Raw genomic sequence first — 72,089 nt, 5'->3', positions numbered from 1 at the left:
ATACCGACCAACGTTGGTAGGTAAATTGGTCAACAAGTTGACCCAGCTGGTCACTTTCTTAGTCAAAGAAAATTTTGGATTACCGACAAACGTTGGTCGGTAATCTGGACCCAATTTTTTAAATTTTAATAATTATTTTATTATTTAATATATTTTATAAAATTTAAGAATTTATATTTAAAATTACCGACCAACATTGGTCGGTTAATGCAGGGGAAGCATTTACCGACCAACTTTGGTCGGTAAGTTTTATTTTCTGTAAAATAACCGACCAAAGTTGGTCGGTTATTACGTCAACATTGGTCAAACTTTTGAATTACTTTTATATTTACTATCTAAATAATATAAATGTAATCCGTTAACACTTTTGTAATACAAATAATTAATACACGAACATATACTATATATAACATGCTATATATGTAGTTAAAGTAGTACAACGAAGCGTGTGTTTTATATATATACACACACACACACACTAACATATACTATAACAAGCTATATATATAGTTAAAGTATTACAATGAAGTGCGTGCGTGTGTGTGTGTGTGTGTCTATATATATCCGTATATATATAAGAACACGAAGCGCTAGGACCACAGGGTCGGGTTCTTTTAGGGATAGACTTGTGAAGATCCTAATTAGTATATATAATTTATCATCAAATATATCTATTTGTAAATTGATTCATCGACTTATAACTTACTTAGATGCATCGATGAATATTAAAAATAAAACGTTTGACCTATATCGACTAATAGTAAAAACAAAACGTCTCGACCTATATCGATTAATCTATGTCATGCATTATTAGTGATGAATGAATAAAAAACAGAAGAATTAATACTAAACATATTTGACATATATATATATATATATATATATATATATATATATGAATCACAAATTAAAGAAACGAAAGGAGTTATTAGTATTAAGTAAACGAGTTAAATTAATAGGTCAAACATGGTCAAACTTTAACAAGTTATATATATATACACACACACTAACATATACTATAACAAGCTATATATATAGTTAAAGTATTACAGTGAAGTGTGTTTGTGTGTGTATGTGTGTGTATATATATATATATATATATATATGTGTGTGTGTGTGTGTGTGGGTATAGCCATATATATATAAGAACACGAAGAGCTAGGACCACATGGTCGAGTTCTTTTAGGGATAGACTTGTGAAGATCCTAATTAGTATATATACTTTATCATCAAATATATCTATTTGTAAATTGATTCATCAACTTATAACTTACTTAGATGCATCGATGAATATTAATCGATGATTCATCAAAACGTCTCGACCTATATATCGATTAATCTATGTCATGCATTATTAGTGATGAACGAATGAAAAAGAAGTTATTAGCATCAATTACAATATAGTGTATGTGTGTGTGAGAGAGAGAAATTACTCATATACTTAATTATAACTTAGAAAATTTACTTAGATAGATGCTATTATAATTTATTAAAAGTAAATAGTTAATATAATTATTTATAAAGATTATGCTTATAGTTTATAATTATTTATAATAATTTTATAATTAAATAAAATAAATGCTTATAATTTATAATATTTTTTTATAATTTATAATATTTTAAGAAAAAAAACACACAAAAAAAAAGAATTTAGTTTTTTTAAAATAAAAAAAAACCAATCAAAGTTGGTCGGTTTTTGGTCAAATGGTCAACACTTAATGTACCGACCAAAATTACCGACCAACTTTGGTCGGTAATTCTGAAATCAAAATTGAAATAACGGGTTCCCCCAATTTCTCTTACCTTTCTTCCCCAAATTTCCCCTAACTCCTCACTCAATACCTTCCCCTCTCCTTCTCTATTTCTCTCGCACAAATCCCATTCCCCACCCCGCGTCACCACCGCCCAGCTGTCGCCGTCGCCACTGCCGCCCCTCTCCTTCTCCACCTCCTAAAAATTCTAGGTTTTAATTACAACCCATTTATTTATTATTTCTAGGTTTTGTTAATTAGTTATGAATTAGTTTTAATTGATTAGTGTTTCAATTATTTGAACATTGTATTTTATTGAGTACTAGGGTTTAGGTCTTGTTTTAATTAGTTTTATTAACTAATTAATTTTGTTAATTAGTCAATTAGTTATGAATTAGTTTTAATTGATGAGTGTTTCAATTTTTAGTTTATATTGTCTTGAATAGTTTAGTTAGAATTGAATTATTAACTTTGTATTGTCTTGAATAGTTTAGTTAGAATCTAGGGTTTAGGATTTGTTCTTGTGAATCGAACTTTTAGGGTATGGGTTGAATTTCTTTAATTTATTTAGTTTATATTTAAACTCATAGGATATGAATTGAAATTTTAGTTTTTAGGATTTGTTCTTGTGAATTGAACTTTTAGGATATGAATTGGATCTTTTGGATATGAATTGAACTTTTAGGATATAAATTAAACTTTTAGTTTATGTTTAAACTCGTAGGATATAAATTGAACTTTTAGTTTTTAGGATTTGTTCTTGTGAATTGAACTTTTAGGATATGAATTGAACTTTTAGGATATGAATTGAACCTTTTGGATATGAATTGAACTTTTAGGATATAAATTGAACTTTTAGTTTATGTTTAAACTCGTAGGATATAAATTGAACTTTTAGATTTTAGGATTTGTTCTTGTGAATTGAACTTTTAGGATATGAATTGAACTTTTAGGATATGAATTGAACCTTTTGGACATGAATTGAACTTTTAGGATATAAATTGAACTTTTAGTTTATGTTTAAACTCGTAGGATATAAATTAAACTTTTAGTTTTTAGGATTTGTTCTTGTGAATTGAATTTTTAGGATATGAATTGGACCTTTTGGATATAAATTAAACTTTTAAGATATAAATTAAACTTTTAGTTTATGTTTAAACTCGTAAGATATAAATTAAACTTTTTGGATATGAATTGAACTTGTAGGATATAAATTGGTGTAATTAGAAAAAAATAATTTGTCACGACCCGAAATTCCCACCTTCGGACCGTGACGATGCCTAACATTTCACTTGCTAGGCAAGTCAACGTTAGAATAATATTAACCAATTTTTAAACAATCTTTACATTATTAATAATCAAGGAACCAAAAGCGGAAGCAAAGTTTGAAATATAGTGAAATAATCCATAAAAATAACAGTGTCTAAATAGCATCCCAGAATTTATGTCACAAGTGTACGAGCTTCTAGAATAATACAAATAAAGGTCTGAATAAAATAAAGCTGTCTGAAAATAAATATACAACTAAAGTAAAATAGACAGGGACTTCAGAACTGCGGACGCCATGCAGTTATACCTCAAGTCTCCTCTGAATAGCTGAAATCCGAGCAAGTCTATGGTACGCCGCTGGGACCAACTCCAAAATCTGCACAAGAAGTGCAGAGTGTAGTATCAGTACAACCGACCCCATGTACTGGTAAGTGCTGAGCCTAACCTCGACGAAGTAGTGACGAGGCTAAGGCGGGTCACTTACATTACCTGTACGCAATATTAGTAACAACAACAATAATAAAAATAAATCAGGTAACTCATTTATAATAATTGAAGCCAACTCAGCAGTCATAACCAATTATCATTTCCATCAATTCTGTTGCAGCGTGCAACCCGCTCTCACAATATATTCACATTCAATTCTGTTACAGCGTGCAACCCGCTCTCACAATATATTCCTTTAATCAAATCTGTTGCGGCGTGCAACCCGATCCCCCAATATATATATATATGTATGTCGACTTTTAAATAAGCCTGTTGCGGCGTGCAATCCGATCCTCCAATATGGATTTTTAATAAGTCTGTTGCGGCGTGCAACCCGATCCTCCAATATGGACTTTTCATAAGTCTGTTGCGGCGTGCAACCCGATCCTCCAATATATTCATTATAATTAATTCTGTTGCGGCATGCAACCCGCTCCTCCAACATATTCATTTACCAATTCTTATAGAAGAAATTTTTCCAGTAAATGTAACAATTAATATAAAATTATAAGACAACAAGCATACAATAATTATAATTTAATTATGAAACAAACAATGACAAATAACAGATTATTATGAAAATCGGGGAGAAAATAGGCAGTTTAATATTTAATATGCTAAATGTCAAATAACAATTAAAACACATAATTCAAATAGCATGTAATAATTAATGCAGGAATTCAAGAATTAATATTTGACAAAGAATAGGAGAGAAATAATTATTATAATAATTAATTTATGATTTAAAATAATTTATGATTTTTTAAGTAAGCAGACAAACAACTAATTTGACGACGTATAAACACTCGTCACCTCGCCTATACATCGTTCACATGCAATTCACATAACAATTAAATTAAGGGTTCTATTCCCTCAAGTCAAGGTTAACCACGACACTTACCTCGCTTTGCAAATTCCAACCAATTACTCAACCACAACTTTTCCTTTAAAATTTGACTCTGAAAACTTCAAATCTATTCACAAACAATTCGATATATCCAATACTAATCATAGGAATTAATTTCATATGAATTTATAAATTTTCGGGATAAAAATCCGAAATTCATTTAAATATTCGACAGTAGGACCCACGTCTCAAATCCCGAAAAAAAAACTTACGAAATTCGAACACCCATTCCGAGACGAGTCCAACCATATAAAAATTATTCAATTCCGATGTCAAATGGACCTTCAAATCTTAAATTTTTGTTTTTGGAAGATTTTATAAAAATCTGATTTTTCTTCCATAAATTCACGGATTCATGATATAAATAAGTATTAAATTATGAAATATAATCAATATAGGATAAGGAACACTTACCCCAATGTTTTCCCGTGAAAATCGCCCAAATATCACCTTACCCGAGCTCAAAAATGGAAAAGGGTTGAAAATGGGACGAATCCCATTTTCTAGAACTTAAGTTCTATTTCTGGGTCTTTTACCCTTCGCGAACGTGGTCAGTGTCTCGCGTTCGCGAAGCACAAATTTGTGCTGTCCCATTTTACACAGTGAACGCGAGGGCTACTTCGCGAATGCGAAGCTTTCCTAGCTTGGCCTTCGCGAATGCGAGATGCCCTTCGCGAACGCGAAGGAAATAATCCTGGCTAGCCTTTTTCCCTTCGCGAACGTGAGGCTTCGGGCTCGAACGCGAGGCTTCGATTGCAAACGCGAAGCTTTGAACCTCAGGCCTTCGCGAACGCGGTCACTCTGTCGCGAACGCGAAGCACAAAACGTGCCAGCCTCAATTTGCTCTTCGCGTTCGCGAGAGTACCTTCGCGAACGCGAAGAAGAACACACCAAAAGCCTGAAGTCTGCAAAAAACCAGATTTTCTAAGTTCGAAAATGATCCGTTAACCACCCGAAACCAACCCAAGCCCTCGGGGCTCCAAACCAAACATGCACCCAAGTCCTAAAACATCATATGAACTTACTCGCGCGATCAAATCGCCAAAATAACACCAAGAACTACGAATCAAACACCAAATCAAAGGAAATTTCCAAGAAAACTTTAAAACTTATATTTTTACAACCGGACGTCCGAATCACGTCAAATCAACTCCGATTCTCACCAAATTCGGCATACAAGTCATAAATATTATAGTGGACCTACACCGGGCTCCGGAACCAAAATACGGACCCGAGGTCAATAAATTCAATATAAGTAATTTCTTAAAAATTATTAAGCTTTCAAGCTTTTAATTTTTCTTCAAAATTTCATATCTCGAGTTAGGGACCTCAGAATTCGATTTCGGGCATATGCCCAAGTCCCAAATCACGATACGAACCTAACAGAATTGTCAAAACACTGATCCGGGTCTGTTTGCTCAAAATATTGACTAAAGTCAACTCAGTTGAGTTTTTAAAGCTCTATTTCACATTTTAATCTATTTTCACATAAAAACTTTCCGAAAAATTTTACGGACTATGCACACAAGTCGAGGAATGATAAATGGTGCTTTTCGAGGTCTTAAAATACAAAATTACTTATTAAATTTAAAGATAACATTTTGGATCATCACATTCTCCACCTCTAAAACAAACGTTCGTCCTCGAACGGAGTTAGAAAAAGTACATGAGCTGGAGAAAAGGTGTGAATATTTATTCCGCATGTTCGACTAGGACTCCCAGGTAGATGTCTCTACCGGCTGACCTCTCCATTGCACCCGAACTGAAGGATAACTCTTAGACCTCAACTGTAGGACCTGCCGGGCTAGAAAAGCCACTGGCTCCTCCTCGGAAGTCAAATCTTTGTCCAATTGGACTGAGCTGAAATCTAACACATGGGACGGATCACCATGATATTTTTGGAGCATAGACACATGAAACACCGGATGAACCACTGATAAATTAGGTGGTAATGCAAGCTTGTAGGCTACTTCACCCACCCTTTCAAGAATTTCAAAGGGTCCGATATATCTAGGGCTCAACTTGCCCTTCTTTCCGAACCTCATTACACCTTTCATAGGTGAAACCCAGAGCAATATTATTTCTCCAACCATGAATGCAATATCACGAACTTTACGGTCGACATAACTCTTTTGCCTAGACTGAGCTGTGCGAAGTCGATCCTGAATAATCTTGACCTTATCCAAGGCATCCTGTACCAAATCGGTACCCAACAACCGAGCCTCTCCCAATTTAAACCAACCAACTGGCGATCGGCATCGCCTTCCGTATAATGCCTCATATAGAGCCATCTGTATGCTCGACTGGTAGCTATTATTATAAGCAAACTCCGCAAGTGGCAAGAAATGATCCCAAGAACCTTCAAAGTCTATAACACAAGCGCAGAGCATATCTTACAATATCTGAATAGTGCGCTCTGACTGTCCGCCTGTTTGTGGATGAAATGTTGTACTCAACTCCACCCGCGTGCCTAACTCATGCTGTACAGCTCTCCAGAAATGTGCGGTAAACTACGTACCTCGATCTGAAATAATAGACAAGGGCACACCGTGAAGGTGAACAATCTCACGAATGTAAATTTCAGCTAACCTCTCTAAAGAATAGGTAACTGCCACTGGAATGAAATGCGCTGACTTGGTCAACCTGTCCACAATGACCCAAACTGCGTCAAACTTTCTCTGAGTCCGTGGGAGCCCAACAACAAAATCCATAGTGATACGCTCCCACTTCCACTCAGGAATTTCTAACTTCTGAAACAAACCACCAAGTCTCTGATGCTCGTACTTAACTTGCTGACAATTCAGACACTGAGCTGCATATGCAACTATGTCCTTTTTTATTCTCATCCACCAATAATGTTGCCAAAAATCTTGATACATTTTGGCGGTACCTGGATGAATAGAATACCTGGAACTGTGTGCTTCTTCAATAATTAATTCACGAAGCCCATCCACATTAGGCACACAAATACGATCCTGCATTCGCAGAACCCCATCTTCCCCCACAGCAACCTGTTTGGCATCACCGTGCCGCACTGTGACCTTAAGGACAAGTGAGTGAGGATAATCATACTGCCTCTCTCTAATGCGCTCATATAAAGAAGACCGAGCGACTGTGCAAGCTAGAACCCGATTGGGTTCTAAAATATCTAACCTCACGAACTGATTAGACAAAGTCTGAACATCTGCAGCTAATGGCCTCTCACCAACAGGAATATACGCAAGACTTCCCATACTCACATCCTTTCTACTCAAAGCATCGACCACCACATTGGCCTTTTCGGGGTGATACACAATGGTGATATCATAGTCTTTCAACAACTCCAACCATCTTCTCTGCCTCAAATTATGATCTTTTTGTTTGAACAGATACTGAAGATTGCGATGATCAGTAAATACCTCACACGAGATACCGTAGAGGTAATGCCTCCAAATATTCAGCGCATGAACAATGGCTGCCAATTCTAAGTCATGAACAGGATAATTCTTCTCGTAAACTTTCAACTGCCGCGATGCATATGCAATTACCTTGCCATCTTGCATTAATATAGCACCAAGCCCAATGTGAGATGCGTCATAATATACCGTATACGATCCTGAACCTGTGGGTAATACCAACACTGGCGCCGTAGTCAAAGCGGTCTTGAGCTTTTGAAAGCTCATCTCACACTCGTCTGACCATCTAAATGGGACACCCTTCTGGGTTAGTCTGGTCAATGTGCTTGCTATAGATAAAAACCCTTCCACAAACTGACGATAATAACCTGCCAAACACAGGAAACTCCGGATCTCTGTAACTGAAGTAGGTCTAGGCCAATTATGAACAACCTCTATCTTCTTAGGATCCACCTTTATGCCTTCTGCCGAAACCACATGCCCCCAAAAGGCAACTGAGTCTAACCAAAACTCATATTTTGAAAACTTGGCATATAACTAATCATTCTTCAAAGTGTGAAGCACACTTCGAAGATGCTGCTCATGCTCCTCTCGACTGCTGGAGTAAATTAAGATATCATCAATGAATACAACCACAAAAGAGTCCAAATAAGGCTTGAACACCCGATTCATAAAATCCATAAATGTTGCTGGGGCATTTGTCAACCTAAATGACATCACTAGGAATTCGTAATGCCCATACCGAGTTCGAAAAGCTGTTTTAGGGACATCAGAGGCCCTAATCTTCAACTGATGGTAACCTAACCTCAAATCGATCTTCGAAAATACCTTGGCACCCTGAAGCTGATCAAATAAGTCATCAATTCTTGGCAGCGGATATTTGTTTTTGATAGTGGCCTTGTTCAACTGCCGATAGTCTATACACATCCGCATAGAGCCATCTTTCTTCTTTACAAATAATACTGGTGCACCCCAGGGCGAGACACTAGGTCTAATGAATCCCTGATCAAGCAAGTCTTGTAACTGCTCTTTCAATTATTTCAACTCTGGCGGGGCCATACAGTATGGTGGAATAGAAATGGGCTGAGTGCCCGGAGCCAAATCAATACATAAGTCAATATCTCTGTCGGGTGGCATTCCCGACAAATCTGCAGGAAATACTTCTGGAAATTCACAAACAATTGGTACTGAGTCCATTGAAGGGACATTCGCACTGGGATCGTGAATATAAGCCAAATAGGCTAGACACCCTTTCTCTACCATACGCCGAGCTTTCATATAAGAAATAACCCTGCTGGCAAAATGGCCAGGAGTTCCTTTCTACTCTAACCGAGGTAACCCCGGCATAGCTAGGGTCACTGTCTTGACATGACAATCCAATATAGCATGATAAGGGGACAACCAATCCATACCCAAGATGACATCAAAATCTACCATATCAAGAAGTAGAAGATCCACACTAGTCTCAAGATTACCAATAGTAACCACACACGAATGATAGACATGATCTACTACAATAGAGTCTCCCACCGGTGTAGATACACACACATAAGCACTTAGAGAATCACAAGGCACAACCAAATATGAAGCAAAATAGGAGGACACATAGGAAAAAGAAGATCCTGGATCAAATAGAACTGAAGCATCTATATGGCAAACTGGAATAATACCTATGATCACAGCATCAGATGACTCGGCCTCAGGCCTAGCTGGAAAAGCATAAAATCGGAGCTGGGCCCCACTACTCTGAACTGTGTCTCTAGGACGGTCTCTATCTGGCTGGCCTCTACCTCTAATGGCCTGACCTCTACCTCTAATGGCCTGACCTCCACCTCTAATGGCCTGACCTCCACCTCTAGATGCCTGACCCCTACCTCTAGCTGGCTGAGCAGGTGGTGAAGCAACCGGTGCCGGTATGATGGCACGAGAATATTTCCGAGATATGTTACTCGCCAATCTAGGGCAATACCTCCTAATGTGACCAATGTTCCCACACTCATAACACGCATCTTGATGTCGTGGCTGCTGAAGCTGAAGCTGATCCAAATGGGCCGGATAACCGCTGTAGTAACTCTGGAGTAGTGGTGCAATGATAGGAGCTGAATGTGCACTGAATACTGGCTGCCCAGAGTAAGGCACAATAGGACCGTGACTCCCTGAAGCACCCGGAGATGCATGAAGTGCTGAATGAAACAGTTTGGGAGGATGACCCCTACCAAAATTACCTCTGCCTCCAGACGAGGCATCACTATAACCACCGAACTGACGAGGCCTCTTATCAGACCTCTGTCCTCTCTCCTGTTCAAGAACCATCTCGATCCTCCTTGCGACATTAGCAGCCGCCTGAAAAGAAATCTCACTTCCGGTCTCCTTGGCCATCTGAAGTCTGATAGGGTAAGTGAGTCCCTCAATAAACCTCCTCACTCTATCTCCCTCCGTAGGTAGTAAAAGGAGAGCATGATGGGCCAAATCCACAAAACGGGACTCATACTGAGTAACAGTCATACCGCCCTGCTGTAGATGCTGAAATTGCTTGCGGAATTCCTCTCTCAGTGTGATAGGGAGGAACTTCTCCAGAAATAGCTGAGAGAACTGCTCCCAGGTAAGTGCAGGAAATCCGAATGGTCAGGTCAATGTATAATCTCTCCACCACCTCTTGGCGGAACCCGTCATCTGAAATACAGTAGAATCAACCCCATTGGTCTCAACTATACCCATGTTCCGCAGCACCTCATGGTAGCGTTAAAGATAATCCTGTGGGTCCTCAGAAGGTGTACCACTGAAGTGAACTAGAAAGAGCTTGGTAAACTTGTCCAGTCTCAATAAGGCCTTAAAAGATGTGGCTGGCCTATCACTGGTCTGTGCCGTGACAACTAGCTGAACTACCCCAACTGGCGGGGCTGCTAGAGCCTGATTCTGGGGAGCCATCTACTCCGGAGCAGGAGTAGTGGGAGTTTGTGCTCCTCCCCCAGCCTGTGAGACGGCTGGTGCCACCGAAAATGTACCATTCTGGGCTACGCCATCCATAAGACTTACCAAACGGACTAGAGCGTCCTGAAGTACTGGAGTGGCTATGAATCCTTCCGGGATCTGAACTGGTCCAACTGGTACATTCTGAACTGGAACCTCCTCCTAAAGGTCCACCTGAGGTTCTACAACAGGTGCAGCTGCTCGAGCTATGGACTGAGCTCTACCTCGGCCTCTAACACGACCTCGACCTCCACCCCTGGCCGTAGTTTCCACCGGGGATTCTGGTCCCTGTCCATCGGTAGAGGTATTACATGTTCTCACCATCTGCGAGAGAATAAGGGTAGAATGGTTCAATCATCGATGATAGAATAAAATCGCACGACAGAATAAGAAAGAAGTGATATTGTTCCTAAACTTCATAGCCTCTGAGAGATAAGTACAGACGTCTTTGTACCGACCCTTCAGATTCTACTAAGCTTTCTCGTGACTCGTGAGACCTATGTAACCTAGGGCTCTGATACCAACTATCACGACCCGAAATTCCCACCTTTGGACCGTGATGGTGCCTAACATTTCACTTGCTAGGCAAGCCAACGTTAGAATAATATTAACCAGTTTTTAAACAATCTTTACATTATTAATAATCAAGGAACCAAAAGCGGAAGAAAAGTTTGAAATATAGTGAAATAATCCATAAAAACAACGGTGTCTAAATACCATTCCAGAATTGGTGTCACAAGTGCACGAGCTTCTAGAATAATACAAATAAAGGTCTGAATAAAATAAACCTGTCTGGAAATAAATACACAGCTAAAGTAAAATAGACGGGGACTTCAGAACTGCAGACGCCATGCAGTTATACCTCAAGTCTCCTTTGAATAGCTGAAATCCGAGCAAGTCTTTGGCACGCCGCTGGGACCAACTCCGAAATTTGCACAAGAAGTGCAGAGTGTAGTATCAGTACAACCGACCCCATGTACAGGTAAGTTCTGAGCCTAACCTCGACGAAGTAGTGACGAGGCTAAGGCGGGTCACTTACATTACCTGTACGCAATATTAGTAACAACAACAATAATAGAAATAAATCAGGTAGCTCATTTATAATAATTGAAGCCAACTCAGCAGTCATAACCAATTATCATTTCCATCAATTCTGTTGCAGCGTGCAACCCACTCTCACAATATATTCACATTAAATTCTGTTGCAGTGTGTAACCCGCTCTCACAATATATTCCTTTAATCAAATCTGTTGCGGCGTGCAACCCGATCACCCAATATATATATATATATATATATATATATATATATATATGGCGACTTTTAAATAAGCCTGTTGTAGCGTGCAACTTGATCATCCAATATGGACTTTTAATAAGTCTGTTGCGGCGTGCAACCCGATCCTCCAATATGGACTTTTCATAAGTTTGTTGCGGCGTGCAACCCGATCCTCCAATATGGAATTTTTATAAGTCTGTTGCGGCGTGCAACCTGATCCTCCAATATGGACTTTTCATAAGTCTGTTGCGGCATGCAACCCGATCCTCCAATATATTCATTATAATTAATTCTGTTGCGGCGTGCAACTCGCTCCTCCAACGTATTCATTTACCAATTCTTATAGAAGAAATTTTTCCAATAAATGCAATAATTAATATAAAATTATAAGACAACAAGCATACAATAATTATAATTTAATTATGAAACAAACAATAACAAATAATAGATTATTATGGAAATCAGGGAGAAAATAGGTAGTTTAATATTAAATATGCTAAATGTCAAATAACAATTAAAACACATAATTCAAATAGCATGTAACAATTAATGAATGAATTCAAGAATTAATATTTGACAAACAATAGGAGAGAAACAGTTATTATAATAATTAATTTATGATTTAAAATAATTTATGATTTTTCAAGTAAGCAGACAAACAATTAATTTGACGATGTATAGACACTCGTCACCTCGCCTATATGTCGTTCACATGCAATTCACATAACAATTAAATTAAGGGTTCTATTCCCTCAAGTCAAGGTTAACCACGACACTTACCTCGCTTTGCAAATTCCAACCAATTACTCAACCACAACTTTTCCTTTTAAATTTGACTCTGAAAGCTTTAAATCTATTCACAAATAATTCGATATATTCAATACTAATCATAGGAATTAATTCCATATGAATTTATAAATTTTCCGAATAAAAATCCGAAATTCATTTAAATATTCGACAGTGGGACCCACGTCTCAAATCCCAGAAAAACTTACGAAATCCGAACACTCATTCCGAGACGAGATCAACCATACAAAAATTATCCAATTCCGATGTCAAATGGACCTTCAAATCTTAAATTTTTATTTTTGGAAGATTTTATAAAAAACTGATTTTTCTTCCATAAATTCACGGATTCATGATATAAATGAGTATGAAATCATGAAATATAATCAATATAGGATAAGTAACACTTACTCCAATATTTTCCGTAAAAATCATCCAAATATCGCCTTACCCGAGCTCAAAAATGGAAAAGGGTTAAAAATGGGACGAATCCCATTTTCGAGAACTTAAGTTCTGTTTCTGGGACTTTTACCCTTCGCGAACGTGGTCAGTGTCTCGGGTTCGCGAAGTACAAATTTGTACTGTCCCATTTTACACTTCGCGAACGTGAAGCTTGCCTAGCTTGGCCTTCGCGAACGCAAGATGCCCTTCGCGAACGCGAGATGCCCTTCGCGAACGCGAAGGCAATAATCCTGGCCAGCCTCTTTCCCTTCGCGAACGCGAGGCTTCGGTCGCAAACGCGATGCTTTGAACCTCAGGCCATCGCGTACGCGGTCACTCCGTTGCAAACGCGAAGCACAAAATGTGCCAACCCCAATTTGCTCTTCGCGCTCGCGAGAGTACCTTCGCGAACGCGAAGAAGAACACACCAGAAGCCTGCAGAAAACCAGATTTCCTAAGTCTGAAAATGATCCGTTAACCACCCGAAACCAACCCGAGCCCTCGGGGCTCCAAACCAAACATGCACCCAAGTCCTAAAATATGATATGAACTTGCTCGTGTGATCAAATCGCCAAAATAACATCAAGAACTATGAATCGAACACCAAATCAAAGGAAATTTTCAAGAAAACTTTAAAACTTATATTTTTACAACCGGACGTCTGAATCACGTCAAATCAACTCCGATTCTCACCAAATTTGACAGACAAGTCATAAATATTATAGTAGACCTACACCGGGCTCCGGAACCAAAATACGGACCCGAGGTCAATAAATCCAATATCAGTAATTTCTTAAAAATCATTAAGCTTTCAATCTTTTAATTTTCTTCAAAATTCCATATCTCGAGGTAGGGACCTCAGAATTCGATTCTGGGCATACGCCCAAGTCCCAAATCACGATACGGACCTACTGGAATTGTCAAAATACTGATCCGGGTCTGTTTGCTCAATATGTTGACTAAAGTCAACTCAGTTGAGTTTTTAAAGCTCTATTTCACATTTTAATCTATTTTTCACATAAAAACTTTTCAGAAAATTTTACGGACTATGCACACAAGTCGAGGAATGATAAATGGTGCTTTTCGAGGTCTTAAAATACATAATTACTTATTAAATTTAAAGATGACATTTTGGGTCATCACATAATTATCTTGAATTAACTAAAAACGATTTAATTAATTTATAATTGTAGAATAAATTAATTTCTTCTTGTTTTATTTGTATAAATGGAGCATCGTACTTGGATGTACAATAGAAATTATCCTAATCGACGGGGATTGCGGGAGGATTTTGTAGAAAGGGTTGATGACTTTATTAGACATGCAATTTCATTTCCACCATACCAAAGTGAAGGAGTAATTAGGTGCCCTTGTATTAGGTGCGATTGTATGATGTTTTAAAAACTGGAGGAAGTTAAGCTTCATCTTTATGGGAAGGGTTTTTTAGAGAATTACTTTGTGTGGACTAATCATGGAGAGATCGATGGTAGCCGTGGGATATTTCATAACATGGTTGTTGGTGAAAGTAGTAGGTCGGTGGAGAATACAAATCTTGATTCTAGAATTCAGGATATGGTAGCGGATGCACTTCGGGGGTGAGCCCAATGAAAATGTTGAACAAACTCCTAATGATGACGCAAAATATTTTTATGAATAGTTAGAGGAAGCTAGTCATCCACTACGTGAAGGAAGTCCGCACTCTGAGCTGTCTGTTGTAGTTAGATTACTAAGTATCAAATTTGATTGGAATATTTCTCAAGCAACCATGGACTCTTCCATTGATCTTATGAGTGAACTAGTTGACCCTAATATCAACTTACCTGTCGATTTCTATAAGGCAAAGAGATTGGTTTCTAAGTTAGGACTTTCGTCAATGAGAATTGATTGTTGTGAAGATGGTTGCATGTTATATTATAAAGATGATGCAACTTTAGACAATTGTAAATTTTGCGAAAAGCCTCGTTTCAAGAGGCTTTCCAGCGGGAATATGGTCGCTGTCAAGGCGATGCATTATTTACCTCTTATACCTAGGTTAAAGAGGTTATATGCGTCGATGAGTTCTGCTCCTCATATGAGACGACACTTTGAAAATAGAAGACCACCTGGTGTTATGTGTCATCCTTCAGATGGAGAAGCTTAAAAGCACTTTGATAGGACATATCCAGATTTTGCTAGTGAACCAAGAAACATTCGGTTAGGTATGTGTGCGGATGGCCTCACGCCTTTTTCTATATCTGCGACACCATATTCATGTTGGCCTGTCTTTCTTACACCTTATAATCTACCACCTGAGTTGTGTATGACTATTCCATATATATTCTTAAATTGTATTATCCACGTAATCTGAAAAGTTTGATTGATGTATATTTGCAACCTTTGATTGATGAGCTAAAACAATAGTGGTATGATGGTGTTGAAACATATGACATATCAACCAAGCAGAATTTCAATTTGCATGCTAATTTAATGTGGACTATTAATGATTTTCCTGCGTATGGAATGTTGTCTGGGTGGATGACTGCTAGGAAGCTAGCTTGTCCTTACCGCATGAAAAATAGTAAAGCGTTCACTTTGAAACATGGCCGAAAGCAATCATGGTTTGATTGTCACCGTCAATTCTTGCCTGATGATCATGAGTTTAGAAGGATGAAAAATGCATTCAAAAAGAATAAAGTGGAATATGATTCTCCACCTCCGATACTTTCAGGTGAGGAAATTTGGGAGAGGGTCCAGAACTTCAGTAAAGTTACTGAGGCTCCACCTTATAGATTCCCCGGATATGGTGTTAATCATAATTGGACGAAACAGAGTATATTTTGGGAGTTGCCTTATTGGAAGGATAATCTTCTCCGACACAACCTTGATGTCATGCATATTGAGAAGAATTATTTTGACAATTTGTTCAATACAGTGATGGATGTTAAAGGTAAGACAAAAGATAACCCGAAGGCTAGAATGGACTTACAAGAATATTGCAGGCGGCCTGAATTATACTTGCAGACAACAAACAATGGTAAGGTGTTCAAGCCCAAAGCAAGTTACACATTCACTTTGGAGGAAAGACGACAAATTTGTGATTGGGTTACAAAATTGAAGATGCCTGAGGGTTATGCGTCGAATCTTGGAAAAAAAGTAGATATGGAGGTAGGGAAGTTGAGCCATTTGAAAAGTCATGACTGCCATGTTTTCATGAAGACCTTAGTGCCTATTGCATTTTGTGGTTTGCCTGAAAGAATTTGGAAACCCATCACAAAGATTAGTTTGTTTTTCAAAGACTTGTGTTCTACCATATTAAGGGAAGAAAACCTACTTCGGATGGATCAGAACATTCGTGTAACTTCTAGTAAGATGGAAAAAATATTTTCATGTGGTTTCTTTGATGTGATGGAACACCTTCCAATACACCTTGTACACGAGGCATGACTTGGAGGGCCTGTTCAATGCCAATGGATGTATCCCTTTGAGAGGTAATATTATAAGTTTGATGTAATATTCTATTTTATTTGAATATTCTTGGCTAACATGACACTATGTAGGACAATTGGCAAATGCAAACAATTTGTTAAGCAGAGGAATAGGATTGAAGGATCTATATGTGAAGCCTATCTTGCAAAGGAAACTGCACATTTTTGTTCTTATTATTTTGAGAGTAACGTGTCATGTTATAGGAATACGCCCAACAGGCACACAGTCTAATGTGTGAATGATCCATTATATCCACTAATGTCTATATTCAATCAACCAGGCCGATGTTCTAAGGATGTTAGAAAGAGAAGTTTGAGTGATATGGAGGTCAAGTCAGCTACACTTCATGTGTTGCTAAATTATCCCGAAGTTGTTCTATTTCTCAAGTAAGTATTGATTTATTAGTTATCAAAATGTAAAATTTACTGTGATTACATATTGATGCAACTACTAAAAATATTTGATGTGTCACAGTCACTTCGTAAGTCAATTTGGCCATGATGCTGTATATACGAGATTTGATACGTCGTTCAAACAGTTTGTAAGTATATATATATATATATATATATATATATATATATATATATATATATAGTGAAAGTATAAAAATTGATTCATAAGTTGTGCTAACTTATTAAATTTTTAACACTATGTAGGTAAATAATCCAAATAATGGTGTAAATCAATTTTTGAAAGATATATCTTGGGGACCTAGGCTTCAGGTCACAACAATGTCTAAGTACGTAGTGAATGGTTATAAGTTTCATACAGAGAATTGCTCTAAAAATAAAAATAGCAACAACATCGGGGTGTGGGTTCAAGGTGGTGATGGCAACCAAGTTGGAGATATTGATTATTATGGTGTAGTCAAAGAAATATTACAACTAGAATATACAAGTTGGCAATATAAGAAATTGATACTCTTTAGATGCAAGTGGTTTGACCCAAATTTAACAAGAGGTACAAGAGTACACCACCAATACAACACAATTGAGGTTAATCATACGAGGGAGTATGATCGCTATGATCCTTTCATAATTGCACATAATGTTAGGCAAGTGTATTATGCTCCTTATCCATTGCGGTGGAATAAGTCCGATTGGTGGGTTGTAATAAAAACTAAGCCTATAGGTAGGGTGGAAGTCGAGAATGTGTTAGATGTTGCATCTCAAAACGATATCTCCAGTGTTCACCAAATAGTGGACGATCAGTTAGAAAATGATTTGGAACATCCTGAATGCATATTGGAAGAAGTTGATATAAATGAAGTAACAATTATAGAAAATGAGGACAAAGAATCAACTGATGAAGCTCAAACAAGTGAGGACGAAGAATTCTCGGACGAGGAACAATACGTCGATGAGGATTAAAAAGTTGGTTTTTAAAGCACTCTCATTTTATAGCTAGTTTCTTATATGTTTCAATCTAAATGTGTATTATATTATGCAGATGGCAGGCAAAGGTCAAAGTAACAATGACCCTACTAGTTCTCGGGGTCGAGAAAAGGGTAGGAAGGGAAAGAGGAGGGTAGAAAATAATAGTCCCTCTTGTCCACCCTTTTCAGAGATGCCTATGTCTTATCCTCCACCATACGACTATACTGAGGTGCCACAGCATCATGAGCCGTACACTGTCACGACCCGAAATTTCTCACCGTCGGGACCGTGATGGTGCCTAACATTTCACTTGCTAGGTAAGCCCCGTTAGAGAATCATTAAACCAATTCCTTGTTCCCATTCAGTAATTAATAATAATTAACTAAGATGAAATATAATAAGTGCGGAATATCATAAAACCGTATTAATTACTACCACCCGGATCTGGAGTCACAATTCACGAGCATTCTAGAATTTACTACAAGTAATAGTCTGAAAGAAATACAACTGTTTGAATGAAAGAAAATAGTAGGACATAAAAGATAGACAGGGACTTCAAGGTCTGTGAACGCCGATATATCTACCTTGAGTCTCCGGACAGCGGACCAATAGCAAAAATCTTGATCAACCTGAGCAGGTACCAAAATCTGCACAGAAAGTGTAGAGTGCAACATCAGTACAACCAACCCCATGTACTGGTAAGTGTCGAGCCTAACCTCAGCGAAGTAGTGATGAGGCTAGGACAAGACACCCACATATAACCTGAACAGTATAATCATGCTAGTGGCAACAACAGTAAATAAATAAATAACGCAGAAATAATGGGAAGGGGACATACAGTGGGGGGAATACAATATAAAGAGTGAGAATAATGAAAAGGCAGAATTAAACCGAAAATCCTTAAACACATTGAGCAAATAAAACAGCAAAGGAAAACTACACGGCATCACCCTTCGTGCTTTTACTCTCAACCTCACCAAATAAATAAATAGAACGGCACAGCATCACCCTTCATGCTTTTACTCTCAACCTCACCAATTAAATAAATAGAACGGCACGACATCACCCTTCGTGCATTAAACCTCTCATAATATACACGGCATCACCCTTCGTGCTTTACACTCTTCCTCACAATATAAATAATGCATGCACGGCATCACCCTTCGTGCTTTACACTCTTCCTCACAATATAAATTATGCATGCACGGCATCACCCTTCGTGCTTTACACTCCTCCTCTCAAGTCACAAAATCAATAACAACGGATAGATAGAAGTACCACAAAGAAACCAGTATTTTACTCATAATCAATAGCACAATGTAACCTCAACCTTGAATCAATATTCGAAAGTTACCAAATCTCAGTGAAACCAGATATAAGTCACCCAACATTTCAAATAACCCGCTAAGCATGGATAGTAGAATTTAAGGCTACAAAATAGACAGGAATAGAATTTCACTCGCATGCTATGACTCGACAACGACGCATAGATGCTCGTCACCTCACCTATACATTGTATTTAGCAACCAAACACGAAGCAAATAAACATATAATACCTATTCCCTCAAGCCAAAGTTAGACACGATACTTACCTCGCTCCAAAGGCCACTTAATTCTCAATCAAAGCTTTTCCTCTAGAATTCACCTCCAAACCACACGTATCTAATAAAAAATAACTCAATAATATTAAATATTGCTAAAGGAATTAATTATATTGCATAAATTAAATTTCCCAAATTTTCCTCCAAAAAGTCGAAAAATCGACCCCGGACACGCTTGGTCAAAACCCGAGGTTCGGACCAAAATTCATTTACCCATTCACCCCCGAGCCTGGATATATAATTTGTTTTGGAATCCGACCTCAAATTGAGGTCTAAATTCCCAAATTTTCAAAACCCCTAGTTTTCTACCCTAACCCCTAATTCTACTATGAAAACTCTAGATTTTAGGTTGATAATTCAAGAAATGTAATGGGTAATTGAAAGAAAATGGTTTAGAATCACTTACCAATACTTCGGGGAAGAAATGGCTCTTGAAAAATTTCCTCACACCGTTTGGTTTTTGAGAAAAATGAATTTTTGGCTAAATCCCGTGTTTGGATTTTGTTAAGTGCTGAGCGACAGTGTTCATCGAGTTCGCGAGAACACTGTCGCATTCACGAAGAGTATAGGCTGCCAAGCCTTCCCGTTCATGAGACCGTGTTCGCGTTCGCGTAGGCTACTCCCCCCAGCCTTCGCGTTCGCGAGACATTGCTCGCGTTCGCGATGAAGGAACGATCGACTATTCCCTAGGTGTGCCTAACACTACGCGTTCGCGAGGAGCTGGTCGCGTTCGCGAAGGGTAACGCCCCCATCGCTTTGCGTTCACGACTAAGACTTTGTGTTCACGAAAAAGAAAAATTTAGCTGCCCAATTTACTCGACCTTCGCGAACGCGAATAAGGACCTGCTAGAACACCTGCTGCAGCAAAATACCAGATTTTCAAAGTCCAAAACATCCCGTGGCCTACCCGAAACTCACTCGAGCCCTCGGGGCTCCAAACCAAACATGCACACAAGTCTAAAAACATCATACGAACTTGCTTGCACGATCAAATTGCCAAAATAACACCTAGAACTACGAATTTAGCACCAAATCAAATAAAATTCTCAAGAACACTTTAAAATTCATATCTTCTCAACTGGACGTCCGAATCACGTCAAATCAATTCGTTTCTCACCAAATTTCACAGACAAGTCTTAAATATCATAATGAACCTGTACTGGGCTCCAGAACCAGAATATGGACCCGACACTAACAATGCCAAACATCAATCAATTCTTAAAAGTAATTAATTTTTAGACTTTTTATTTTCATCAAAAATTCATAACTTGGGCTAGGGACCTCCTAATTCGATTCCGGGCATACGCCTAGGTCCCATAATTCGATACGGACCCACTGGGATCGTAAAAACACAAATCTGGGCCCGTTTACCAAAAATATTGATCTAAGCCAACTAAAATCAACTTTTAAGGCATAAATTCTTATTTTCATCAATTTGCAACATAAAAGCTTTCCGGAAACATGCTCGAACTGCGCACGCAAATTGAGGAGGGTAAAAATAAGATTTTAAAGGCTTAAGAAAGTAGATTTAAGTTCTAAAACATAAGATGACCTTTTGGGTCATCATATTCTACACCTCTAAAACAACCGTTCGTCCTCAAACGGACATAGAAAAGTACCTGAGCTGGTGAAAAGGTGGGGATATCTACTTCGTATATCGGACTCGGACTCCCAAGTAGCTGGCCTCTCCACTGCACTCGAACTGAAGGGTAACTCTTTGATCTCAACTGGCAAACTTGCCGGGCTAGAATTGCCACCGGCTCCTCCTCGTAAGTCAAATCCTTGTCCAACTGGACAGAGTTGAAATCTAACACATGGGACGGATCGCCGTGATACTTTCGAAGCATGGACACATGGAATACCGGATGAACAACTGTTAAACTAGGTGGCAACGCAAACCTGTAAGCTGCCTCTCCCACTCTCTCCATAATCTCAAAAGGTCTGATATACCTAGGGCTCAACTTGCCCTTCTTTCCGAACCTCATTACACCCTTCATGGGTGATACCCGAAATAACACTCTCTCTCCAACCATGAATGCAACATCACGAACTCTACGGTCGGCATAACTCTTCTGCCTGGACTGAGCTGTGTAAAGTCGATCCTGAATAATCTTGACCTTATCCAAGGCATCTTGTACTAAGTCTGTGCCCAACAACCGAGCCTCTCCCGGCTTGAACCACCCAACTGGCGACCGACACCGCCTACTATATAATGCCTCGTAGGGAGCCATCTGAATGCTCGACTGGTAACTGTTGTTGTAGGCAAACTCTGCAAGGGGCAATAACTGATCCCAAGAACCTCCAAAGTCTATGACACAAGCACGGAGCATATCCTCCAAGATCTGAATAGTACGCTCGGACTACCCGTCCGTCTGAGGATGGAATGCTGTGCTCAACTCAAACCGCGTACCCAACTCACACTGTACTGCCCTCCAAAACTGCGAGGTAAACTGTGTACCTCGATCAGAAATGATAGACATGGGCACACCGTGAAGGCGGATAATCTCACGAATGTAAATTTCAGCTAACCGCTCTGAAGAATAGGTAATTACTGTAATGAAATGTGCTGACTTGGCCAACCTGTCCACAATGACCCAAACTGCGTCAAATTTTCTCTGAGTCCGTGGGAGCCCAACAATAAAATCTATAGTGATACGCTCCCACTTCCATTCAGGAATTTCTATTTTCTAAAGCAAACCATCAGGTCTCTGATGCTCGTACTTAACTTGCTGACAATACAGGTAACGAGCTACATATGCAACTATATCCTTCTTCATTCTCCTCGACCAATAATGTTGCCGCAAATCTTGATACATTTTGGCGGCACATGGATGAATAGAATACTTGGAATTGTGGGCTTCTTCCAGAATTAATTCACGAAGCTCATCCACATTAGGCACACATATATGACCCTGCATTCGCAGAACTCCATCCTCCCCCACAATAACCTATTTGGCATCACCATGTCGCACCGTGTCCTTAAGGACGAGTAAATGAGGATCATCATACTGTCGCTCTATGATGCGCTCATTTAAAGAAGACCGCGCGACTGTGCAAGCTAGAACCCGACTGGGTTCTAAAACATCTAACCTCACAAACTGATTAGCCAAAGTCTGAACCTCTGCAGCTAACGTTCTCTCACCAACTGGATTATACGCAAGACTGCCCATACTCACAACCTTTCTACTCAAAGTATCGGCCATCACATTGGCCTTTCCGGGGTGATACAAAATGGTGATATCATAGTCTTTCGACAACTCCAACCATCTTCTCTGACTCAAATTAAGATCTTTTTGTTTGAATAGATACTAAAGGCTACGATGATCGGTAAATACCTCACACGAGACACCATAGAGGAAATGCCTCTAAATCTTTAGCGCATGAACAATGGCTGCCAATTCTAAGTCATGAACATGATAATTTTTCTCATGAACTTTCAACTGCCGCGACGCATATGCAATCACCCTGCCCTCTTGCATTAATACTGCACCAAGCCCAATATGAGATGCATTACAATATACCGTGTAAGATCCTGAACTTGTGGGTAATACTAACACTGGTGCCATAGTCAAAGCGGTCACACTCGTCTGACCATCTAAATGGGACACCTTTCTGGGTCAGTCTGGTCAATGGGCTTGCAATAGATGAAAACCCTTCCACGAACCGACGATAATAACCTGCCAAACCCAGGAAACTCCGAATCTCTGTAACTGAAGTAGGTCTAGGCCAATTCTGAATAACCTCCATCTTCTTAGGATCCATATTTATGCATTCTGCCGATACATCATGCCCCAAAAAGGTAACTGAGCCTAACCAAAATTCACATTTTAAAAATTTGGCATATAACTGGTTATTCTGCAAAGTCTGAAGCACTCCGAAGATGCTGCTCATGCTCCTCTCAAATGCTGGAGTAAATCAAGATATCATCAATGAATACAACCACAAAAGAATCCAAATAGGGCTTGAACACCCGATTCATCAAATCCATAAACGCTGCTGGGGCATTTGTCAACCCAAATGACATTACTAGGATTTTGTAATGCCCATACCGAGTCTGAAAAGCTGTCTTAGGGACATCAAATGCTCTAATCTTCAACTGATGGTAACCAGATCTCATAATTATCTACCCGAATTAACGAGTCACATTTAACGCCACCTGGGCGGGCACCTACCTCGTAGGTTAAAACTCAATAATTACAACACAAATTTGGCAAGTATGCATAGAGAATTTCATACAAGAATTTTCAATTAAGCCTAACAGGCATGACTTCCTATTATTGCTATAGTACAACTTTAATTTCACAAGGGAGAACTTAAACACAAAAATTTTCCTCACAAGGATCTCGTCCTTATATAACTTCCACCGCAGCTCGTAGCCTGGTTTAAACATACCAATTTACATTAAAATGCGAGGATCTCGTCCTCAGTTCTGAATCACAAGTAATATACATATCGTGCCAATCGAAAATTTCCATTTTTCCCCTTTAAAATAATTTCGGTTACACAAAATTACAACACATAATGAACCCCACACCGGTAGGACATATAATTCATAATTTGTAATTAATTATCCGTAAATTACCTCAAAACTTACCGAAATGAGTAACAGAAAGCCACATTTAGCCTCACAGCTCTTATTAGTGACCAACATGGAATGATAGGCATAGTTATCTCCATAGAATCTCCCAATAGGAGTAAATACATAAGTAGATTATAGAATTACGAAGCCCACTCATAAGTGGAGCACAATAGGAGGACCCGTCTTGATACTCAGAACTGAATCAAGTTAAGGAAATTATTCCTTTATTTTAAATTGAGGTCATACCTATAACGACACTATCTAATGTAACGACCTCCGTCATACCATAAAACAAATATAACAACGGCTGGGTCTCCACCTCTAGGACGCCTTCTACCCGCATGTCCTCCACCCCTAACTGGTCGTGTGGGTGGTGTAGTAACTGCAATGGGGCACGTAGCCTGAGTGCTTTGATGAAATATGCCTCTCCCAAGTTTGGGACAATTTTCTCATGATGTGCCTAGTATCACCATATTCATAACAACCCCTTTGCGGGTTTGTTTGCTCCCATTGAGTCTGTGTCAAATAACTGGAATAACCATTGTAGGAAACTCATGTCGGTGGTGCATTAAAAGAACTTACTGGAGCACCCCGAGTAATCCGATGTGTGGACTTGGCTGGCTGACTGCCCGAGCCCCCGCCATAATGATTTATACTTGTAGAGTAGGATCCACTGAATCCTACAGAACCTCGAGACCTCCTAGTTTCCTTAGTTTCACCCCGAACACATACTAATATCTTGGCAATTTCTACCACTAGAGGAAATGAAGTATCAGCCTGTAGCTCCCGCGTCGTATAAAATTTTTTGATCATAACTGAGTTCTTTAATTAGTCTGTGGACTCGCTCTGTGGCTGGTCTGCCCTCTTCATAGGCTTGCCACGAACACCGGTGGAGAATTATTTCTCCCAAGGCCAATTTCTTCTTTTGTTATGCTGACTCAACATTGCTGAGCTGGCCCATTTCTTAACATACTATTCGATTCTTATTTGGGGTAACCCTTACCCCTATTTATACACAACGATCACAAAAGTAGAGCTCCATACAGAAAAATCTTGGCACGAACCACATAGTCCAGAATCTCGTCAACCACTATACTTTCTCCGAAGTACCCCAAAATCCACAACCATGACGTCCACGCTGAGTAGACCTTCCTTAAATTTAATGTTGTTTCTCTAACTCCTTTGGTACTGAAGTATAGGATCATTAAAGAGGCGGACATACCGCAAGTCCCAAACTTATCCTCTACAAAATATCAGGCCTTAAACATATGTAAATTTTGGGGAACCTTTCAGTACCACATATATATATTTCAGGCCAAAACTGATATAACACATGACTCGCAATCCATTCATTGATAGTAAACTCCCCCACTCGGCACGGAGTCATAGTTCACCACGTCCGATGATCCACAATATTAACCTTCACAGCTCGTATAAATCAACTAGATTCCAAGGTTTGTTGCACCCCCATATGATTCACTGGGTGATCTCTTAATATGCCCGCATCTTCAGTCGGAACCACCCGTTGAGGCAATATTTGAGCATCTTTGGCTCCCTCGTAGTCCATCTGCGGTATCACGAACCATCGACGCACAACTGATACCGAGTGCGCAATGTCATACACGAGTGGATACAAGGGAATACGAGATATATGTTTCAAGCAAAATCAATGCCGCACGATAATGAAGGAAAGAAGTGATATTGTTCCTAAACTTCATAGCCTCTGAGAGATAAATACAGACGTCTCCGTACCGATCCTTCAGACTCTACTAAGTTTGCTCGTGACTCATGAGACCTATGTAACCTAGTGCTCTAATACCAACTGTCACGACCCGAAATTTTCCACCGCCGGGACCGTGATGACGCCTAACTTTTCACTTGCTAGGCAAGCCCATGTTAGAGAATCATTAAACTAATTCCTTATTCCCATTCAGTAATTAACTAAGATGAAATATAATAAGTGCGGAATATCATAAAACTGTATTAATTACTACCACCCGAATCTGGAGTCACAATTCACGAGCATTCTAGAATTTACTACAAGTAATAGTTTGAAAGAAATACAATTGTTTGAATGAAAGAAAACAATAGGACATAAAAGATAGACGGGGACTTCAAGGTCTGTGAACATCGACAGATCTACCTTGAGTCTCCGGACAGCAGACCAATAGCAAAAATCTTAATCAACCTGAGCCGGTACCAAAATCTGCACAGAAAGTGCAGAGTGCAGCATCAGTACAACCGACCCCATGTACTGGTAAGTGTCGAGCCTAACCTCAGCGAAGTAGTGATGAGGCTAGGACAAGACACCCACATATAACCTGAACAGTATAATCATGCTAGTAGCAACAACAGTAAATAAAGAAATAACGTAGAAATAATGGGAAGGGAACATAAAGTGGGGGGAATACAATATAAAGAGTGAGAATAATGAAAAGGCAGAATTACACCGAAAATCCTTAAAGAGATTGAGCAAATAAAATAGCAAAGGAAAACTGCACGATATCACCCTTCGTGCTTTTACTCTCAACCTCACCAAATAAATAAATAGAACGGCACAGCATCACCCTTCGTGCTTTTACTCTCAACCTCACCAATTAAATAAATAGAACGACACGACATCACCCTTCGTGCATTAAACCTCTCATAATATACACGGTATCACCCTTCGTGCTTTACACTCTTCATCATAAAATAAATAATGCATGCACGACATCACCCTTCGTGCTTTACACTCTTCCTCACAATATAAATAATGCATGCACGGCATCACCCTTCGTGCTTAACACTCCTTCTCTCAAGTCACAAAATCAATAACAACGGATAGATATGAGTACCACAAAGAAACCAGTATTATACCCATAATCAATAGCACAATGTAACCTCAACCTTGAATCAATATTCGAAAGTTACCAAATCTCAGTGAAACCAGATATAAGTCACCCAACATTTCAAATAAGCCGCTAAGCATGGATAGTAGAATTTAAGGCTACAAAATAGACAAGAATAGAATTTCACTCGCATGCTATGACTCGACAACGACGCATAGATGCTCGTCACCTCACCTATACATCGTATTTAACAACCAAACACGAAGCAAATAAACACATAATACCTATTCCCTCAAGCCAAAGTTAGACATGACACTTACCTCGCTCCGAAGGCCACTTAATTCTCAATCATAGCTTTTCCTCTAGAATTCACCTCCAAACCACACGTATCTAATCAAAAATGACTCAATAATATCAAATATTGCTAAAGGAATTAATTATATTGCATAAATTAAATTTTCAAAATTTTCTCCAAAAAGTCAAAATATCGACCCCGGGCCCGCTTGGTCAAAACCCGAGGTTCGGATCAAAATTCATTTACCCATTCACCCCCGAGCCCGGATATATAATTTATTTTGGAATCCGACCTCAAATTGAGGTCTAAATTCCCAAATTTCCGAAACCTCTAGTTTTCTACCCTAACCCCTAATTCTACTTTAAAAACTCTAGATTTTAGGTTGATAATTCAAGAAATGTAATGGGTAATTGAAAGAAAATGGTTTAGAATCACTTACCAATACTTTGGGAAAGAAATGACTCTTGAAAAATTGCCTCACGCCGTTTGGTTTTTGAGAAAAATGAATTTTTGGCTAAATCCCGTGTTTGGATTCTGTTAAGTGCTGGACGACAGTGTTCATCGCGTTCGCGAGAGCACTGTCGCGTTCGCGAATAGTATAGGCTGCCAAGCCTTCACGTTCGCGAGACCGTGTTCACGTTCGCGTAGGCTACTTCCCCCGGCCTTCGCGTTCGCGAGACATTGCTCGCGTTCGCGAGACATTTCTCGCGTTCGCGATGAAGGAACGATCGACTCTTCCCTAGGTGTGCCTAACACTACGCGTTCGCGAGGAGCTGGTCGCGTTTGCGAAGGGTAACGTCCCCATCGCTTCGCGTTCGCGACTAAGACTTCGCGTTCGTGAAGAAGAAAACTTTAGCTGCCCAGTTTACTCTTCGCGTTCGCGAGAGTACCTCTGCGAACGCGAAGAAGGACCTGCCAGAACACCTGCTACAGCAAAATACCAGATTTTTAAAGTCCAAAATATCCCGTGGCCTACTCGAAACTCCCTTGGGGCTCCAAACCAAACATGCACACAAGTCTAAAAATATCATACGAACTTGCTCGCGCGATCAAATCGCCAAAATAACACATAGAACTACGAATTTAGCACCAAATCGAATAAAATTCTCAAGAACACTTTAAAATTCATATCTTCTCAACTGGACGCCCGAATCACGTCAAATCAACTCCGTTTCTCACCAAATTTACAGACAAGTCTTAAATATCATAATGAACCTGTACCGGGCTTCGGAACCAGAATACGGACCCGGCACTAACAATGCCAAACATCAATCAATTCTTAAAAATAATTAATTTTCAGACTTTTAATTTTCATCAAAAATTCATAACTTGGGCTAGGGACCTCCTAATTTTATTTCGGGCATATGCCCTGGTCCCATAATTCGGTACGGACCCACCGGGATTGTCAAAATACGGATTCGGGCCCGTTTACCAAAAATATTGACCAAAGTCAACTAAAATTAACTTTTAAGGCATAAATTCTTATTTTCATCAATTTTCAACATAAAAGCTTTCCGAAAATATGCCCGAACTGCGCACGCAAATCGAGGAGGGTAAAAATAAGATTTTAAGGCTTAAGAGAGCAGATTCGAGTTCTAAAATATAAGATGACATTTTGGGTCATCACATACACCTTCATTCAGACACCAGGTCTTCCATCATAGGGCCATAGGACTATACATCCGACATACAGTCCAACTGCCTCACAACCATCTGCATCGCATCCATCTACATCATATCCACGTGGATTACATCCTTACATATCACAACCACATGGATCGCATCCATCCATATCACAACCACTCAGGTCACAACTATCAGTATCACAGCCACTTGGGTCGCATCCAGCTATGTCGCAGTCACAGGGATCACAACCATCTTCATCATCGACTCCATCTATTGCAGGCCTTCGCCTGCGAGGCAGTAGCTCTGACCCGCCTACACTGTCTACATATGCCTCTGATATACATGCTTCGGATGATAATGACGAGGTTGTGCATTATGATCGATATGGCAGGATCATCATAGTCCCCGGGAGTGATGGGTAAGTGTTATTTGTTATTTTTGCGTCTATTGATTTATAACATTTTTACTAAGATACTCCCTCCATTTTAATTTATGTGAACCTATTTCCTTTTTAGTCCGTGCCAAAAAGAATGACCTCTTTCTTTATTTGGAAATAATTTACCTTTATGCAATGATTTATAGCCACATAAAATATATGTGCCTCATTTTACACCACAAGTTTAAAAGTCTTCTCTATTTTCTTAAACTCTGTGTCCAGTCAAATGGGTTCACATAAATTAAAACGGAGGGAGTATTAATATGTTTTTATTGTTAAATTGCAGGTTCAGGCCGGGTAATAAGACTACAAAGATAATCACCAATGCCATCAGAAAGCTATATGATGGCCCTTATGCGACTTGGACTGATTGCCCATTCTCGCTGAAGGAGCAAATTTTCAATCAATTTAAGGTATAAATGTTCTTTTAAACAGTTTAGTAATTTATATTTATGATGTTTCCATCTAATATTTAACTTTTGAAATACAGAGCAAGTGTGTATGGGAAGACCGCTATAGCGCGGAAGTGGCTGCAAATGTTCATCATAAAGCTCACAAAAGATTGGCGGATGCTTTTTCGGATGCTAGAAAGAAGAACAAGAGGCTTGGCTGGTTACTTGAGAATTTTGGAATGATTTGCAAAGGCAATGGCTTACCGCAGAGTTCTTAGAGAGGAGCAAAAAAGGAAAGAAAGCTCGCGCATCCGAGAAGGGAGGCTCCTTGCACACTGGAGGTGCGACCAGCCTAGGGACAATAAAAAGAAGATTGGTACGTAATTGCTTAAATTATTTTACTTTTCTAAGTATATATATATTCTGTTTATTAAATAAATTAATTTATTTTCAGAAAAAGAAGTATGGGCGTCCAATGAGCCATGATGAGCTATTCAAGGAGACGCATATTGTGAAGAAGAAGAAAGAGGGGGATCAAGATAGGTGGGTCGAGGCCCGGGCCTCGACTGCATATGTAAGCTTTAAATTTTCTTTAAGTATTATAATTTATTTTTATAAAAATTTTGAAATACTAATTTAATTTAAAATAATATAGGGTCGCTACCAAAATAACGTGGAGGAATTCATCCGTAGTCATCCAGCTGGTGAATCGGGTGAGCCAACCCAACCTTCGGACGAGGATGCTGAAAGAATATGGTTGGAGTCTGTTGGCGGTCCAAAATGGGAGAAGGTATACGAGCTTCCTACTAAACAATTTCATCGCTATAAGTGTGGAATGCAAGGAATAGGTACTTCCTCACAATGCGAGCAACTTAATAGGGAGAGCCTCTCCGCTATGCGGGAGACAGTGACAAAGCTCACATCCGAGCTAGAAGCGGCCAAGGAAAGAGAAAGGCTTAGAGATGCTCAATTCCTTGGCATGCAAGCTCAGATCAGAACTCTCCTATCTAGTGGAGCTTTTCCGTTTCCCTGGTCTCGTGAGTCATCTCCAGAGAGTCGACCTCCACGTGATCGTTCCTCCCGTCCTGCTCGTGATCGTTCCTCCCGTCCTCCCCGTGATCGTTCTTCCCGTCCTCTACAAGACCGTTCTCTATACCGTCTTGTAAATGAAAGTTTATCAGACGGTGATGATGATGTTGTAGAAAATACTCCTTGACTTTTATATACTTTGAACTAGACAAATAGAACCAGTTTTGAACTAGTTGTAATTAGTTTTAACTTGGTTTTGGATTTTTATGTTCAATTGAACTTTAATTTGTTAGTTTTAAAGTATTTATTGAATATTTTTGTTGTTGTTGTTGTTGTTGTTGTTGTTGTTGTTGTTGTTAGGTGTATTGGTATACTGGCAGGTGGTGTAGCTGCCAAAACAGGCATTTTATGCCAAAATTAAACCCAGAAAAACGGACCAAAGTTAGTCGGTTAATGAACATTGAATTCCCAGAATTCAACATTACCGACCAACTTTGGTCGGTATTTTGCCTGCACTGTTGAGGTTACCGACCATAGTTGGTCGGTAATGTTTAATTTTAATTATTTTAAAATAAACATATTTTCAATTACCGACCAAAATTGGTCGATTTTTTTTAATTTTAATAATTAATAAAAAAATATAATTTAGTTAAACCGACCAACTTTGGTCGGTAAAATTAAATTAATAAAATATGTTTCCGACCAAAGTTGGTCGGTAAGTAATTAAAATTGTCAGATGGTCGTTTTAAGCTACCAACCAATGTTGGTCGGTAATTTCCAACCAACTTTGGTCGGTAAGCCATTCCGACCATCAAAACACCGTCCACACCCTAATGGTCGCGTTTTGTTCGGTAATTGGCCATAACCGATCAACTTTGATCGATTTTTTTGGTCGGTTTTTAGCGTATTTCTAGTAGTGAATTCTGATGGTGAGAATCAGATTGTTGCGAAGAGATAGCGCCAGGGGGTCTATTTATATAGTAATTATAATCCTAAACCAATAAGGTTTATAATCTTAAGACCAGCAAGGTTTATTGGACAAAAAATATGGTTTGTAATCCTAGACCAACAAGGTTTATAATCCTACACCAACAAGGTTTATAAAAAAAAAGTTTATAATTCTAGGCCAACAAGGAGATGAAAACCGTTTCGGATTTACAAGGCGATAATTCGAAAAAAGGAAGTTGTAGGTCAAATTTTGCCATCGCCACTTCTGAAGAATGACTGTTTAATAAAAGACACTTTGGGTGGCAAAAGGGCAAAAGGTTGGGGGAAAAATATGGGAATATAATATAATTCGGCAAAAGGGCAAAAGGTTGTACTTTCTGTCCATAAAATATACTTTTAACTCTGATCTTTTTTTTTTTCAAAAATTATTTGGAGATTATTTCAAATAATTGGTTGTTTATCAAATTGACTGATTATTTCAACTTCAAACTTGAGATATAAAATTGTTGAGATATAAAATTGGATGTCTGAAAAACAAATTTTAGCAATTTTTCAAATTGTCACTCACGAAACTTCAACTATGTTTTCACGTCCAAATACGTCTAAGTAGGCGTTTGGACATAAGAAATATAAAATTTGAAAAAAATAAATTTTGAAGTTAAGTTGAAAAAATATATTTAAAAATTAAAATTGTGTTTGGACATGCATTTCACTTGAAAAAAAAAATATTGCAGTTTTACAAGAAAAAAATATTATTTACTTGAAAATGAGGTAAAAATTACTTTTTCAGATTTGAAACTCATCTTTAAAAGTTTAGTTAAATGTATAACCAAACATTGATTTGAAAATATTTTTCAAAAAAAAAAAAAAATAAAAAAATATTTATGTCCAAATGGTTCCCAAGTATCTAAACTCAACTTAATTTCAAATACTACTTTAATTTCTTTTTCAAATATCAACCAATTCATGTCAGGGCCGGCCCAACGGTGTTTGGGGCCTAAAGCCAAACTTCAATGAGGGGCCCTAAGTTTTTCGGTATTAAAAAACTTATTTAGTAACACTTTATTTAAAGTTTATTTTTCTATTTTTTTGAGATGTAAATTATTAATAATTTATTTATAATCGATTTCTTGACTAGGATTATAAATAAATAAAAAGATGATACATATACTTACAAATAAAAGATATAAAAAAATAACAAATTCTAGATGCAAAGTAATAAGAAAAGTACGGAACAATTGAACCTGATTTAACAAACAGTTATAAATAACTTGATATTAATTTTGTTGCTTCAATATTTTTGGTGCAATACCGGGAAAGCTTGACAAAAAAAGGTTGCAATTACCTTTTGCTATCTTACTTGATGGAATGTTTTATGAGATAGTGGACTTGTAAAGAAAGACAAAATAATCAAAGTAATATGAGCCTCATGATAATGATGATAGTGTATAAAGGAGTCAAGAAATATATTCATATCTAAAGTTTAGGGCTAAATCCCAAAAGTAACTATTCATATTACCAAATTATCTCTTATTTTCTTTTTCATGAAAAATGCATTTTTTTGATATATTAGATATTTAAAAAAAATAAATCATATGCAACTATTTAATATTAGAAATTTTTGGACCCCCATAAATATGGGGCCTCAAGCGGTTGCTTGAGTTGCCTTACCATCGGCCGGCGCTGATTTATGTCCAAACTCCAAACTTAGGCTTTACAAGAAGAACAGAAATATCAAGGAAAGGAAAGCTAAGGTGCGATGTTAGAGCAACATTAAGTTTTAGTTCTAAAGAGAGACACTACTCACAAGATGTATCGATGATAATTGGATCAACTAGTGATGAATAATTTAATTACTTAATTAAAAATTGATTATATCTAACAAAAAATAAATTTTTATACTTAGCAAAAGAAAACTATCATTCAAACTAGAATGTAAAATCAAAGAATTAAATTATTATAATAGCAAAGAATTAGACTAAAAATACAAATGACTAATTGTACCATCAAATTTTAGAAACTTTATATATATATATATATATATATATATATATATATATATATATATATAATTTAAATTGCTACTTCTATAGTCGGTTTGGTTCGATATTTTTCGGTTATTTTTTGATTTAAACCAAAACCAAACCAAGTTTGATCGATTTTTAAAATTCAAAACCAAAATAAAACCTAAAAAGTATCCTTTTTTTGGTCGATTCGGTTCGATTTTTGGGTTTTTATGAACACCCTTAACAAGAGGCATTGATCAACTATATAGTTAAGTGAAAGTCAAATGTTTCGCGAGATATATTCTAATTTTAAGGCATCCCGTCACACTTCAATCACATTCATATATGGTATAACCTTTCTAAATTAATATTGTAGGGACCATAAAATATTATTATTTTGTAGAGGTATTATTTAATTGATAAATTAATATTTATTAATTTAAATAGTCTTTTCGAGATTCAATGAAGGTTTATTTTGATTACATCAAAATTATTTTATCTTATTAATTTATGTATCATATTTATTGAATTAATATAAAAAATAGATTCATTATACATAAAGTACAATGTATGATGTATGATTCATTCTAATGTTTTTGTTTTTATTAAATGATTCATTGTAATGTTCATTATTTATTCATTGTAATTAATAAATCATTATAATGTTCATTGTTTCTTGTCGCGTCTAGAACTCTTCAAAATATTTTGGTACAATTCGAGAAGACAACACTAGAACTTTTGGATGCAATAAGAAAAGTTAGAGATGAGCTTCAACTAGATTTAAATTTTAAGAAAAAATAAAAAACACTGGAATCATATTTCACTAAATTGTCTTAGATATTTTGTAATTTTAAAGAATTATTAATTTATAATATTAATGGGACCATATATTTATATAGGAGTCTTCCGAAAATATATTATCTTATTATTTTATCGAAATCGGCAATTTTTTCCATTGGCCCAAGTCGGGATCGGAGAAAAATTATTATCTTAGAGAGTTTATTAATTGGGACTTTTACACAAATAGCCGGCCATATTCATTGTTTACTTTTTTTAGCCATATACATAAATTATACATTGAGTATACACAACTATATACATATAATACATATATTATACCTCCACCGGCTATTTTTAATGTAAGTGGTTGGGTGGATGGCTATTTAGGTTAATTCTTCTTATTAATTTACCGAATATTAATTTAGAGAGGTTCTACTATATAAAACTTCTATTGTTAGTAGGTTTACCAGTCACTATGCTGAGTTATTGCTGCCTAGAGGGAGCTTGCATCAGTTACAGAAGTAACTTGGATAAAATCATTCAATAGTTGATGCATTTCATACAATCAGTTTATTTTAAAGACCATTAACCAAAATGAGGAAAGGAACCAATTTTTATTGGAACAAAATTCAAACATAGAATGAGCTAAATTGGTCAAATGTTTTCGTAAGGCAGATTAAAATAGGCATGAATTAAGTCAAATGTTTTCATAAGGCATCTCATTATACTTTAATCACATTCATAATAATTCTACACTTATATTTACAAGGTTTACAAGTATTAAAAAACAATGTTTTTGGTACAACTCTAAATTCTGTTGGTGGTTAAACAAAAAGCCTAATTTGTAAAGGATGTAAAGCATGTTCCGTTTTAGGAGGCCATACACTAAAGATTCTTACAAATACGGCAAGAACCAATTCATATCGAGCAAATTAAAATAACATGAGAACCATAGTTTCCCTTTTAATAGTAAAATTTAATTTGAATCTAGAACATGAAAAAAAAATCTGTATTACAATATCATTCCAATTAGTTCATCGTCTTTAACCACACTTTTGGTATATTTTCAATTCTTTCTTCTCCTGATGATTATGATGATGAAAGTGAATGTGACTTAAAATAGTGCGTACGCCACTGCTTAAATGAGGTAAGTGAAGCTGAAAATTCAGATGATGTTTAACTCCGCTACCCATCTCTGTACTAATCAAAATATGTGCAACTCTATTTTTCTGGAGAAAAAAGATGGTGCAATTGAGACTTGAGGGAGACCACAACAAAGCAATTAGAGAGAAAGGAACGTCAAAAATCTGAAGACGAGATGCCTAATTTCAAGAGAGTAAAAGCAGAGTCGCATATATCTGACTCTCAAATATAATTCTGATGATGAAAATCAGAGTGTTGCAAAGAGATGGAGCCAGGGGCTCTATTTACTACAAGAAAATCACGTATTACATGGGAATTTTCCTGGAGATTATATAGAAAAATTCGCAGAAAATTAAGTTTTTTGCGGATTTTCCTTCCGAAAAAAATCCGATGAAAAAACGCGAATTTTATAAATCCCAAGAAATGTACCTGGGGATTTTTTTATCTGTGAGTAAATTTTCTGGGATTTTAAATATGCATGTAAATTATTTGCGGATTTTTTCGTAAGAAATTCTAATAATTCACATGAAAATTTTGGTAAAATTTTATGAAAGTTAGGCGTTTTCTTGCTGATTTTCAGGAGCAAATATCTGCAAGTAAATCCCCATTATAATTCCAATAAATTTGTAGAAACTTTTAGACAATAAATTAAATAACTGTCATAGAATTTTATTATTAAATTAATTTTTACGGAAAATGGTCAAAAATATCCTAGAATTATTTGAAATAGCTCAAAAATACCCTGTAATGACCTAACCGGTCATTTTAACTTTTAGAACCCCGTTCCCTAAAATAAAACTTCTTGTAGGTGCTTATAATGATTTATGACTTGCGGGGATGGTTGGTTCGGGATTTGGAAGTGTTTGAGGTGAAATCGGAACACTTGGTTCCTTAAGTTGGCCTTAAAGTGCTAAGTTTGACTTCGGTCAACATTTTGAGAAAACGACCCTGGAATAGAATTTTGATGATTCCAACAGCTCCGTATGGTGATTTTGGACTTAGGAGCGTGATCGAAATTTTATTTGGAAGTCCGTAGTGAAATTAGACTTGAAATGGCTAAAATAGGAATTTAAAGTTTGAAAGTTTGACCGGGGAGTTGACTTTTTGATACCGGAGTCGGAATCCAGTTTTAAAAATTTTCATAGCTCCGTTATGTAATTTATGACTTGTGTGTAAAATTTGAGGTCAATCGGAGTTGATTTGATAGGTTTCGACATTGAATGTAGAAGTTGAAAACTCTTAGTTTCATTAAGCTTGAATTGGGGTATGATTCATGGTTTTAGCGTTGTTTGAAGTGATTTAGAGGTTCGACTAAGTTCGTATGATGTTTTAGGACTTGTTGGTATATTTGGTTGAGGTACCCGAGGGCCTCGGGTGAGTTTCGGATGGCTAACGGATAAAAAATTTGAGTTAAAAAGCTGCTGCAATTTTTCCTCTTCTGTTGGACAGTCTGGGCTGTGATTGAGCCCAGATATCGAGCCAGATATCAAGCCCAGATATCGAGCCAGATATCGAGCCCATGGTTGACGAGGTACGGGCTCGAGCTAGTGTATCGAAGCCATGATCGAAGGTCCAACTCGAGGGCCATGATCGAAGGTCCAGCTCGAGGGCCATGATCGAAGGCAAGGCTCGAGGGCCAGGATCGAGACCCAAGATCGAGGGTCATAATCGAAGGCTCAAGCTCGATGCCATGATTGAGGCTATGATCGAAGGCCCAACCTCGATACCCTGATCGAAGCCATGACCAAGGTCCAGGCTCGAGCCTGTGATCGAAGTCGCGATCGAAGGCAAGGCTCGAGGGCATGATCGAAGGTACAACCTCGATGCCCTGATCGAAGGCACATGTTCGATGCCGCGATCGAGGCCCAGTTCGAGGACCAGTTCCGAAGGCTGCTGGGCAGTTTTATAAGAAGAAGGCATTCGTCCCATTTGTCATTTTGACGAACTTAAGCTTTAGCAGAGACGACTTTTGGCAGATTTTCAAGGGAAAAATATTGGGGGTAAGTGATTCTAACTCGGATTTGGTCTACATATACAAGTATATTATTATTTTTCACAATTTAATTAGTGTTTTGAGATTAAAATTTAAAAAAAGTTTAGAAATCTCATAGAAACAAAATTTTGAGATTTCAGCATCGATTCGGAGTCGGATTTGAGTGAAACTGGTATGGTTGGACTCGTAATTGAATGGGTTGTCGGATTTCATAACTTTCGCCGGATTCCAAAATATGAGCCCACGCGGGCGAATTTTTAATTAATTTTGGGATCTTTTCTTAAAAATGTAGTATTTTCTTATAGAATTGATTTCTACAATATTTAGTGATTTTATCGAATTATTTTGGCTAGATTCGAGCGAGACGGAGTTGGATAATCATGGAAAAGGCCCTATAGTGGATTAAATTAGAGCAAGATGAGGTAAGTCTCTTGTCTAATCTTGTGAGGGGAAAATTACCTCATAGGTGATTAAGATTAAATAATTGTTGCTAATTGTGGGGGCTACGTACGCACGAGGTGACGAGAGTCCGTGCGTAGCTACTATTAATGCTAAAGTCCGGATAGTTTAGGACTCAAAGCATGTATTACTTGTATAAATTGTATTCTTTGATTAATTAATATTAATTGATATATATGAATATATTGTGAATTTTTTGATAAAGATATTAAAGGATGGAAATCTCATAGGCTTGATTTTCTATTTAAATCAATTAATTGTCAAAAGAAATTGTTCTCCTCCCAAATTTATCTTATAATAAATATACTGTTCTTCCGGAGGCACATAAGAAAATGTCCTCCTTTCTTGTGGAGCGGGCCGAACGCCTCGACAGGATAGATGCATCTATGGATCACGCCGCACGTCCCTCGGCAGTGTACACGACACTCTGGATCGGGCCGTACGTCCTCGGCAGAAATCGTGCTTAATAATAATAATAATTACACGATACTTTAATAATTTATTACAGCTTGTGAAGCTAATTAGTGAATTGGAAAATCTTTGGAATTTAATGAATTATTATTCTTGCTTGTTAAGGAATTAATTGTTACTCATGTAAATGAGATTTAATTGATAAATTGGAATTTATTTGAATTGAAGGAATTTAATTAATATATTGAGAATTGATACATTTGAAGAAATTTGATTATTTTCGCTGATTAAATAAATTATTGTAAATTATGTAAATCATGCTGATTTAAATATTTTAGTTTTATTTTAATTATTATTGACCTATAGTGAGTGTCAAAGTCGGCCATCTCGTCTCTACCACTTCGGGATTAGGCTTGATACTTACTGGGTACACGTTGTTTACGTACTCATACTACACTTGCTGCACTTTTTGTGCAGGATCTGAGACAGGTACTGGTGGAGGACCTATCATCACATACCCACGTCATCCCGAGGCATAGTGGTGAGCTGCCTTTCTGAGCCGTTCTGCAGCTACCACATTAAGCAAATCTAACCCACTTGGACTGCCATATCAGCTTCAATGGCAAGCCTAACGGTTTAAGGAGCATTTGTGGTCCAAAACATAGACGACATAGATATTTTTGGTACGAAAAACAAACGGAGGGTATTTTTGAGCTATTTCAAATAGTTCAAGGAAATTTTTGGCCCTTTTCCGTAATTTTTATTAAAGGCCTTCCCCCTCCCCCCACGGGTAGTGTACCCGGGGTCTGATATTCTACAGCTGCATGCCTAGGATCTTGAGCAGTAGGGGTCTGTGCTCCCCCTCCCGCCTGAGATGTGGCTGGGTCTACTGGAAATAAACCGACCTAGGTCATAGAATCCATGAACCGCAGCATACGGTCCATTACCTCCTGAAAGCCTGGTGCTGACATGAAATCAACCGGGGCTAGCTCTGCTGCGGGCACCTCGCCCTGCTCCTCATCAATGAAATCCTCCACTGGACCGGCTGGTGGTGCAACTGGGGAAGGTCTGGGAGGTCCTCGTCCCCTACCTCGGGCCGATGCCCTCCCCCGGCCTCTGCCTCGACCTCTAGCAACAGGGGGAGCAGCTCCTCTCGGGTCCTAAACATCTGCCGCGCGCGTTCTCACCATCTGTGAGAGAGTAAAAGAAGAAACTTAGTACACCATCAACTGCACGATATGAGATGAATAAAGAGTAGTTTCCTAACACCCTATAGCCTTTCGAAGATAAGTACGGACGTCTCCGCAACGATCCACAAGACTCTATTAGGCCTGCCCATAACTTGTGAGACCTACGTAAACCTAGTGATCTGAAACCATGTTGTCACGACCCAATTTCATTATAGGCCGTGATGGCGCCCAACACCATTGCTAGGCAAGCCAACAGTGAACAATCTAGTGAGTTTCCCATTTCAATAAGTTTTTTTTTCAAGTAAATAACTTTCCTTAACTTAATAGGTTTAGTAAGAAACAGATTTAACTTAATAAAACGAAAGCAGCTGAATGTATTTATGGCCATAGGAATAAAACCAAAATCACAAGTCTACTAGTATGTGCCAAGATCTGGTGTCACAAGTGTGTGAGCTACTAGAAGGATATACAAAAGATCTCTACTCTACTGTCTGAAATAGAATAGACAGGAAATAAATCAAAAGAGAGACTCCGGCTGCTGCTGAATGGATCGGAAGGGCAGCTCACCGTGTGGTCTCCAATCGAAAGTCAAGCGTGCGCGCCAGACTAATAACATTGGGGCACCCCGAGGTGATACGCTTGGCATGACGAACCCCTTTGCTAGCAACTCCTCAAGCTGCTCCTTCAACTCCTTCAACACTTTCGGAGCCATACGGTACAGTGGGATAGATATAGGCTGGGTGCCTTGAGCCAAGTCAATAAAGAAGTCGATATCACGATCTGGTGGCATGCCTGGAGGATCAGAAAGAAACATATCGGAGAACTCCCGGACTACTGGTACTAAATCAATCATCGGAGACTCTACAGTAGTGTCCCGAATATAGGCTAGATAAGCCAAACAACCCTTTTCGACCATGTGTCGAGCCTTCACAAAAGAGATAACCTGACTAGATATACTGACAGACAAACCCTTCCACTCCAATCTAGGCAACTCTGGCATCGCTAGGGTAACAGTCTTGGCATGGCAATAAAGGATGGCGTGATTTGAGGATAGCCAGTCCATGCCCATGATGACCTCAAAGTCGGTCATATCAAGCAGCAAAAGATCCGCTCTAGTCTCGTATCCACAGAATGTGACCACATAGGACCGATAGATCTGATCCACAACAATAGAATCGCTCATAGGAGTGGACACATAAACATGAGTACTCAAGGACTCACGAGGAATATCCAAAAAATGAGCAAACAGAGATGACATATACAAATAGGTAGACCCTGGATCAAATAGTACTGAAGCTTCCCTACCACAGACAGAAATAATACCTGTGATCACGGCATCTAAGGCCAGTGCATCTGGTCTGGCCGGAAAAGCATAGAATCTAGCTAGAGCGCCACCTGGCTGGCCCCCGCCTGCCTGATCTCCACCTCTGGGATGACCCCTACCCACCTGCCCTCTGCCTCTGGGTGGCTGGACAGCTGGTGCAGCTACTGGTGCTGTAATTATGGGTTGCTAACCATGCTGCACTACCTTGCCCCAAAGCCTGGGGCAATGTCTCTTCATGTGACTAGGATCCCCGCACTCATAACAACCTCTCGGAGCGGTAGACTGCTGCCCTGATGTCTGTTGATGGCCCGAATACCTATCGGGAGAACCCTGAAGAGCGGGTAGGCGGTATTAACTCTCTGTGATGGCACTAAAATAGACACTGGAAGAACCCTGATGACCGGAGTACCCACTAGAAGAACCCTGAATAGATGGCGGGCGGTAAGAACTCTACGGCATGGCACTGAAGTAGGGTCACACTGGAACACTCCGAGGAGGTGGTGGTGCAGAATATGGGGGTCTGCTGGGCTGACCCTTCCCAAAATGACCTCTACCCCCAGCTGGGGCACCTCTAAACTCTCCAGAAAAATAGAACCTCTTGTCCCGCTGCATCTTCTCTCTACCCCTCTGACAGTAACCCTCAATCCGCCGAGCAATCTCCACTACCAACTGATAAGAAGTCCCCATCTCAACCTCCCAAGCCATACTAGCCTGAATACTAGAGTGCAACCCCGCAACAAACCTCCGCACTAGCTCCGCCTCAGTGGGAAGTATCATAAGTGCATGGCGAGACAACTCAAAGAATATCGCCTCATAATCGGTCATTGACAGCTGACCCTGTTGGAGCTGCTCAAACTGAAGCCGCAACTCTTCTCTCTGAGAGGGTGGAATATACCTGTCCAGGAATAGGCGTGTAAACTGGTCCCAAGTTATAGGAGGAGAACCTGCTGGTCTGCCAAGGAGATAAGACTTCCACCACCTACGTGCTCTGCCCTCTAACTGAAAGGTAGTGAAATCCACCCCGTGAGATTCCAATATACTCATGTTGTGTAGTCTGTCCCTGCACCTATCAATGAAGTCTCGGGTATCCTCATGTTGCTCACCCCCAAAGACCGGAGTGTGAAGCCTGGTCCATCTACCCAGTAGCTTCTGCGGCTCGCCGGTCGCAGCTGGTTTGGGCTCAGGTACAACTGCTGCAACTGGCTGGGCACTGCCCACGAGTAGTGTACCCGGGGTCTGATATACTACAGCTGCATGCCCAGGATCTTGAGCAGTAGGGGTCTGTGCTCCCCCTCCCACCTGAGATGTGGCTGGGTCTGCGGGAAATAAACTGACCTGGGTCATAGAATCCATGAACCGCAGCATACGACCCATTACCTCCTGAAAGCCGAGTGCTGACAAGAAATCAACCGGGGCTGGCTCTTCTGCGGGCACCTCGCCCTGCTCCTCATCAATGAAATCCTCTACTGGACCGGCTGGTGGTGCAACTGGGGTAGCTCTGGGACATCCTCGTCCCCTACCTCAGGCCGATGCCCTCCCCCGGCCTCTGCCTCGACCTCTAGCAATAGGGGGAGCAGCTCATCTAGGGTTCGAAACATCTGTCGTACGCGTTCTCACCATCTGTGAGAGAGTAAAAGAAGAAACTCAGTACACCATCAACTGCACGATATGAGATGAATAAAGAGTAGTTTCCTAACACCCTATAGCCTCTCGAAGATAAGTACGGACGTCTCCGCACCGATCCACAAGACTCTATTAGGCCTGCCCATAACTTGTGAGACCTACATAAACCTAGTGATCTGATACCATGTTGTCACGACCAAATTTCATTATAGGCCGTGATGTCACCCAACACCATTGCTAGGCAAGCCAACAGTGAACAATCTAGTGAGTTTCCCATTTCAATAAGTTTTTTTTCAAGTAAATAACTTTCCTTAACTTAATAGGTTTAGTAAGAAACAGATTTAAATTAATAAAACAAAAGCAGCTGAATGTATTTATGGCCATAGGAATAAAACTAAAATCATAAGTCTACTAGTGTGTACCAAGATCTGGTGTCACAAGTGTGTGGGATACTAGTAGGATATACAAAAGATCTCTACTCGATCTGAAATAGAATAGACAGGAAATAAATCAAAAGAGAGACTCCGGCTGCTGCTGAATGGCTCGGAAGGGCAGCTCACCGTGTGGTCTCCAATCGAAAGTCAAGCGTGCGCGCCAGACTAATAACTAGATGCAACTGCCTCAGATCCTGCACATCAAGTGCATAAGTATAGCGTGAGTACATAAACAACATGTACCTAGTAAGTTTCTAGTCTAACCTCGAAGAAGTCGTGACGAGGGGTCGACTTCGACACTTACTATGGGCCTAAAATATAATAGTATGAAGTTCTAATTAAACATGATATATAAAATGATAATAGAACTCAGTACAGGAAAATAAGTAAACAATTCTTTCATTTCAAGTAAGAACCAAGTCATTTCTCTTGTCCAATCCTTTCACCTTTCAAGTCCATGGAACAATATTAAATATAACGAGGTTCCAATATCTTTACGGACGAATTATGCCGAGGACGTACGACCCGATCCAAATATACATATAAACATACTGTGCACTACCGAGGGTCGAATGACCCAAACCATAGAAACATCAATTAACCTGCCGAGGCGAACGACCCGCTCCCATGAGAGTAGTAAAAATTTACCCCACTCGCGGAATATACTTGCGAAGCGGTTGAATATAGATTTTCTCAAGTTATCATAATATTTCTCAATTCTTTTTCAAAATAAGAAATTCAGTTAGGATCCTTTAAAATATTGAAATCCTCACCCTCCGCTTTAATCCAAACAATTAGTAAGCATAACCAAGCAACGATATCAACAAAAATATGGTGTAAACCTAAATCTACTCGGACATAAGCATGAATAGTAGTTACGCACGGACTCTCGTCACTTCATACGTACGTAGCCCCCACAAATAGAAGTACATAATGATTAAATTCACCTATGGGGTTAATTCCCTCTTACAAGATTAGAAAAGAGACTTACCTCGTCTTAAGGCCTACTTTCCGGTCCAAGATTGTGCCCAAACCCTTAATTCAGCTGCCGTGAGGCATATGCAATAACTCGCCTCTCCTGCATCAATATGCAACCCAAGCCAACGCGTGAAGCGTCGCAATACACATTATACATCCCCGAACTGGAAGGCAACACTAGGACTAGTGCTGTAGTCAAATTTGTCTTGAGCTTCTGAAGCTCGTCTCACAATCATTGGACCAACGAAACTGAGCACCCTTCTGGTTCAATCTAGTCAAAGGTGCTACACTAGATGGGAAGCCCTCCACGAACCGACAATAATAACCTGCTAACCCCAAGAAGCTCGTAATCTCAGTCACCGAAGTAGGACGAGGCCAACTCTGAACTGCCTCAATCTTCTTGGGATCCACTTTAATACCCTCGCCAGTCACAACATGCCCCAAGAATTCCATAGAATCTAACCAAAACTCACACTTGGAGAACTTAGCATATAGCTTCTATTTCCGCAAGGTTTGAAGCACCACTCTCAAGTGCTGCTCGTACTCCTCCATGCTACGTGAGTAAATCAAAATGTCATCAATGAAGACAATGACAAACGAATCAATATAAGGTCTGAACACCATGTTCATCAAGTCCATAAATGCTGCTGGGGTGTTAGTCAAGCCGAAGTACATCACCAGAAACTCATAATGGCCATATCTAGTACGAAAAGCAGTCTTCGGAACATCCGAGTCCCGAATCTTCAACTGATGGTACTGCAACCTCAACAAGATCTTACAGAACACCCTAGCACCCTGCAACTGGTCAAACAAATCATCAATACGCGGCAATGGGTACTTGCTCTTGATGGTAACTTTGTTCAACTGGCGGTAATCAATGCACATCCATAGAGTCCCATATTTCTTCTTCACAAATAACATTGGGGCACCCCGAGGTGATACGCTTGGCATGACGAACCCCTTTGCTAGCAACTCCTCAAGCTGCTCCTTCAACTCCTTCAACACTTTCGGAGCCATACGGTACAGTGGGATAGATATAGGCTGGGTGCCTTGAGCCAAGTCAATAAAGAAGTCGATATCACGATCTGGTGGCATGCCTGGAGGATCAGAAAGAAACATATCGGAGAACTCCCGGACTACTGGTACTAAATCAATCATCGGAGACTCTACAGTAGTGTCCCGAATATAGGCTAGATAAGCCAAACAACCCTTTTCGACCATGTGTCGAGCCTTCATAAAAGAGATAACCTGACTAGATATACTGACAGACAAACCCTTCCACTCCAATCTAGGCAACTCTGGCATCGCTAGGGTAACAGTCTTGGCATGGCAATAAAGGATGGCGTGATTTGAGGATAGCCAGTCCATGCCCATGATGACCTCAAAGTCGGTCATATCAAGCAGCAAAAGATCCGCTCTAGTCTCGTATCCACAGAATGTGACCACATAGGACCGATAGATCTGATCCACAACAATAGAATCGCTCATAGGAGTGGACACATAAACATGAGTACTCAAGGACTCACGAGGAATATCCAAAAAATGAGCAAACAGAGATGACATATACAAATAGGTAGACCCTGGATCAAATAGTACTGAAGCTTCCCTACCACAGACAGAAATAATACCTGTGATCACGGCATCTAAGGCCAGTGCATCTGGTCTGGCCGGAAAAGCATAGAATCTAGCTAGAGCGCCACCTGGCTGGCCCCCGCCTGCCTGATCTCCACCTCTGGGATGACCCCTACCCACCTGCCCTCTGCCTCTGGGTGGCTGGACAGCTGGTGCAGCTACTGGTGCTGTAATTATGGGTTGCTAACCATGCTGCACTACCTTGCCCCAAAGCCTGGGGCAATGTCTCTTCATGTGACTAGGATCCCCGCACTCATAACAACCTCTCGGAGCGGTAGACTGCTGCCCTGATGTCTGTTGATGGCCCGAATACCTATCGGGAGAACCCTGAAGAGCGGGTAGGCGGTATTAACTCTCTGTGATGGCACTAAAATAGACACTGGAAGAACCCTGATGACCGGAGTACCCACTAGAAGAACCCTGAATAGATGGCGGGCGGTAAGAACTCTACGGCATGGCACTGAAGTAGGGTCACACTGGAACACTCCGAGGAGGTGGTGGTGCAGAATATGGGGGTCTGCTGGGCTGACCCCTCCCAAAATGACCTCTACCCCCAGCTGGGGCACCTCTAAACTCTCCAGAAAAATAGAACCTCTTGTCCCGCTGCATCTTCTCTCTACCCCTCTGACAGTAACCCTCAATCCGCCGAGCAATCTCCACTACCAACTGATAAGAAGTCCCCATCTCAACCTCCCAAGCCATACTAGCCTGAATACTAGAGTGCAACCCCGCAACAAACCTCCACACTAGCTCCGCCTCAGTGGGAAGTATCATAAGTGCATGGCGAGACAACTCAAAGAATATCGCCTCATAATCGGTCATTGACAGCTGACCCTGTTGGAGCTGCTCAAACTGAAGCCGCAACTCTTCTCTCTGAGAGGGTGGAATATACCTGTCCAGGAATAGGCGTGTAAACTGGTCCCAAGTTATAGGAGGAGAACCTGCTGGTCTGCCAAGGAGATAAGACTTCCACCACCTACGTGCTCTGCCCTCTAACTGAAAGGTAGTGAAATCCACCCCGTGAGATTCCAATATACTCATGTTGTGTAGTCTGTCCCTGCACCTATCAATGAAGTCTCGGGTATCCTCATGTTGCTCACCCCCAAAGACCGGAGTGTGAAGCCTGGTCCATCTACCCAGTAGCTTCTGCGGCTCGCCGGTCGCAGCTGGTTTGGGCTCAGGTACAACTGCTGCAACTGGCTGGGCACTGCCCACGAGTAGTGTACCCGGGGTCTGATATACTACAGCTGCATGCCCAGGATCTTGAGCAGTAGGGGTCTGTGCTCCCCCTCCCACCTGAGATGTGGCTGGGTCTGCGGGAAATAAACTGACCTGGGTCATAGAATCCATGAACCGCAGCATACGACCCATTACCTCCTGAAAGCCGAGTGCTGACAAGAAATCAACCGGGGCTGGCTCTTCTGCGGGCACCTCGCCCTGCTCCTCATCAATGAAATCCTCTACTGGACCGGCTGGTGGTGCAACTGGGGTAGCTCTGGGACATCCTCGTCCCCTACCTCAGGCCGATGCCCTCCCCCGGCCTCTGCCTCGACCTCTAGCAATAGGGGGAGCAACTCATCTAGGGTCCGAAACATCTGTCGTACGCGTTCTCACCATCTGTGAGAGAGTAAAAGAAGAAACTCAGTACACCATCAACTGCACGATATGAGATGAATAAAGAGTAGTTTCCTAACACCCTATAGCCTCTCGAAGATAAGTACGGACGTCTCCGCACCGATCCACAAGACTCTATTAGGCCTGCCCATAACTTGTGAGACCTACATAAACCTAGTGATCTGATACCATGTTGTCACGACCAAATTTCATTATAGGCCGTGATGTCACCCAACACCATTGCTAGGCAAGCCAACAGTGAACAATCTAGTGAGTTTCCCATTTCAATAAGTTTTTTTTCAAGTAAATAACTTTCCTTAACTTAATAGGTTTAGTAAGAAACAGATTTAAATTAATAAAACAAAAGCAGCTGAATGTATTTATGGCCATAGGAATAAAACTAAAATCATAAGTCTACTAGTGTGTACCAAGATCTGGTGTCACAAGTGTGTGGGATACTAGTAGGATATACAAAAGATCTCTACTCGATCTGAAATAGAATAGACAGGAAATAAATCAAAAGAGAGACTCCGGCTGCTGCTGAATGGCTCGGAAGGGCAGCTCACCGTGTGGTCTCCAATCGAAAGTCAAGCGTGCGCGCCAGACTAATAACTAGATGCAACTGCTTCAGATCCTGCACATCAAGTGCATAAGTATAGCGTGAGTACATAAACAACATGTACCTAGTAAGTTTCTAGTCTAACCTCGAAGAAGTCGTGACGAGGGGTCGACTTCGACACTTACTATGGGCCTAAAATATAATAGTATGAAGTTCTAATTAAACATGATATATAAAATGATAATAGAACTCAGTACAGGAAAATAAGTAAACAATTCTTTCATTTCAAGTAAGAACCAAGTCATTTCTCTTGTCCAATCCTTTCACCTTTCAAGTCCATGGAACAATATTAAATATAACGAGGTTCCAATATCTTTACGGACGAATTATGCCGAGGACGTACGACCCGATCCAAATATACATATAAACATACTGTGCACTACCGAGGGTCGAACGACCCAAACCATAGAAACATCAATTAACCTGCCGAGGCGAACGACCCGCTCCCATGAGAGTAGTAAAAATTTACCCCACTCGCGGAATATACTTGCGAAGCGGTTGAATATAGATTTTCTCAAGTTATCATAATATTTCTCAATTCTTTTTCAAAATAAGAAATTCAGTTAGGATCCTTTAAAATATTGAAATCCTCACCCTCCGCTTTAATCCAAACAATTAGTAAGCATAACCAAGCAACGATATCAACAAAAATATGGTGTAAGCCTAAATCTACCCGGACATAAGCATAAATAGTAGTTATGCACGGACTCTCGTCACTTCGTACGTACGTAGCCCCCACAAATAGAAGTACATAATGATTAAATTCACCTATGGGGTTAATTCCCTCTTACAAGATTCGAAAAGAGACTTACCTCGTCTTAAGGCCTACTTTCCGGTCCAAGATTGTGCCCAAACCCTCAATTTGGCATCAAACGACTCACAACTAGTCAAATGTTATTTAAAATAATTAATACACGCTTAAAAATTTATATCCCAACTATCAAAGTGATTTTCCCAGCCTATTTGCAACATTCCTAAAATTCACCCCCGGACCCACGTGCATGGATTTTGAAAATTTTTGAAGAAAGTTGTTACCCATAACATCATGAGCTCAAATATATAATTTTTACTAGGTTCCATAACGAATTTCATGATTAAATCTCATTTTTATCAAAAACCTAGGTTTTCACCTAAACCCAAAAATTTTACTGATTTACATGTTATAATCTACCCATAAACTACGTATATAACACACATTGTATAGAAATTACTTATCTCAAAGTGCTAGGTGAGATCCCCTCTGTAAGAGCTCGAAAATTGCTCAACAATGAAAATAAATAAGCCAAAATGACTAAGTCCCGTTTTAAAAGAGACCTCACTGCCTCTAGCGATCTCGCACCTGTGGTCGCAGGGCCGCACCTGCATTGTCGCTTCTGCGGATAAAAGTCCGCTTCTACGGAAGTGCCCAGGAAGGTTGGCTCCGCTTCTGCGGACGGGGTCCCGCTTCTGCGATCCCACTTCTGCGGAGGTTGGGGCGCACCTGCGGATCATGGGCTGCCCCTCCTTGGCCATTTCTGCGAGCTTTGGCTCGCTTCTATGAGCTCGAACTTGCGGCTGGCCAAGCGCAGGTGCGATTTTGACAGCAGCTGGGAGCTTCAGCTGTTGCTTCCAAATTTTCAACTTGGTCCGAGCCTCGTCCGATTGACACTCAGGACCCGTAGGGCCCCGCCCGAACATACCAACAAGTTTGGAATCATAAAACAGACTGGCTCGAACTCTCGGAATGCCCGAAACAACATTAAAACTAAGAATCACACCCCAAAACCAATTGAATCAAACTTATGAACTTTAAGTTCTTCAATTTACTCCCAATGTGCCAAAACATACTTAAACTACTTGGAATGACACCAAATTTTGCGTGCAAGTCTTAAATGACGTTACAGAACTATTCCCGGTCTCAGAATTCCATTTGGATCTCAATATCACCAAAACCCGTTCCAAACCAAATTTAAAGAACTTCTAAAACCTTCAAGGATAAACTTTCACTATTAAGTGCCGAAACGCTCCCGGGTCATCCAAAGCCCGATCCAAACATACGCCCAAGTCCGAAATCACCATATGAACCTATTGGAACTGTCAAATCCTGATTCCGAGGTCGTTTACTAAAAATGTTGACCAAAGTCAAACTTAGCCTTTTAGGGCTAACTTAAGGAACCAAGTGTTTCGATTTCAATCCGAACTCTTCCAAATCCCGAACTAACCATCCCCGTAAGTCATAAAACAGTAAAAGCATGTACAAAAAGTCTTATTTAGGGGAACGGGGTTCTAGAAAGCAAAACGACCGGTCGGGTCGTTATATTCTCCACCTCTTAAACAAACATTCGTCTTCGAACGGGTTCAAAATCATACCTGAAATGCTAAATAAGTGTAGATATCTCCTTCGCATGTCCTCCTCGAACTCCCAAGTCGCCTCCTCGACCGGTTGGCCCCTCCTCTGGACTTTTACCGCAGAAATCTTCTTGGACCTCAATTGGCGGACCTGCCTATTCATAATGGAAACTAGCTTCTCCTCATAACCCAAGCTCTCATCTAACTGAATCGTGCTGAAGTTTAATACATGTGACAAGTCAGCATGATACCTCCGGAGCATAGACACATGGAAAATCGGATGAACCCCTGATAGACTGAGAGGCAAAGCAAGCTCATAAGCAGCCTCCCTAACTCGTCTCAACACCTCAAATGGGCCTATAAACCTTGGGCTCAACTTGCCCTTCTTCCTGAATCTCATAATCCCCTTCATCGGCGAGACTTTTAAGAGAACCTTCTCGCCCACCATAAATGATAAATCACATGCCTTCCGATCTGCGTAACTCTTCTGTCTGGACTGTGCTGTGCGAAGTCGCTCCTGAATCTACTTTACCTTTTCCAAGGCATCCTTCACCAAATCAGTAACATATAACTTAGCCTCGCCGGGCTCAAACCATCCGATGGGAGAACGACATCGCTGACCATATAAAGCCTCAAATGGAGCCATCTCGATGCTGGACTGATAACTGTTGTTGTAAGCAAACTCGTCCAAAGGCAAGAACCGATCCCAATGTCCCCCAAAGTCAATCACACATGCTCTGAGCATGTCCTCCAAGATCTGAACTGTCCGCTCCGACTGCCCGTCGGTCTGTAGATGAAATGCAGTGCTGAACTCTACACGGGTCCCCAACTCACTCTGTACTGCTCTCCAGAAATGCGAAGTAAATTGAGGTCCTCTGTCTGATATGATGGAAACAGGTATGCCAGGCAGTCGAACTATCTCCTAGATATAAATCTAGGCCAATCTCTTTGAAGTATACGTAGTCATCACAGGAATGAAATATGCCGACTTGGTCAATCGGTCTACAATAACCCAAACTGCATCAAACTTCCATAAGGTCTGTGGCAACCCAACTACGAAGTCCATAGTAACGCACTCCAACTTCCACTCAGGAATAGTCATCTACTGGAGTAGGCCACCTGGCCTCTGGTGCTCATATTTAACATGCTGGCAATTTAGGCATCTAGCTACGTACTTAACTATGTCTTTCTTCATCCGCAGCCACCAACAATGCTACCTCGGGTCGCAGTACATCTTCATAGCACCTGGATGAATGGAATATTGAGAACTGTGCGCCTCCTCTAGAATCCTCTCCCTCAAGCCATCAACATTTGGAACACATAGATGACCCTGGAGTCGCAGGACATCTCCTCGCCGATAAAAACCTCCTTGGCACTACCCTGCAGTACTGTCTCTCTAAGAATCGTCAAGTACGGATCATCAAACTGTCGAGCCTTGATCTGCTCCAATAGTGAAGACTGGGCAATGACGCATGCAAGAACTTGGCTGGGCTCTGAAATATCCAAACTCACAAGTCTCTTAGCCAAAATCTGAATGTCCTAGGCCAGTGGTATCTGAATGTCCTAGGCCAGTGGTATCTCCTCTGCTGAAATGAATTCCAAGCTACCCATACTCCCTGCCTTCCCGCTTAGGGCATCCACGACCACATTCGCCTTGCCCGGATGATAAAGAATGGTGATGTCATAGTCCTTCAGTAACTCAAGCCACCTAAGCTGCCTCAAATTTAGATCCCTTTGCTTGAACAAATACTGCAAGCTGCGATGATCAGTGTAAACCTCACAGGACACCCCATAAAGATAATGCCTCCAGATATTAAGAGCATGAACAATCGCGGCCAACTCCAAATCGTGCACAGGATAATTCTTCTCATAGGGATTCAGCTTCCGTGAGGCATATGCAATAACTCGCCTCTCCTGCATCAATATGCAACCCAAGCCAATGCGTGAAGCGTCGCAATACACATTATACATCCCCGAACCGGAAGGCAACAATAGGACTAGTGTTGTAGTCAAATTTATCTTGAGCTTCAGGAAGCTACTCTCATAATCATCGGACCAACGAAACTGAGCACCCTTCTGGGTCAATCTAGTCAAAGGTGCTGCACTAGATGAGAAGCCCTCCATGAACCGACAATAATAACCTGCTAACCCCAAGAAGCTCGTGATCTCAGTCGCCGAAGTAGGACGAGGCCAACTCTGAACTGCCTCAATCTTCTTGGGATCCACTTTAATACCCTCGCCTGTCACAACATGCCCCAAGAATTCCACAGAATCTAACCAAAACTCACACTTGGAGAATTTAGCATATAGCTTCTGTTTCCGCAAGGTCTGAAGCACCACTCTCAAGTGCTGCTCGTGCTCCTCCATGCTACGTGAGTAAATCAAAATGTCATTAATGAAGACAATGACAAACGAATCAATATAAGGTCTGAACGCCCTGTTCATCAAGTCCATAAATGCCGCTGGGGTGTTAGTCAAGCCGAAGAACATCACCAGAAACTCATAATGGCCATATCTAGTATGAAAAGCAGTCTTCGGAACATCCGAGTCCCGAATCTTCAACTGATGGTACCGCAACCTCAAGAAAATCTTACAGAACACCCTAGCACCCTACAACTGGTCAAATAAATCATCAATACACGGCAATGGGTACTTGTTCTTGATGGTAACTTTGTTCAACTCGTGGTAATCAATGCACATCCATAGAGTCCCATCTTTCTTCTTCACAAATAGCATTGGGGCACCCCGAGGTGATACGCTTGGCATGACGAACCCCTTTGCTAGCAACTCCTCAAGCTGCTCCTTCAACTCCTTCAACTCTTTCGGAGCCATACGGTACAGTGGGATAGATATAGGCTGGGTGCCTGGAGCCAAGTCAATACAGAAGTCGATATCATGATCTGGTGGCATGCCTCGAGGATCAGAAAGAAACATATCAGAGAACTCCCGGACTACTGGTACTGAATCAATCATCGGAGACTCTACAGTAGTGTCTCGAATATAGGCTAGATAAGCCAAACAACCCTTTTCGACCATGTGTCGAGCCTTCATAAAAGAGATAACCTGACTAGATGTACTGACAGACAAACCCTTCCACTCTAATCTAGGCAACTCTGGCATCGCTAGGGTAACAGTCTTGGCATGGCAATCAAGGATGGCATGATATGAGGATAGCCAGTCCATGCCCATGATGACCTCAAAGTCGGTCATATCAAGAAGCAAAAGATTCGCTCTAGTCTCGTATCCATAGAATGTGACCACACAGGACTGATAGATCTGATCCACAACAACAGAATCGCCCATAGGAGTGGACACATAAACAGGAGTACTCAAGGACTCACGAGGAATATCCAGAAAATGAGCAAACAGAGATGACATATACAAATAGGTAGACCCTAGATCAAATAGTACTGAAGCTTCCCTACCACAGACAGAAATAATACCTGTGATCACGGCATCTAAGGCCAATGCATCTAGTCTGGCCGAAAAAGCATAGAATCTGGCTAGAGCGCCACCTGGCTGGCCCCCGCCTACCTGACCTCCACCTCTGGGACGACCCCTACCCACCTGCCCTCTGCCTCTGGGTGGCTGGATAGCTGGTGCGGCTACTGATGCTGTAACTATGGGCTGCTGACCATGCTGCACTACCTTGCCCCGAAGCCTGGGGCAATGTCTCTTCATGTGACTAGGATCGCCGCACTCATAACAACCTCTCAGAGTGGTAGACTGCTGCCCTGAAGTCTGACCCTGATGGCCCGAATACCTACCGGGAGAACCCTGAAGAGCGGGTAGGCGGTATGAACTCTCTGGCATGGCACTAAAATAGACACTGGAAGAACCCTGATGACCGGAGTACCCACTAGAAGAACCCTGAATAGCTGGCGGGCGGTAAGAACTCTACGGCATGGCACTGAAGTAGGGTCACGCTGGAATACTCCGAGGAGGTGGTGGTGCAGAATATGGGGGCCTGCTGGGCTGACCCCTCCCAAAATGACCTCTACCCCCAGCTGGGGCACCTCTGAACTCTCCAGAAAAACAGGACCTCTTGTCCCGCTGCATCTGCTCTTTACCTCTCTGATAGTAACCCTCAATCCGCCGAGCAATCTCCACTACCAACTGATAAGAAGTCCCCATCTCAACCTCCCAAGCCATACTATCCTGAATACTAGAGTGCAACCCCGCAACAAACCTCCGCACTAGCTCCGCCTCAGTGGGAAGTATCATAAGTGCATGGCGAGACAACTCAAAGAATCTCGCCTCATAATCGGTCATTGACAGCTGACCCTGCTGGAGCTGCTCAAACTGAAGCCGCAACTCTTCCCTCTGAGAGGGTGGAATATACCTTTCCAGGAATAGGTGTGTAAACTGGTCCCAAGTTATAGGAGGAGAACCTGCTAGTCTGCCAAGGAGATAAGACTTCCACCACCTACGTGCTCTGCCCTCTAACTGAAAGGTAGTGAAATCCACCTCGTGAGATTCCAATATGCTCATGTTGTGTAGTTTGTCCCTGCACCTATCAATGAAGTCTCGGGCATCCTCATGTCGCTCACCCCCAAAGACCAGAGGGTGAAGCCTGGTCCATCTACCCAGTAGCTTCTGCGGCTCGTCGGTCGCAGCTGGTCTGGGCTCAGGTACAACTGCTGCAACTGGCTGGGCTCTGCCCACGGGTAGTGTACCCGGGGTCTGATATACTACAGTTGGATGCCCAGGATCTTGAGCAGTAGGGGTCTGTGCTCCCCCTCCCGCCTGAGATGTGGCTGGGTCTGCGAAAATAAACCGACCTGGGTCTTAGAATCCATAAACCGCAGTATACGGCCCATTACCTCCTGAAAGCCCGGTGCTGACATGAAATCAATCGGGGCTGGCTCTGCTGCGGGCACCTCGCCCTGCTCCTCATCAATGAAATCCTCCACTGGACCGGTTGGTGGTGCAACTGGGGCAGCTCTGGGACGTCCTCGTCCCCTACCTCAGGACGATGCCCTCCCCCGGCCTCTGCCTCGACCTATAGCAACAGGGGGAGCAGCTCCTCTCGGGTCTGAAACATCTGCCGTGCTTGTTCTCACCATCTGTGAGAGAGTAAAAGAAGAAACTTAGCACACCATCAACTGCACGATATGAGATGAATAAAAAGTAGTTTCCTAACAACCTATAGCCTCTCGAAGATAAGTACGGACGTCTCTGCACCGATCCATAAGACTCTATTAGGCCTGCCTATAACTTGTGAGACCTACGTAAACCTAGTGATCTGATACCATGTTATCACGAACCAATTTCATTATAGGCCGTGATGGCGCCCAACACCATTGCTAGGCATGCCAACAGTGAACAATCTAGTGAGTTTCCCATTTCAATAAGTTTTTTTTAAAGTAAATAACTTTCCTTAACTTAATAGGTTTAGTAAGAAACAGATTTAAATTAATAAAACGAAAGCAACTGAATGTATTTATGGCCATAGGAATAAAACCAAAATCACAAGTCTACTAGTGTGTGCCAAGATCTGGTGTCACAAGTGTGTGGGCTACTAGTAGGATATACAAAAGATCTCTACTCTACTGTCTGAAATAGAATAGACAGGAAATAAATCAAAAGAGAGACTCCGGCTGCTGCTGAACGGCTCGGAAGGGCAGCTCACCATGTGGTCTCGGACCGAAAGTCAAGCGTGCGCGCCAGACTAATAACCAGATGCAACTGCCTCAGATACTGCACATCAAGTGCAAAAGTATAGCGTGAGTACATAAACAACATGTACCCAGTAAGTATCTAGTCTAACCTCGAAGAAGTCATGACGAAGGGTCGACTTCGACACTTACTATGGGCCAAAAATATAATAGTATGAAGTTCTAATTAAACATGATATATAAAATGATAATAGAACTCAGTGCAGGAAAATAAGTAAACAATTCTTTCATTTCAAGTAAGAACCAAGTCATTTTTCTTGTCCAATCCTTTCACCTTTCAAGTCCATGGAACAATATTAAATATAATGGGGTTCCAATATCTTTATGGACGAATTATGCCGAGGACGTACGACCCGATCCAAATATACATATAAACATACTGTATACTGCCGAGGGTCGAACGACCCGAACCATAGAAACATCAATTAACCTGCCGAGGCGAACGACTCGCTCCCATGAGAGTAGTAAAAATTTACCTCACTCGCGGAATATACTTGCGAAGCAGTTGAATATAGATTTTCTCAACTTATCATAATATTTCTCAATTCTTTTTCAAAATAAGAAATTCAGCTAGGAACATTTAAAATATTGAAATCCTCACCCTCCGCTTTAATCCAAACAATTAGTAAGCATAACCAAGCAACGATATCAACAAAAACATGGTGTAAGCCTAAATCTACTCGGACATAAGTATGAATAGTAGCTACGCATGGATTCTCGTCACTTCGTACGTACATGGCCCCCATAAATAGAAGTACATAATGATTAAGTTCACCTATGGGGTTAATTCCCTCTTACAAGGTGAGAAAAGAGACTTACCTCGTCTCAAGGCCTACTTTCCGGTCCAAGATTATTCTCAAACCCTCAATTTGGCGCCAAACGACTCGCCACTAGTCAAATATTATTTAAAATAATTAATACACACTTAAAAGTTCATATCCCAACTATGAAAGTGATTTCCCCAGCCTATTTGCAACATTCCTAAAATTCACCCTCAGACCCACGTGCCCGGATTCAGGAAATATTTGAAGAAAGTTGTTACTCATAACATCATGAACTCAAATATATGATTTTTACTAGGTTCCATAACGAATTTTATGATTAAATCTCATTTTTATCAAAAATCTAGGTTTTCATCTAAACCCAAAATTTTCACTGATTTACATGTTATAATCTACCCATAAACTATGTATTTAACACACATTGTATAGAAATTACTTACCTCAAAGTCCTAGGTGAAATCCCCTCTTTAAGAGCTCCAAAATCGCCCAACAATGGAAATAAATGAGCCAAAATGACTAAGTCCCGTTTTAAAAGAGACCTCATTGCCTCCAGCAATCTCGCACCTGCGGTCGTAGGGCCGCACCTGCGTTGTCTCTTCTGCGGACAAAAGTTTGCTTTTGCGGAAGTGCCCAGGCAGGCTGGCTCCGCTTCTGCGGATGGGGTCCCGCTTCTGCGATCCCTTTTCTATGAAGGTTGGGGCGCACCTGCAGATCCTGTGCTGCCCCTCCTTGGCCGCTTCTGCTAGCTCGCACCTGCGGCTGGCCAAGCGCATGTGCGATTATGACAACACCTGGGAGCTTTAGCTGTTGCTTTCAAATTTCCAACTTGGTCCGAGCCTCGTCCGATTGACACTCGGGGCCCCCGGTCCCCGTTCGAACATACAAACAAGTTTGAAATCATAAAACGGACTCGTTCGAACTCTCGGAATGCCCGAAAAAACATTAAAACTAAGAATCACACCCCAAAACCAATAGAATCAAACTTATGAACTTCAAGTTCTTCAATTTACTTCCAATGCGCCGAAACATACTTAGACTACTCGGAATGACACCAAATTTTGTGTGCAAGTCTTAAATGACGTTGCAGAACTATTCCCGTTCTCGGAATTCCATTTGGACCTCGATATCACCAAAAACCGCTCCAAACCAAATTTAAAGAACTTCTAAAACCTTCAAGGATAAACTTTTACTATTAAGCGCCAAAACGCTCCTGATTCTTCCACAGCCCAATCCAAACATACGGCCAAGTACAAAATCACCATACGAACCTATTGGAACTGTCAAATACTGATTTCGAGTTTGTTTACTCAAAATGTTGACCGAAGTCAAACTTAGCCTTTTAGGGCCAACTTAAGGAACCAAGTGTTTCAATTTCAACCTGAACTCTTCCAAATCCCAAACTAACCATCCCCACAAGTCATAAAACAATAAAAGCACGTACGAGAAGTCTTATTTAGGAGAACAGGGTTATAGAAAGCAAAATGACCGGTCGGGTCATTACACCATATTTGTTTGTATATGAACCTGTCTCGCCCCTTTCTCTCGCGAAAGCGGGCTTCGACGTGTGATAACTCTTTTGGATGGGAGATAGAGTGTTAAAAGAAGAAGAGTCGCCACCTAATAATTTTAAGGTGCGTTAGGGCACCTATTATGCAGATAACTCTGTTTGACTAGTCAACGCCACCAAAGATCGGGTAAGGGTTCAAATTACCTCAAAGAGAAGGTGTTAGGCACTCTTCGAGGTCTACAACTGTGGGTCCCGGTCGAACTTAAGACTATGTGGATTATAATTAGGCAAGACGATCAAATAAACAAAGAGAATAAAAGGTAAAAAAGTTTCATTATAACACAATGAGAATTGGTACAAATCTTAAGGACTACAAGGATACAACTATAACGGTCTATATTAGATGACTAAGTGAATAAAGGAAAGGGGGGTCCTAAGTTTTATAGCCTAAAGGATCACCCCGTGCAACATAAATAATACTTCGCAACTCCTTTTAGATAAGAATTGCTCATATTATTCAGCGGGCACAGACTATCACCTCCTGCTACCCGATTACTATGTTAAAGTTGTTTACCTAAAGCGTACCAATTCAGTTCTAAGTCATGTACTATGCGTGCACTACCCGTCCCATGCCTATAGTCCAGGAGGATTTGGACCTCTATTTGGGGTGGTTCTAGATTTACTTAGGCTGCTCAAAAATGATAAAACTAGGCGACAGTCAAAACAAATAGGACTGTACATACAAACAATAAATGGATCAAGTTGGCCTCCACATGTAAGCAACAAATGCACGCAAGCAGATTTAACAATAGGCAGTAGATAATCCCATAATTGAGGCAAATTAGAGTCATTAAGCCCTATAGACATGGTTTCTATATGACTTTGATTTTAAGCACACATGCAGTACTGATTATGTTGGAACAATGAATTTACAGATTATAGGTGTTACAAATCCTATAGGCATAATCTCTAAATGAGGCAATAAAGCCGTTTGAAAGCTTGAAATAATTACCCGCGTCTGATTTTATTAGCATACTTTCTAGGCGAATAACAACATCCTATAGGCAGGATTTCTAAGAGTTGGAAATTGAAACTGATTCTATAATACTTTGTCCCTATAGGCATGTTTTCTAGGCGATCAATATGATAAAAATAACAATAACAATAGCTAATTAATCAATTAAGATCCTATAGACATGATATCTAGAGAAAGATCAGTAGGACATAAGTTAATAATAATCCTATAGGCATGGTATCTAATGAATATGCTGCAGTTATGCAAATTTAGCGAACAGTTGTTGACATTGATTTCCTATTGACATGCTGTCTAATAATGCAAAGTAGTAGGCGTAGTAAAACAGGTTGAGTGTGTGATTCCCTATAGGCATGGTTTCTACTAGTGTACATGGAAACTAAATAGCATATATGGCAGATTGAATAAAATAACAAGTAAGTCATGTAAATCCTATAGGCATGTTTTTTCTACCCTATTATGCAAACATTAGAATATACTCGTTTCCCCAAGTTCACTAACACCCCAATTGTTTGTTATTACAAATTATTACAGGCCCAAAGAATATAAATATAAATATTACACGTGAATAAGGCTACAGGCCCAAGAGAAGACTTAAAAAAATTAAGATAACCCAGCGTTGCCTGGGCCTTAAACAAGCTCAATTTCCACAAATAGCATGCCCAAGTCCAAACATCTATCAAACAGGAGACTATGTCCATCGGCACAACCCAAAGTCACAAATGAACTCATGCCAGTCCAAGCGGTCACAAATTGACCACATGACCCAAATAAATTATCGAATCACACAAAAATCAATTAAGAAACCCCGTTTACAGATTCAACAAACACAATAAGAGAGGCAAGCTAAGTGTCAGAGACAACTTAAGTTCCACCAGCAAAGAGGGTGGCCAAAGGACCCCAAATCCTAGTGTGGCAGAGTTCACAGAAGTCTCAAATGGACCCTGAGTAGTGCTCACATTAGGGAGGTCAATAAAGAAAGTTTAGGTAGCCTTGGCTTTCAGCCGGCCAAGAACGATAGATACAGAATAATATAGATAATAGATGAGAGTGAGAGAACAATGATTAAGTGATAGAAATTAAAGAGGTGCACTTGTACTTTAGAAGCAGACATAGCATAATTGATTAAACACAGAACATACCAGTTAAGAGAATCAACAAGACTTATAGGATAGGTTGGTATTACAGGTTCAAACACTTAGCAAGAGATAGCACATTGGCAGGAAAACATATTGAGAGTTAGGGGAATCAGGTTTTCTGAGATTATAAGATTAACATATAAGGGTGCACAATGCCACACAAAATCAGAATAGAGCATTAACCTAAAGGATTTCAAATGTCAATCTAGTACAATGAAAGTTCTAGCATGACAGTTCTTATAAAGTCCCAGATAGCATATCAACATACTCATGGTACAGCTTGGCCAATATCATGAAAAACTTAACATGATGGGGAATAGATCATAGTACAAAAACTTATGGCATAAAAAAGGGTAGATTACTACTCATTAACATACATAAGAGGGAAAATGGGATGTTTATCTAAAATCTTAGGTGGTGCTGAAGATCAGGATTACAAATAGCAAGGAAGCAATATTACAACATGAAACCCATATAGTTGTGTCTAGTATACAAAGAACAGTCGATTAAACACGAGACTCAACACTAAATGATTCATTCAAAGTAGATGGAGGTTTTCATAGAGTTTTAGTAGTATCCAAAGCAAGGCATGAAGGGGATTCTATAACTAACAATAGATAGTCATGACAGTCAGATTTAAAAGAACACATAAGATAGGCATGCATTGAAACTCAAAACTAAAATATGTTCAGATGCTAGAAAAATATAGAGGTACAAAACTGATTCGAGAAGAGAACAAGGAAATTCAACATAGAAGTGCAGGATATAGTGAAGAACACATATTATCCTAACGCAAACTAAGAACAAACTTAAATCTATCACATGTACTAAAATAAATTCAACTATCAAAGAATACAAAATGACATGGGGGTATCATAGCAGTGCAGTATCAAGGATTCACAACTAACAAAGGAACTAAATCATGCTCACAAAATTTTAAACGTCCTTAATACCTAGAACACATAGAGATATACAGAAGGAAAAATATTGAACATTGCCAGAGTTAAAGGCACTAACCAGTAGCAAAATTATGCGAGCAAAAGAATAAAGATTTTAGGATACTGGTAGCAAGAACCCCAAATCTCCGATGCTTCAGAGTTCACAAGAGCCTCGTAAGAATATTGAGTGTAGAGCTCCCATGCCATCTTACAAGTCTGATGTTGTCCCATAGGATTATGTTGCGGAAGCAAGGAGAAAAGGAAAAGCACAAATGGAGGAAACAGGTGCGGCGCAAGGCATGACTAGAACTGGCAGAGTCTATACACCTGAGCACCTTGGAGGAACAAGAAAAGAAGTTGCATCTAAGTCGCATGTTATTGAGACTGGCCCTGATGACCTTTGGAGAAAGGTACAAGTAAGGGAATACTATGTCGTCAATCATCTGAATAAAACTTCCGCTCATATATCCATCTTGTCACTGCTGCAAAACTCCAAGACACACGGTAATGCCTTGATGAAAGTGTTGAGTAAAGCTTATGTACCCACCAACATCACTAGTGGGGAGATGGCCAACATGGTCGGACAATTACTAGAAATCCACAAAATCACCTTTCACGAGGATGAATTACCACCAGAAGGACTAAGTCATAACAGGGCACTACACATCACAGTGCAATTTGAGGATAAGTTCATCGCCAGGGTCCTGATAGATGGGGGTTAAAGTCTCAATATATGACCACTGACTACTCTAAAGAGGTTGGGTAAAGGCCTGCACGAGATACGGATGGGAAGTATGAATGTAAAGGCGTTTGATGGATCCCAAAGAGCCACAATCGGAGAAATCAACCTCAACCTACAAATGGGCGCGACCTGGTTTGATGTTGAGTTCTAAGTTCTGGATATATCTACTACCTATAATCTATTATTGGGACGACCCTGGATACACACAGCTGGAGCAGTGGCTTCTACTCTACATCAGGCTGTGAAGTTTGAATGAAATCATCAACAAGTGATTATCCTTGGAGATGGAAGCAACCCCATCTACACAAATGAGACCGTTCCAATCATCGAGAATAGGAAGAAGCTAGGTGGAGAAACGTACCATCGCATTGAGCGAGTCAACGCAATTAAAAAGGATCGATGGTGGAGTAACAAGATAGAAAACATATTACAATGGACAGGATATGAACCTGGCACGGGTCTCGGCAAAAACCTTCAAGGGATCACCAAACTCGTACAACCGCAGCGTCATGGCACAACTTTTGGGCTCGGATATGAATATACTTGGCAAGTGTACCAGGATTGGTCGTTGCCATGGCGTGGTCCTTATTATCTGCCGGAACAACCAGTACCACCTCTACACCAGACATTTCATCAAGCTGACATGATGTGGGGATCTGAGGAAGATGATGTCTTAGCTGGCATGAGGAAACTGTTTCTGGATAAAGAAGATATGGATTGCAGTGCGATAGTTGAGGAGGAGGAGGAGGAATACCTTACCATTTAGACCATGAAGAAAGGAGTTGTTCTCAAAAACTGGACTGCTGCACCATCCCGGGCTTGTCGAGTTCCAAGGTAGCTTGGCAGATTAGCATCAATTATTTTTAAGCATTTGAGACATTTTCAGTATTTTGTTTTGAATAATTACTCGAGTCATCAAGCCGCATTTGTTAACGTTTTAAAGATTTCAATTAATGTATTGCTACTTTTCGTATTTAATATTATTCTCTACATTTTCTCTTTTTACAGCATTATTACTACCTATCCTGATGAACTTGTGACTGTGACATGTAATGAGACAACGCAACATAAGGATAGTGATTCAGAGGACCTGGAAGATGATACGATACTTGAGGAAATCGTCAGAGAAGTGAAAATTTTTGAAAACAAGCTAAAGTCCAATTTGGACGAAACTGAAGCAGTTAACTTAGGGGATTCTGGACTGGTTAAAGAAACACACATAAGCATTCATCTATCACCATCAGAGAAAGAAGAGTACACCAGATTCCTAAAAGAATATGAAGATATCTTTGCATGGTCCTACAACGATATGATGGGTTTGAGCACATCCATAGTAGCTCACAAGTTACCCACTAATCCTACAAGTCCACCGGTAAAGCAGAAGATAAAAGAGAAGGTCACCAAGCAGATCAAAGCCAAGGTTCTTAGAGGGGTCGAGTACCCAACTTGGTTGGCCAACATCGTGCCAGTTTCGAAGAAAGATGGAAAAGTCAGAGTATGTGTTGACTATCGAGATCTAAACAGAGCAAGTCCCAAAGATGATTTCCCGTTGCCTAATATACACCTATTGATCGACCACTGTGCCAAACATGAACTCCAATCCTTTGTGGATTGCTTCGCGGAGTACCATTAGATCTGGATGGATGAGGATGATGCTAAAAAGACAGCCTTCATCACTCCATGGGGAATATATTGTTATAAAATGATGCCATTTGGTCTGAAGAACGCCGGAGCCACCTACATGAGAGCCATGACAACTATTTTCCACGACATAATACACAAAGAGATAGAAGTGTACGTGGATGACGTTATCATCAAATCAAAAAGGAGTACGGATCGCATAGCAGATTTGAGGAAATTCTTCGATCGGCTTCGAAAATATAATCTGAAACTGAATCCTGCAAAGTGTGCTTTCGGAGTCCCTGTCGGGAAATTGTTAGGATTCATCATTAGTCGTAGAGGAATTGAGTTAGACATATCAAAAGTCAAAGCAATCCAAGACTTGCCACCTCCGAAGAATAAGAAAGATGTGATGAGCTTTTTAGGGCGTCTTAATTATATCAGTCGCTTCATAGCATAATCAACCGTGATATGTCAGCCGATCTTTAGGATGCTGAGGAAAGATGCTGCAATAAGCTAGACTGAAAAATGCCAGAAAGCCTTCGACAAAATCAAGGAGTATTTATCTAAACCACCCGTTTTGGTCCCACCAGAACCAGAAAGACCCATGTTGCTTTATTTGTCCGTATTGGATAGAGCTTTTGGCTGCGTTTTGGGACAACATGATGAGACTAGAAGAAAGGAGCAGGCGATATATTATCTGAGCAAGCAATTCACACCCTACGAAGCCCGGTACACTTTGTTGGAACGTACCTGATATGCTTTGACATGGACAGCTCAGAAGTTGAGGCATTATTTCTGTACATACACTACATATCTCATATCAAGGATGGACCCGCTAAAATACATCTTTCAGAAACCCATGCCTACGGGTAAGCTAGCAAAGTGGCAAATATTGCTGAGTGAGTTCAACATCGTCTATGTATCTCAAAAGGTGATCAAAGGGAAAGTATTGGCGGATCATCTGGCAGAAAATCCCGTAGACAGAGAATACGAACCATTGAAAATGTATTTTCCCAATGAGGAGGTGTCGTTCGTGGGAGAAGATATCACCGAAGCATATGATGGTTGGAGAATGTTCTTCGATCGAGCAGCAAACTTCAAAGGAGTAGGTATTGGAGTTGTCTTGGTATCAGAGACCGGCCAACACTATCCGGTATCCGCAAAACTCAGGTTTCCATGCACAACCAATATGGTGGAGTATGAGGCCTGCATTTTGGGACTCTGGTTGGCCATTGACATGAACGTCCAGGAGCTGCTGGTAATCGAAAATTCAGACCTTTTGGTGCACCAGGTTCTAGGAGAATAGGCCACAAAGAACACCAAAATATTGCCATATTTGCACTATGTACAAGAGATGATCAAAAGGTTTGCAAAGATAGAATTCAAACATGTTCCAAGAGTTCAAAATGAGTTTGCAGATGCATTGGCCACTCTATCTTCCATGATACAACACCCAGACAATAACTCCATCGATCATGTCCAAATAGGAATTCATAAATAGCCAGCTTATTGTGCTCATGTTGAAGAAGAGAGCGATGGAAATCCGTGGTTCCACGACATCAAGGAATATTTGGCAAAAAGAGAATATCCAGAGCACTCTACCCATACTCAGAAGCACACGCTTCAAAGATTAGCCAACCATTTCTTTCAAAGAAGAGGAATTTTGTATAGAAGAACTTCTGACTTGGGATTATACGGTGTGTCGATGCCAAGGAAGCTTCCAGATTGCTCGAGGAAATACATGCCGGAACCTGCAGACCACACATAAATGGTTTCACCTTATCGAAAAAGATACTAAGAGCGGGGTATTTCTAGATGACTATGGAAATAGACTGCATCAAATATGTTCAGAAGTGCCACCAATGCCAGATACATTCTGACATGATACGGGTACCACCCAATGAACACAATACAATAAGTTCACCTTGGCCTTTCTCGGCTTGGGGTATGGATGTCATAGGCCCGATCGAGCCCACCGCTTCGAATGGGCATATATTCATTCTAGTGGCCATAGACTACTTCACAAAATGGGTTGAAGCGGGATCTTACAAAGCCGTAACTAAGAAGGTTGTAGGAGATTTTGTTCAAGACCGCATTGTTTGTCGGTTCGGAGTACCAGAGTCAATCATCACCGATAACGCTGCCAATCTCAGTAGCGATCTGATGAAGGCCATGTGTGAAACCTTCAAGATCAAGCATAAGAACTCCACAGCATACAGGCCGCAAATGAATGGAGCCATAGAAGCCACCAACAAGAACATCAAGAAGATATTGAGGAAAATGGTAGATAATTACAAACAATGGAACAAGAAGCTGTCGTTTGCTCTTCTCGGGTATCGTACCACGGTTCGCACATCAACTGGGGTAACTCCCTACTTATTGGTTTATGGTACTGAAGCGGTCATTCCTGCCAAAGTAGAGATCCCTTCTTTAAGAACTATACAATAAGCTAAGCTCAATGATGCAGAATAGGTACAGAGCCGATACGAGCAACTAGCTCTCATTGATGGAAAGAGAATGAATGTGATACGTCACGGCCAACTCTACCAGAAAAGAATAGCAAGAGCTTTCAACAAAAAGGTCAGACCAAGGCAATTCGCACCGGGGCAATTGGTGCTAAAGAGCCATGGGGAAGTTCTCACCAAACTAGCAAGGTCCCTACACGGTTCATTGAGTACTAACAGGAGGAGCACTTATACTTGCAGAAATGGGCGAAGAGATTTGGCCAAAACCTATCAACTCAGACGTAGTCAAGAGATACTATGTTTAGGATTGTTTACATTTTTGCATTTGATGTAACTGAATTACACTTGACCTGATTCCCATTTAAGAGGGGATACGTAGGCAGCCCTGTGGGTTCGGCCACATCTTAATAAAATCTTCATTTTCCCATGATCAGAAACTGGGGCAAGATCGCAAGTTCAACCAACTTAGCCATATGTGGAACAGCCAAAAAGCATTGTCAGAAATATGCATTTAAACTGGGGCAGAATTTTGAGGAGGACTCTCAAAATTCTAAAAACAGGGAGGTTGCAATGTCTCTAAATGTGTCACAGTCACCGGTTCATCTAAATTATTTGATCTCACATACTACAATACATTTCAAGCAACTATATTTTTGTAAATAATTTGTCAAATGCATACATATTTTTTGAAAACTTTGTTTCCATGACAGCTGGATGCTATCCAGGGTAACTCAAATAGGACTGCAAGACAAGAGTAAAGGCAAAGCAAGGAGTCAAGAGCACGAACCGACCTTCCCCCGCAAAGCTCACAATTTTTCTTTTAATGCAGGTACGATAAAATAGCAATATTCGCAAATAACGCACATCAAATCACTACCTTCATGACGAAAAATTACCAAACGTAAATACATCCAACTAAGAGATACTTCACTCTCTCACTGTCACTCATCGCTTTTCTTGCATAAGGCTAAGCACTGCCTTTCCTTTTGCATGAGACTATGCATTGTCTCCCTTTCTTGTATAAGGCTAAGCATTGCCTCTATAATTGCATAAGGCTAAGCATTGCCTTTCCTTGCATGAGACTAAACATTGTCTCCCTTTCTTGCATGAGGCTAAGTGTTGCCTCTATAATTGCATAAGGCTAAGCACTGCCTTTCCTTTGCATGAGACTAAGATTTGTCTCCCTTACTTTGCATGAGACTAAGCACTGTCTCCACTTCTTGCGTGAGGCTAAGCATTGCCTCCGCAATTGCATAAGGCTAAGCATTTCCTTTCCTTGCACGAGACTAAGCATTGTCTCCATTCCCTGCATGAGGCTAAGCATTGCCTCCATAATTGCATAAGGCTAAGCATTGCCTTTCCTTGCATGAGACTAAGCATTGTCTCCTCTTCTTGCATGAGGCTAAGCATTACCTCCATAATTGCATAAGGCTAAGCATTGCCTGCATGAGACTAAGCATTGTCTCCTCTTCTCGCATGAGGCTAAGCATTGCCTCCATAATTGCATAAGGCTAAGCACTGCCTGCATGAGACTAAGCATTGTCTCCTCTCCTTGCATGAGGCTAAGCATTGCCTCCGAAATTGCATAAGGCTAAGCACTGCCTCTCTTTGCATGAGACTAAGCATTGTCTCCATTCTTTGCATAAGACTAAGCATTGTCTCCTTTCCTTGCATGAGGCTAGGCGTTGCCTCCATAATTGTATAAGGCTAAGCATTGCCTTTTTTTGCATGAGGCTAAGCATTGTCTCCATTCCTGTATGAGGCTAAGCCTTGTCTCCCTTCCTTTGCATGAGACTAAGCACTGTATCCACTTCTTGCGTGAGGCTAAGCATTACCTCTGTAATTGCATAAGGCTAAGCACTACCTTTCCCTGCATTAGACTAAGCATTGTCTCCTTTCTTCGCATCGGGCTAAACACTGTCCTCATCTCATACAAGACTAAGCCTTGTCTTGTCCCGTCCTCGCATATAACCAAGCATCACATGTTTCTTTTATCAAATGATCGATACTTCCATATCCTTGCATTTCATGGGCTAAAACATCGCCATTTTGTCTGAAGGCGTCATAGTCTGAAGGCACCATCCTCATAGCCGGGAGACACCATTCCATGGCCTGAGGATCTCTCGATACTGCACATTATTATTCAAAGGTGTCATAGTCCAGAGGTACCATCCTCACAGCCCGGGGACACCATTTCATGGCCTGCGAATCCCTTATCATACGTTTCATGGCCCAGGACATCATGGTCTAAGGACATCATCCTCACCGTCCAAAGACAACCTTCATGGTCCAAAGGGAATCTGCATCACGTTTAAATAATTCATACATATTCGCATGCACCGTGTTTTAAGTTTTGCAGGTAATTCAGGAGGTAACTATCCTGCAAACGGGAGCAATCTTTGCTCCGGTTTCTGTTCACAACATTCGCATCCTTTGATTGCTTCAAACATAACCGATTACCAACAATTGACTACCTTTTACTCTACGACCGTTCGAACATTTACCTCATACACTCGTAACATCCAAAATTCGCATTCATGACCCCATCTAAAATTGTCTGTTACTTACAGCAATATCCTACCCAAAAGAACCTTTATGAAACATGCGACCATTCTTAACACAACTCTATCGGTTTCGTTCGCCGTTGGATCCAATACTACACACGGCCTGATTTCCGTAACACCAAGGATATGTAGGCAACTCAGGTATCAAGGTTTGGCCCCATTTTTCAAATCACATCATTCCCAATCAATTCGGCCAAAATTGGTCATTATTTTTCTTTACTCGACAACTCTTCCATCATTCCCGGGTAAAGAGAGGCAGTTGTTGATACCAAATTTTTCCCTCATATTTTTTCAAATAAATATATATACAGTCAAAATATCATTTTTGCATCATTACTTAATTTACAAGATTTATACAAGCATTTTCTATAATTGTTTTAATTTTAAAGCTTTAAAAAATTAATTTTTCTTGCATTTAAATTACTTGAATATTTACTAATTATTCTCTTAAATTATTTGCAATAGCGTAATCATTCAAATTTTTTATTTTACACTCACATAAATGTTTTAAAATATTTTATATTATTTCATATAATTATATCTATATTTTAGTTATTTATGTAATTTTGCAATAATAGCCTATATGCTATGCATAATTATAATTATTACATTATTCATGCTACAATAGCATTTTTTATATTTTATAAATGTTAAGTTATTATTTTCAGTCATTTTATTGAATAAGTAATATTTTATTATTTATTAATTATTTTTTTTTAAAAATAATTTCGTGTATTTAACTCCTAGCCCAATTTTAGGCTAATTTCGGACCAAAACCAGGCCCAAAGAAGCTGGCCCATATCCATTACACCATTCAGCAGCCCAAACCAAACAACCCTTTTAAAAAATCCGGTCGCGACCCGTTTTGAACCCGCCCCACACCCATTTCAATCCTGGCTGTTGATCTCAAATGATCAACGGCCCATAATAATTTTCCCACCTTCCTTATATCCCATCACCCTAACCCTAACCCCATTTTTCCATTTCCGCCGCCTTTGAACCCCTCAACCCTCCCCCCTCCCCCACCCCTTCTCTGAAGAACCCTAATCGCCGTCCTTCACTAATCCCTCTCCTAATCCCGTTAACAATGGGATTCACCCGTTATTTACTTACCATACTTATGTTCCTTCGCTACTGGATAATTCTTTACGGTATTACATAGTACTTGCTCTATTTTGGCAAGTACAAATCTTCGAATCAAGGGAATCAGTGTTAATCATAAGGATCCAGATAATATTTTGTCTATATACATTTATAGAAAGGCTATATGGATCCGATTCACCAAGATCCTCGGCCAATCTTTAATTTCTGTCAACTAGGGTTTGTTGGGTTTTCTCCTAATCCGATTCAAAATCGTTTCAGCATGTTACTCTTTCCTTATTTTTGTGATTCGATTGGTTTTCCTTTTCTGATTTTGGTTAACTGAACACTATATAAACCCCTCCCCAATTCCCTTCGAGGAATCGGGAAAAAAAAAGTTTTCCCTACTATTGCACTCAATATACTTTCCTCACTTGTTCATCTTCTCTGAAAACACTTACAAGTGTTCAGTTAACTACTATTGCACTCAAATTACACCATGCTCGTAATATTAATCACTGATATTTAGTTATTCATTAGCTTTGAAATAGCTATTTGCTTAGTCATGATAGTTGATGATAAAATTTTCAAGCGCTTAGTAAATTTGTTTATATTGGATTTGAGTATTTGAATTTTGTGTTGATAAAAGCTGAAATTAAAGAAGGAATAGTACAAGTTTGGTTGTTTTTACTGTGCAAAGACTTTGGAGTACAAAACTAAAAAGTCATTGTATGGTGACAAATACAATACTTATTTTTACAGCTTTTGAACAGTGTTTAGCATACAAAGTAAAATTTTTGGTGAACCAAAATCTATCCAAAAATCTAACTTTTTATTTGCCTATTTAAAGGGCTGCTCTTCTCCTATAAAAGGACTCACACTCTATCTTACACGAAGACATTTTAGAGTTGTTTGAACACATATCTTTGAACAAAAAATCAGCAGCTGAATATTTTAGTAAGTTAAAATTTATGACTTTGTGAGTGACTCCTAGAGTACAAAATCATTAAGAAAATAGAGCAATCGTTTGGCTAAGTTCTAAGATTGTTAGTTACTAGTTTCAAGTGTCTTCGCGGGATTTTCTGGGTTTTTTCTCACATTGATTGGTTGTTGTTACTGTTGCTGGAATTTCTGTTCATTCATCACTGATCTTTGCTTTTCTGTTATCCAGGTATTCCCTCATATGGTACTGTAATTTTTTGGGGTCAACAATGAATGAAAATGAAGCTATTTGAGTTCTTTTCAATTTATTATAAGCTTAACAACATTCTATTTCTTGTATATTTTTGTATGGAAGCATGCGTAATAAATTCACTATAACCTTGTATTAATGAGAAAATGCTTCCTTAATCCAAAGAGGGCTTTCATGTTCTTTAAGTGATGTATTTGTATTATGTAATATTGTAATATTTTTTAAATAAGGCCAAATATCTGAAGATGGCAATAGTAATGCATTTTAAAGTGTTAAACTTAGTAGTATCAAATTTTTTCTATAAGCTATTATATTCTCCAAGTGCCATGCGTTCAAAGTGTGTACTAGTCAGATGAAAGGTTTAACTTACTTCCCCTTTTGGATCTCTTATCTTCTTTAAGATGTCGAAAAAAAGAATAAAATAATCAGGAACAAGGTTGGTTATTTTTGCAAAAAAAAAAGACCTAATTTTATTTGTCAATAAGCATAAGCTAGCCAAAGTAAATTTTTTTTAGGAATAGGTTAGTTTTGGTGCAAATCATTGAACAAAAATTTTAAAATAATCTTTTCCTAGCTTAGAAGCTTAATGGATTTCTTAAAGAATTCATTACTTAGGAAATATGTTTTCTTCCCTACAAATGTTTTTCTCTGCTCTTCATTACAGGAGGATTGGGTCTAAATTAGATTGTGTCTAAGTTAATATTTTTTTTGTACATTTAAAATTTTTAATGAATTGATCTTGGGCTGAATTTTATTTTAATTGGACTTTGGGTCATATTTTCTAATGCTTGTCAGGCTCATTCACATAATAATTTTAGCTAAGCTCAAGAAGAATACAATACCTAGCAGGCCTAATGCCTTTAAAGTTCATTTGCCCATTTCTTCCCAAAAGTTGCTGGCCCATTTGTATTTAACTCAATGGCTGCCCCCTCTTTAAAATAACAAGTTGGCCC

The 72,089-nt window shown here is 40.1% G+C and overlaps 4 protein-coding genes across 4 annotated transcripts; 1 reads left to right on the top strand and 3 right to left on the bottom strand.

Annotated features, from left to right (window-relative positions):
* Positions 1-40,358: 40,358 nt before the first annotated feature.
* LOC138905278 (uncharacterized) lies at positions 40,359-40,841 on the bottom strand. The gene has a single exon (XM_070193786.1). It carries the CDS (start codon positions 40,839-40,841, stop codon positions 40,359-40,361), a length of 483 nt encoding a protein of 160 aa, XP_070049887.1.
* A 5,462-nt stretch (positions 40,842-46,303) lies between these two features.
* LOC138905277 (uncharacterized) lies at positions 46,304-47,203 on the bottom strand. The gene has a single exon (XM_070193785.1). The coding sequence runs from the start codon at positions 47,201-47,203 to the stop codon at positions 46,304-46,306; it is 900 nt and encodes a 299-aa protein (XP_070049886.1).
* A 7,111-nt stretch (positions 47,204-54,314) lies between these two features.
* On the bottom strand, positions 54,315-54,884 carry LOC138905276 (uncharacterized). The gene has a single exon (XM_070193784.1). The coding sequence runs from the start codon at positions 54,882-54,884 to the stop codon at positions 54,315-54,317; it is 570 nt and encodes a 189-aa protein (XP_070049885.1).
* A 9,777-nt stretch (positions 54,885-64,661) lies between these two features.
* On the top strand, positions 64,662-65,141 carry LOC138905275 (uncharacterized). The gene has a single exon (XM_070193783.1). It carries the CDS (start codon positions 64,662-64,664, stop codon positions 65,139-65,141), a length of 480 nt encoding a protein of 159 aa, XP_070049884.1.
* The last annotated feature ends 6,948 nt before the right edge of the window (positions 65,142-72,089 follow it).

The sequence above is a fragment of the Nicotiana tomentosiformis genome, chromosome 2 (assembly GCF_000390325.3).
Source record: "Nicotiana tomentosiformis chromosome 2, ASM39032v3, whole genome shotgun sequence".
In the NCBI taxonomy this organism is placed as follows: domain Eukaryota; kingdom Viridiplantae; phylum Streptophyta; class Magnoliopsida; order Solanales; family Solanaceae; genus Nicotiana; species Nicotiana tomentosiformis.
This window is presented reverse-complemented; position numbering and strand designations above follow the sequence as displayed.

Excerpts from the sequence above, each read along its gene's own strand:
- LOC138905278 (XM_070193786.1), bottom strand. The coding sequence starts at position 40,841 with ATGCCAGAGTTGCCTAGATTGGAGTGGAAGGGTTTGTCTGTCAGTATA.
- LOC138905277 (XM_070193785.1), bottom strand. The coding sequence starts at position 47,203 with ATGGGTCGTATGCTGCGGTTCATGGATTCTATGACCCAGGTCAGTTTA.
- LOC138905276 (XM_070193784.1), bottom strand. The coding sequence starts at position 54,884 with ATGAGCATATTGGAATCTCACGAGGTGGATTTCACTACCTTTCAGTTA.
- LOC138905275 (XM_070193783.1), top strand. The coding sequence starts at position 64,662 with ATGGACCCGCTAAAATACATCTTTCAGAAACCCATGCCTACGGGTAAG.